The 72,089-nt window shown below is 33.9% G+C and overlaps 3 protein-coding genes and 1 long non-coding RNA gene across 4 annotated transcripts; all 4 read left to right on the plus strand.

Moving 5' to 3' along the window:
- Nucleotides 1-6,300: 6,300 nt before the first annotated feature.
- LOC148788096 (putative disease resistance protein At1g59620) lies at nucleotides 6,301-6,744 on the plus strand. The gene has a single exon (XM_088880348.1). It carries the CDS (start codon nucleotides 6,301-6,303, stop codon nucleotides 6,742-6,744), a length of 444 nt encoding a protein of 147 aa, XP_088736474.1.
- A 650-nt stretch (nucleotides 6,745-7,394) lies between these two features.
- On the plus strand, nucleotides 7,395-8,351 carry LOC148788097 (putative disease resistance protein At1g59780). Its single transcript, XM_088880349.1, has one exon. The coding sequence runs from the start codon at nucleotides 7,395-7,397 to the stop codon at nucleotides 8,349-8,351; it is 957 nt and encodes a 318-aa protein (XP_088736475.1).
- A 14,903-nt stretch (nucleotides 8,352-23,254) lies between these two features.
- On the plus strand, nucleotides 23,255-26,310 carry LOC148788098 (putative disease resistance protein At1g59780). Its single transcript, XM_088880350.1, has 3 exons — nucleotides 23,255-23,406; nucleotides 23,811-24,259; nucleotides 25,418-26,310. Exons 1-3 carry the CDS (start codon nucleotides 23,255-23,257, stop codon nucleotides 26,308-26,310), a joined length of 1,494 nt encoding a protein of 497 aa, XP_088736476.1.
- Nucleotides 26,311-44,037: 17,727 nt separating this feature from the next.
- Nucleotides 44,038-45,649, plus strand: LOC148788099 (uncharacterized). Its single transcript, XR_016065423.1, has 3 exons — nucleotides 44,038-44,098; nucleotides 44,612-44,678; nucleotides 45,460-45,649. It is a non-coding gene; the product is annotated as an uncharacterized LOC148788099 (long non-coding RNA).
- Nucleotides 45,650-72,089: the final 26,440 nt, after the last annotated feature.

The raw sequence follows: 72,089 nt of genomic DNA on the forward strand, positions 1-72,089 counted from the left end.
TCCACAAACTCAATCTAACATTACGGGGCTCTACTACAAAATGAGGATATGTTCGATCAAAATGCCTCCATGCATCTGCATCAGACGGATTGAATACGGATCCCTCTTTCGTTAGATTATTAGCATGCCACGTCATTTGCTCGTCAATCGCTTCTGAAGCATACAACCTTTGTAGGCGAGGGGTAATCGGCAGGTACCTAAGACTGGTATATGCTGTCTTTTTGCGATTAGGATTTCGCGCCCTGGTTGACTTGTACCTAGCTTCTCCATAAAACATGCAATAGTCAAAGATCACCTTCCAGTATAACAGGCAACCATTTTTACAAACATCAATCTTCCAATAGGTAAACCTAAGTTTCTTATCAATTTCTTCGTAGTATAGTAATCCTGGGACAAGGTGTGGTTGCGTTACTATATGATCAATCCATTGGGATATTGGTCACATATATGCTAAGAAAATGGCCAACGACCTTGGTATTCACCAACTCAGCAACAATCTTCAATTGAGATTGGGTGCAACCGTTCCCCAATGGCTGCTCTGCTGCATGCACTACATCGTGAAACTGATTTGACAGCCCAGAAACATAATCGTACCACCTACCGTAATATGAACTAGGTCCTACATTAGTAGGATACGACCTCGTAGCATTATCAGGCACACTATCCCGGTTATACTTAGAAGACCAGACAGTCAGCCTGGCGACATCAAAAACCATCCTCGATGCCGAATCATCTGTACTACATCACCCCAAGGCGTACTGGTACCCTCCATAATATTAGAAATGGGAGTTTGCTCCTCCTGCAATGGGGCCGCAGTGACGGCCTCAAAATACTCCTACACCCTCTCCTCGCCTCAAAAGCTTTTGAAAAGGCAAAAGATCTTCGAATTTAAAATTTCCTTTTTAATTATATATGTTGACAAAATAATAGGAAAATAATAACGAGAAAATTTACTGGCTATAAATCAATTAAAGTGCAAGCAATGATCTCCAACACTTCATTATCCATTTTATTTGGATTTTCATTGCCCGGATCTGATAGAATGTCTATTAAGATAAGAACATATAACAAAGATAAGAGTTAAAAACATGAATGTTTAGGAAGTTTTAATATGCATCCTGACAAAATGACATAATAGTTCATTCATTTTTTATAATCTTCTATAGTTGAAAAGTTATAAAATAAAACATATCCACATAAATTTTGATCAAAGATAAAATGAATTTATAGATTTTGAATTAACTTGTTCCAGCACTAGAACTCTCCTCGGACAACTATAGAGTATAAAAGCTGCAACCTCCTTTAAAGAGCGGAAGTTTTCAGAAACTCTATCATGAATATAGTACTATAGCATGAAAATTTGGTTGAAGAATGTTAGTTATATTATATTATTTTTGCATAACTCAAAAATTAAAGATTATTTAGGTAAAGTATTAAATAATTACTACCTTATCAGTAGCATTTGAGGCTCCTCTAATCATTCCTGTAGGGGTAACTTGGATCTTGGTTGGATTTTTATTGTCTCAATAATTTTCGGTAGAGGGTCCACGTCTTGTTGGAGAGGCACTTTCTTCACCCTTACGTCCAACTTGTCTTCAATTTCTTGTACAATTATATAATACATGTCCATTTCCCGTACTTCAACCTGCCATACATATATACGTTAGTAGAATAAATGAGTTTAGATTTTTCTCACTATTCTAAGTTGAGGATATGGATGAATTAACTATCTTTGATTTGCTTTTTTTCATAATGTTGATACTGTTTCTTCTTTATATTCACCAATGAAATAACCAATTTTATTGGAAAATGTCACGTGCATATTATGTGCATGGCAACTGTAACTAGAAAAAATTTTCAGAGACAAATGTCCGCAATGTGCTGCTTTTTTTTTTTCTTAAATTATTGTCCTTCGTTGCTAGAATAAATTTTAAGTGGACCAAAAGTGTTACCTTCCATTCTTATAGAACGAAAATTACAATTTTTCCAAGAAAAAAAGAAGTTGAGTTCATTGAACTATTAATTTGTATTAATGTTGTAACAAGCTGTCAATATCTTTTAAATTATGCTAGTTATTCGTCGTGGCACGTCATTCTTGCGTGCATATAAAAATAATTTTTCATATTTTAAAATATATTACATATAATTAAGAACAAAATATATAAACCAACAAATCACATTTCAAAAAAAAAATTAAGGTATTCTCGACACAATAAAAAAAGTTAGTGTAGTAGTATTAAAATGATGCGTAATCACTTTTGTAAACAAAAAAAGAGGAGTAATTAAAATTAATCTTTAAATTAATTTAACTATGGGTGCAATTGCGATATTCAAAAATTGGTGCGATGGTGTCATTAACTGCCTTTTGTAAGTGTAGATGGCATTTTTTTTGCTTTAATACTAGCTATTATAGCACGTCTTTCTTGTAGGAGTAGGGCTTATTTGTCTCTATGGAGGAAGGCTCGTGTGCCTCCATGGATTAAGGCTTAATGGTTGTCTACTCAAGTGTAGGGCTTTATTTTTCTAAAAGAAAATATTAATAATGGAGATATATCTATTATGAACAGAAGTTGTGTGGTTGCACGGAGCAAAATATGTGTGCCTCATCAAAAGAGGATAATTTGGGGGTGCCTACTCAAAGAAAGAGTTAAGCGCCTTGCTAGAGGAGCGATAAAGTGTCTGGTCAGAGCAGGTTTATATGCCTTCACATAGGAGGGTTCAAGTGCATGCACAAAACTTACAAGAATCGCTAGAGAAGGACCTAGATTTACCTCCTTATAAAATCTAAAATACACCAATGTACCTCCCTATTTTTTTTTTCCTATAAAAGACTAATTTACTCATTTATAATATCACAGGGTGCAAATTGCTATTCACCCATGAATTATATATTTGAAGTTCAGATCAATAATTAATAATAATAGATATACATATTTAGAATATCTCACAGTAATACAAATGTAGTTAATTAATTCTTGATGCAAGTTATCTTTGAACTAATTAATTTTTATGTCATTGCAGGACGAGGACGAGGTCTACTACCGGTTTCCGCTCGACAAGAGACTACAACACTTATTTACATCTTACTTTAAGCAGAAGAAATTAAAGTACGACGCAATAGCATTTGTGTACGATGGCCAACGCGTCGAAGCTTCAAAAACTCCCCTGGAGGTAACGTCTACTGATACTTTCGCATAACATCTTTATTTCCGTCTTTGATGCTAGAATTTAATGTTAAATGTGATTCTGTAATGATATGCACAAATTGCTACACAAATAGATAATATGCAATTTACCTCCGTGATATGAGAAATTGAAAAAAAAAAAAACTATTGTGAATAAAATAGCAAATTACCCCATGTGTCTTGAAAAATGAAAGCAATTACCCCCCACCCCCCACCCATCTAAATTGTGGGGTAATTTGCAATTCTTTTTTCCTAGAAAATATTTGTTCATTTCACATATCACATGGGGTAAACTGCATTTAACCCCTTTTTTACTATATAAGTAAAAGTTTTGTTCCTAGCATTGTAAGATCAAAGAAAACAATGATGAAATTTGCCGAAAAATAACATTATGATAGCGGAAATGTAATTATTCTCTTGCATTTGCATTAGTTTGCGTTGATGTATTATCATTCGCAAGTATGGTTTAGTTTTGAAGTTCTAATGCATAGTAATGTTTTTGTGCTTATTACGCATGGCTGATTTTCGGACGGAAAAGTCACGTGCACATAAGTCTTGCATATCGCTTGATTTTGCTAACGTAAACATGTAATAACTATGAAACTTTTTTATTTGTATTGCTACTTTTGACTTTATACATAGATGGAAATGGAGGGCGGAGATTCTATAGATGCCATGATGCATCAGGACGGAGGTGGCTATGCATTCGTGATGACTTGATCAAGAGTGAAGAAAGTTAATACAATGATCAACCAAATAGAAATTTATGTTGTTGGTTTGCTTTTTTCTAGTTTGTTTATTAGACTAAATGCTACAACGTGTGGGAGTTTGTCTATTTGGATGAGTACTAGAGGTATATGATAACAACGATTTTTCTCACTATTCCTAAATTGAGGATATATATGTATCTATCGTTCTTGATTAATGAAAAAATCATTGGCAAATGCTTTTGCAGTCGGCAACTTTAAGGAGTCCCCATTCCACCAATATAGAGGTGCTAGCTAGAAGCAGGAGAGAGTAGGTGAGAGCAGGTAAGAACACAGAAGTCTGAAGGATTTTTCACATACCCGCTACAAAATATCCATTCCAAATCGAGTTTTTTTTTTTTGGCAGTGCCACATTCACAATCACACAAGTTTCTCCCACTAAGACAAAGTCGACGATGCAGATTCATGAGTTACATAAAGCCGGATCAGGATCCACAGTTCAAAAACATACCGAAAAGAGTTATTTCATTTGACAAAGTTGAGTTATGGAAAGCATAGGGATTTTCACCAGAGAGAAGCCAAGCAAACCATCGAATGGACTTTTGCCTGTGATGTACTCACAAAGGGCGTTATGTACTCTTCTAAATATGTGTAGCATAGGACAAGAATATTGGATTTCAAACAATCACAACTATTCATGTATCGCAGATTTTATATGTAAATTATCATATAGTTTAAATTTTCTTATTAATAATTATCGTGCTCTATTTCAGTATCATGTAATAGTCCAAGACTTATATTTTTTAGACTAGAGTTGTATTACTTCTGAAAGTCATTTTGCACACTCCTCATCATCATTTTTCGATGTCGTAAACGTTCTATTTGTTGGATGTAGCTCAAATTGGGTGAGCCATGTACGTCTTATGTTATTAATTTTTCTAATTTTTATGTTTAAGATGGATGTGAATTCATAGATATATTTAACATTCTTTTAAATGAATAAAAAATGCATAGCAATTGAAATATCTGATACTTTTCCCATAGACTGATTGTAGTCCATGTGCTTCACACTTAAGTGCATTTTGGCATCCACATCTTATTCTTTGGGGGGGGGGGGGCGAGGAAGCATTTGAGTTACTTATATAATATAGATTGAAGGATCAATGCGGATCATGGTACTGATCATTATTAAAACCCGAACATATATTTTTTTATAATTTGATTTATAATTATATTATGCAATCATCAATAATTAATATCAAATATATATAATTAATTAAAATTAGTATTATAGTTAACCAATCACTAATTTGATATGGATGCATTGATAGTATAGGGGTGTCAATGGATAGGGTGAGACCCTACTGAGACTCATACTCAAATCCAATAAATATTTCTAAACCTATGTCCAAAATCAAACCCATTAAAAAATATAAATTATATTTTGGATTGAGTCAATACCCATCAATAAAATTGTGTGAAAGAGGAGAAAAGAATTTGTACCTATGAGTAGAATTTAAATTAAATCTGAATGGCATTTCTTGAACTTGTGTTATGAGTAGCCGATTCTTTTGCTTTAACTTAAATTAAAAGTGAGAATCAAGAAAGTGTGAAATATGGGAGAAAGAATCTAAAACTTCCAATTTACAAGAAAAAATAGGAGGAGAGAACAATTTGTAGCATGCGTAGAATTTCTGTCAAGTAGGGATAGAAGTTGGTATGCGCATATATAAAATGAAGGCAGTTGGTGAATTACAAAGATCAATAACATGCATCCACTTTGCAATTAGCCGCTACTAATCCAACACATTTCTCCAGAAAATCACACAAGTACAAAGTAAAATGGTTGATTCTATTGCAACAATTGCACTTGAAACACTTCGGGACTTATTGATTGAGGAAGCAAATTTTATATCGAGTGTGGGCGGTGAGGTTGAAGAAGTCCGTAGGCAGCTCAACATCATGCACTGTTTCTTGAAGGATGCTGATAGGAGGCAAGATCGGTACAATTCACAGACAGTCCAGAATTGGATCGCTGAACTTTGCAATTTGTCAATTCAAGCTGAGAATGTGCTAGAAAGATATGTCATTGAAGTGGTATCCAGAAGAAAAGGAAAAGGCCTTAAAATGGTTCTCAAAAGATTCACTTGTATATTGAGCGAGTGGTCAAAAATGCACCAAATCGGAGAAGACATTAAAGATATCAAGTCTCGTATGTCCGACCTCACCAAACAGTCGGAGTCTATGAGTGTAGGAGACAACTCATCATGATTGGTAGATGATACCGATAGGTCAAGAAGAACGTATGGGCATGAGGTTGAAAAATATTTTCTAGGAATGAAGGAGGATACTAAACAGTTAGAATCAGTTCTGACAACTGATGACAAATCAAATGGAGTGATTTCCATATGTGGCATGGGAGGATTGGGAAAGACACTCTTGCTACTAAAATTTACAATGGGGAGGCCGTGGAGCGGTGTTTCAAATATCGTGCTTGGGTTTGTGTAAGTCAGCAATTTCAACCCAAAACTACTTTCCAACGACTATTAAAGCAACTTCTTCCAAATGAAAGTGAAGAGCAAGACGAAGATACATTGGTCAGAAAGTTGTACCAAGTACAAAGAGACAGAAAATGTCTCCTAGTTTTGGATGACGTTTGGGAAGTTGATCACTGGAATTGCTTAAGGCGTGCCTTTCCCATTGCAGAGGCAGATAGCAAAGTTTTGCTCACAACCAGAAATCAAAACATTGCCTCCAGAGGATACGTCCACAATCTCAAGTGTTTGGATGAAGATGAAGGATGGGAGCTCCTTCAAAAGATAGCATTCCCGAACAACTATTCACAAGGTTAGTTTGTAAAATTTCTTGTTTTATTTTATTGATTTGAATCTTCATTCTCTAGTTAGTGACAAAAGAAAAAAGAGTAATGATACTAAAGATATCATTAATAGTATATATTTAGCGAAAAAGATTATTTTGTTACGTCTAATGTTTTTTTATAGTTTTCATGATGACAAGATTGTTTGAATTTTCTTATGTAAATTTCAAGTTGATCTATATGTATAAAATGCTATTGAATAGCAATTTAAAATTTATTTCTTGATACAAAATTTGTTTAAAACGTAAAAGGAATCAAACATTTAGAAAGTCATACAAAGAAATGCATTCAGCAATATAAAGTTATGCTTTCATATTTTATTTCTATTTTTTATTTGTTGAAAGTATAGGGCGAAATTCTCTTGTTTTGATTTGTTTTAATTACTATACATATTTATATGAAATTCAAATTTTATAATATTTTGAATTAACTGACATTCATTGATTATGTATTCAGAGATATCTACAACTGAAATAAAGTTGTTGGAAGAATATGGAAGGGAAATAGTAAAAAAATGTGGTTATTTACCATTACCCATTTCAGTTATTGGAGGAAGTCTTCATCATGAAAAGGCATCAATAGAATGGAAAAATGTGTGTAGAAATCTTGATTCGTACCTTCTACATGGGAGAGGTTTTGGAGAATGACAAAGGAGTAAATCAAATACTAGATTTGAGTTACAATGTGCTCCCTTACAATCTGAAACCATGTTTTTTGTATTTGGCTTGTTTTAAAGAAGATGAAGAAATAGATATAGAAAAACTATATTTACTATGGATGGCTGAAGGTATGATTTGTTCCAAAGATAAGGGAAGAGGAGAAAGTTTGAGAGATGTGGCAGAACGGTATTTATTCAAGCTAGCAAATAGGTGTATGGTTGAAGTGGAAATAGACAAGTTGCCGCTATATAATAGGTTTAAGTCATGCCGGCTTCATGATATGATACGAGATTTGTGCTTGTCAAAAGGAAAAAAAGAAGGATTTCTGGAGGTTATAGATAAAAAGATGGGAGGAGAAGAGTCTTCAATTTGTAAAACAAATAGATTGGCTATCCATATGGAGGGAGTGGATAACGATGTTAGTTACAGGATTGGGGAAAATAAGAACATAAGATCTTTTATATTCCTCAAAACGGACTGGCGAGATACATTTTTGTATAATTACATTACGTTTGGGATTTTCAAATCTCTCAAAGTCTTAGTATTGGAAGGTTATACATTTGAGAATCTGAAATTGCCCAAAGGAATCGAAAAATTGAAGCTGTTGAAGCTATTGAGTCTCGAAAATAGTGGTGTGGAAGAATTGCCACCATCTATATGCAAGCTACCTTGTTTGCAGACATTTAATGTGAAAAATACAATTAGATTACCTAATTACATATACAAAATGAGGCACTTGAGGCATCTATTTTTTGGATTTCTTCATGAGAGCGTTGGAGGTGAAAAATTGAAATTGGAAGGGTTGAATGAGTTGGAGATGATAACTGGGTTCAACAGTTTGGTTGATGACATCACTCATCTTCTTAAATTGCCGAAGCTCCGAGTATTGGAAGAATTTTTTATGAAGAAAGATTGTCAATGATTGTTGATCACATCTTAAATCATCAAGAACCACTTCTTTATCATCTACCCACTACTAATCGTTGGAGTTTCAATATCAATTTTCTTATTCATTATTAACTATTTTCATTGTCTTCTCAAATATACTGCACACATATTTCTTATCAATTTGATGTATTTACTTTATGAACTTTACATGGAATTTTGAACCAATCAAAATTAATTGATTTAATTTATGTTTTATTTTCGATTTTCTTTTGTAATAGGGAACGTATCCTACTTTTATAGATACACCCATGTCTATGTGGACGATTAACATCTATCTTATTTTTTATTAACTTTGTAAAAGATAGTTATAAAAATTATAAACATATTATAAACTTTGGATTGTTTTGAAAAATATAATTAGTATTAACAATTTGTTTAAAAATTAATAATAATTTTTTATATGGCGTATAATAGTTGCTATTTATTAAGATTTTTTTTAGAAATGTCCTTAATGAATCTATAGTTTCACTAGGGTTGTTGGTTCTATTTTTAAATTTCCTAGCTTGAACTTTGTCTGTTTTCGTATTATTAAGTTAATTATTTTGATAGGTTATAGTAAATTATATGCATGAGTGAAGATGAAGGATGGGAGCTCCTTCAAAAGATAGCACTCCCATACAGTTATTCAGAAGGTTAGTTTGTAAATATTTTTGTTTTTGTTTTATTGATTTTGAATCTTCTTCTCTAGTTAGTGACAAAAAGAAAAAAGAGTAATGATGCTAAAAATATCATTAATAGTATATATTAGGCGAAAAAGATTATTTTAATATGTCTAATATTTTTTAATAGTTTTCATGAAGACAATATGTGTGAAAAAATTATCTTTAAAAATTATTAGTGACAAAAATATTGTCATTATGAATAATTAGTGACAATTTCATGACAATACAAATATAACAACAATTCTCTTTTTATTTGTTTTAAGTATGGGGCGAAATTCTCTTATTTTTTATTTGTTTTAATTACACAAATTTTAGTATATTGAATTAACAAACGTACATAACTAACATTAATTCATTATGTATGCAGAGCTACCTACAACTGAAATAAAGTTATTGGAAGAAAATGGAAGGAAAATAGTAAAAAAATGTGGTTATTTACCATTACCCATTTCAGTTATTGGGGGAACTCTTCGTCATGAAAAGGCATCAATAGAATGGAAAAATGTGTGTAGAAATCTTGATTTGTACCTTCAACATGGGAGAGGTTTGGAGACTGACAAAAGAGTAAATCAGATACTGGATATGAGTTACAATATGCTCCCTTACAACCTGAAACCGTGTTTTTTGTATTTGGCATGTTTTAAAGAGGATCAAGAAATAGATACAGAAAAACTATATTTACTATGGATGGCTGAAGGAATGATTTCTTCATAAGACAAGGGAAGGGGAGAAAGTTTGACAGATGTGGCAGAACGGTATTTATTTGAGCTAGCAAATATGTGTATGGTTCAAGTGGAAATAGACGAGTTGCCGCTGTATAATAGGTTTAAGTCATGCCGGCTTCATGATATGATTAGAGATCTATGTTTGTCAAAAGGGAAAAGACAAGCACTATGTTTGTTTTTATTTCCAACTTATTTTCGAGACAAGTCAAAACATACCGAATGTTTGCCATCATTCAAAAACACCTTATTTAGGTGTTTTTAACTGTTTTAGCATAAAAACATACATATATATACACATATATATACATAAATATATATAAAAAAAGGCATGATTTGACAATGAATAGTAATTTTTGTCTCCCAAAATACAACATTAAACATATAATACTTATTTTAAATTATCTCCAAAGACATGATTTGACAATGAATAGTAATTTTTGTCTCCCAAAACACAACATTAAATATATAATACTTATTTTAAATTATCTCCAAAAATAAATCCAAGCATACATACTATCTCTAACACACACTTATTATCTTTGTTTTTCTCTCTCTATTTCCACAAAATACAACAAAACACTCAGAAAACGAATCCAAACATTATGAAGGATTTCTGGAGGTTATGGATAGAGAGATGGGAGGAGGAGACTCTTCCATTTGAAAAACAAATAGATTGGCTATTCATGCGGTGGGAGTGGATAACGATCTTAGTCAAAGGATTGGGGAAAATAAGAACATAAGATCTTTTGTATTCAAAGGTTATCAATTTGAGAATTGGAAATTGACCAAAGGAATCGCAAAATGGAAGCTGTTGAAGCTATTGAGTCTCGAAAATAGTATTGTGAAAGAATTACCACTATCTATATGCAAGCTACCTTGTTTGCAGACATTGAATGTGAAAAATACAATGAGAATCCCTAATTGCATATACAAAATGAAGAGCTTTGAGGCATCTATTTATGAAAGATGATCATGAGAGGGTTGGAGGCGAAAAATTGAAATTTGAAGGGTTGAATGAATTGGAGATGGTTGATGATATCTGGGTTGGTGATGTGGTTGATGATATCACTCATCTTCTTAAATTGCCCAAGATGGACATGGATGTCAATACGAATCGGGAAGATGGCTCAACTCTTTTCAGGAGGTTGGTGATGTGTCACTCACTACATTACTTGAGAATCACATATTGTCGAGTGAGCAAATTACCAGCTTATGAAGTTCAACTATATGAAAATGTGATAGAATTGCAACTTGTGGGTACAAGGATTGAGGAAGGCCCAATGAAAATACTAGAGAAGCTTCCCATGTTAAGTGTTCTTGGCTTGTGGAGCAATCCATATGTGGGCAAAGAGATGGTTTGTCGGGCAACTGGATTTCCTCAACTCAAGGAACTTGTTTTGCATGGGTTGTTGAATTTAATGGGGTGGAGAGTGGAGAAAGGAGCAATGCTCAACCTCTCCAGTCTACTTATTGCAGAATGCAGTAAATTGAAGATGATTCCAGATGAATTGGAATTCATTAATACTCTCCAAGAACTGAGAATTATATCTATGCCAGAAGAGTTTGTGAAGAGGGTAGGAGTGGTGGATGGTGAAGGAGAAGATTATCACAAAATCAAACACATTCCAGATATTTTCATTTATACCAATTAATACCAATTATAGGTCTCACTTATTTATAACTATAATTGATGAATGTATAATTAAATAGCATGTGTTTCGTGTAATGTTATGTACGCATTAATTAAATTAATTAATTAAAATCACAATTGGTACCCTTTTTTTTTTGTTCTGGTTATTTCATAACTTTTTAAATTTTGTGAAAGTCAATCGAAATATTAAATGTTGTACATTAGTAATGCAAATAAATTTTGTTTTTTAAGTTACAATACATCGATATAAACAAAAAGTTCATAATAATAACAATATATATAAATGTAATGTTCTCTGTTTGAAAAATTACCATGCAACCTTTGATTCTAACATTGGTGTAATAATTAGTCCAATTAATCTATTTTTGTGGTAAACTGACTAAAATATTCTTGTGAATTTTGAATTATAATTTTAGTTATTTTTAAAAATTTTATAAAAAATTTTTATGGACTAAGTTGATAATATTTCATCCACTATGTATGTTTTTTTTTCCATTATTTAATTTTTTTAGAAAAAAAGATAAAAATACATCAAGGGCAAAGTTGATAATTTTAAACCTCCATCCAAGGATTATATGATTTTATCAAATATTAAGGGGGAATTTATAATATTTCAAACAATGAGGAGTTATTCGTAATTTTTCAAACAAAGTTGAGAATAAGAAATATAATTAAAAAAAAAATGGACCCACCAAAAAAGTGAGACACCAAATAGTGCTCTTAATTAGTAATAAAGATAGATTGTTAAGGTTTAACTTTTAGACTTATCTTTAATTTTTGAAATAAAAAATTACTGAATTCAATTTTTTATATAACTTTTCGCAAAATGTAAATTCATAAAATTTATCGTAATTTTGGATTTTTTTTATTTCAATAAAAAAAGAGAAAATAGAGTAGACTGTTTTTTTTTAAGTTAAATAATATATTATTATTATGTTCACAAGAGTGCAAATTTTTTGTTATTCATAAAAGATAATTTTAATATATCAACATAAAAAATATAGACACATTTTTTTTCCTTTGAAAAAAGGAGGAATTTGATAATGTTATAAATTTAAGGGACTAAAGTGGTAAAATCAAACTTAAATGGACTATTTTACCCTCCAAAAAGTCAAAATTCAGCCACGTATTCAACAAAAAATAGCTTGAGGGACCAGACTGAGACAAAAATTGTAAATATTTTGAAATTTTTCGTAATTTTTAATATTTTTTAAATTTTTTCTGTAAATTTTTTGTATTTCTAAAATTTTTCTGTAAATTTCTGAAAATACTTTTTCAAAATTTTCTAATTTTCTGTACATTTTTGGTATTTTAAATTTTTTTGTAAATTTTTGGTATTATAAAAAAAAAAATCTGTATGAATTTTCAGAAAAAAATTCTGAAATAATTTTTCAAAAAAATTCGAAAATATTTTTTCAAAATTTCTAATTTTCTGTAAATTTATACAATTTATGTAATTTATGTGCAATTTATGTGTAATTTATGCAGTACATGTGTAACTTATGCAATTTATAGTTTTTATGTGTAATTTCTACAATTTCTGTGTAATTTTAGTAATATATGTGTAATTTATGCAATTTATAATTTGTATGTGTAATTTATGAAATACATGTGTAATTTATGTAATTTATAATTTTTAGTGTAGTTTATGCAATTTATGTGTAATTTACACAAATTTATGGAATTTATGTAATTTAATAAAATTTTACACCTAATCACATTAATAAAGAATTTTGAAACAATTAATGCAATATCAACAATATTACATTAATAAATATAAATAATTATAAATTACATAATAATCATAAAAAAATAAATTACAACAATATTCCCAGTACATACTAACATTGTTACATAAATAATGTACATAATCATAAAATTTGTTAAAATGTATAAATTTATTTATTTGTTCAAAATTATTAAATATATTAATAATTTATAAAAAATTATAACATTCAAAAATTAGGAACCGGTTTAGTAATGCTAAAGAAAATATTAAAAGTTTTAGCAAAACTCGTTCCAGAATCCGTTACAAAGACTGTCCCAAAAAAGTGTTCCTAAACTAAACGAATTGTTCCAAATTAATATATAATCGTTCCAAATAGAATTACTAATCAGTATCTAATATGCATTCCAAATTATATGAACTGTTCCTAATTCTATTCCTAAAATAATTCTACAAATGTGTTCCAAATTCAATAACTCGTTGCAAAAAAATGTTTCAAAGACCGTTCCTAAATTCATCCAAATTAGAAAAAAAAAACAGTTTCAAAATAAAATTATGATTATAAATACCGTTCCAAAATTTCACCTAAATAATGTAAGTAACCATTAGAAAGACTATCCCCAACTGTTCCAATTCTTAAATTGAAATTTTTTGGGCTAAATTGATATTAGGAACGATTCTCAATGACCGATACAATTACCATCCCTAGTTGCAACTGCTTTTTACATAAACCGTTCCTACATTTTTGTAACGCCAACTGCAGGGGCGGATTTCCATCCATTCCAAACTCCAGTCCAAATAGGTTTTGTGATCTTGAAATCGTCCAAAGTTAAACATTTCAAAATCTACCCAAATCCTGCCTTTTTTTGTAGTGTTACCATCAAGTTGAGTCAAAAGTTTGGCGTGTTAAAAAAATTTTATCATATCGTCAATTAGCAATGAATATATCTCAACTTGAATCCTTCAGATTATTTGTTGGAGGTACCTGCAACAAAAAATCAAACAAACCAACACAGCCAGAAAAGAAGGGCACCTTAGTTTTATGGCCGGACAAAAGAGAGCATAAGCGGGGGTAAAATCCACTAACATTTGTCAACAACAATAAAACTCAAGTAGAGACTAAGGAGTACAACTTACAAACAATAAAAATTTCCAAGATATGCAATGCAATGGAGGACACCTCCCAAATACAGTTAAGTAGCAAAATAAATATGACCCCGTTATACACCAAACAGACAAGCATAGTGAAGGATAGAACAGTCAGCCCATGGATCCTCATAAGCACCTATAGGTATGGCTAGTATTGACAATTCAATACAACTAAGGAAAAATAAAGCATAATTGGGAGTGCAACACCCTCACGTCTCTGCATAGTTCTGATGTTGGGGAAGCCATAATTGTCAAGTTTGGTGATTCCTATAATCTTGCCTCGCATGTGATCGTTAGTTAGTAGAGCGTAACACAGGCTTGGTTAGCAAGCAAATCTGCTGCTTGGTTGTTTTCTCTACAAATATGAGATTTCTTGATCTCATATTTGAATACAAGATTTCTCATAATTTTTTTTAACTATATACATAAAATAAATGTATAAAATATTAGTACAATATTATACCAATAAATAATAGTATTTATGTTAGAAACAAACGTGAAAAAATATTTGAAAATTGAAAGAGAGAAATTGAAGGAAAAAAGTCCTTTTACAGTCAAAAAGATCAATTTTGTGCCTAGATTTTATTCCATATGAAGACTAATTGAATAACGTGGAGCAATTTACTCTATATTGTAAGTTTAAATGAATATAAAAATGTGAATAATAAATTATATTAAAAATTAAAGATATAACTTCTATTAGACAAATAATTATTTAGGTTCAACTTCCAATCAACCGATAGTCTCCTAATTTAATCGTCGGAGTGATTTTTTTGGGTGTACCCCAACACTTTTGACTTGTTGCTTTGATTTCAGACTTATTTTTTATGAAAACCCCGAGGACCTAGGGCGATTCCACCGACCTCGTCATTATACAGTTATCATAACAAATAAAAGCATAATCATGTTTATTGCGGAGTAGCACAAAATTATTGAACTAAAAATATTACCTTCGGTTGCAATCAGGTTCATTGTAATTATTACTTTTAAGAATAATAACAATATTATTACAACTATATTTACCATAAATATATTAAAAAAAATAAAAGAAGTACTCGACTTGGTTCATGAATTGTTAAACATTTATAATCTGATTCGAGCTCGAATCGTGAAGGAGCTCAAGATTTTAAAGCTCGCTTACTCTACATTCCTAGATCCGAACTAAACTAATGCCTAAATAACATTTAATTGGTAACGAAATTATGTATACGATTCGACAGTGTATACATATCTAAAAGTTCGAATATAGTTAAAATTAACATATAAACCATATAAACGGTCGAAAGTTAATTGTATTATATGATCATTGAATACGTGAGGAGAGGGTGTTTACGAAAGAATAACGTTAAATATTCATGTTAGGAAATTTTATTTTATTTTTGGGAAATGATTCTTAAAAAAACCAAAATATATTATAAACTCATTACAATTTACATAGTTCAAGTAAAATTTTAAATCACTAAATTTGAATATATTTCTAAAAAATGGAGATAAAACAATGTTATTTCCTCTACTATTTGTAATTTTGGAGTCTCCAATTTGATTAAATTCCATATCGGACTTTATTATATTTTAGTTTTCCAGATACTTACTATACAATGTATTTCCATTTTAGAGAAAGGAAACCTAAAAATCATACACACACACACCCACAGAGACACACAAAATTAAAGTGTATAAAGACAGAAGTGGTTCAATGCTTTAACTCAAACAGCAACCAAAGGAGAATCAAAGGAGGCGTTCTTATTTGTATTTGTGTTTGTGTTCGAACACACACACGCACACACACACACTGAAATTAAGGCTGAAAGAAAATGAGACCAGGAGAGACTTCCAACGGCAAGAAACCAAATCATGACCAATCCATTGTTTCTAAAATTGCCCTCTCCATCAAATCTCAGGTAAATTTCTTCTTTCATTTCCCTTTCTTTTTTTTTTTAATTGTTACTTATATATATATATATATAGATATATATATTCTCCTTTTTGTGTATGGTTAGATTAGTTTGATTTGATGTTAATCCTTTTGAAAATTTATAACCAAGAAACTATTTTTATGTGTTTTTTTTTTTTTATATTTGTTTATGGGATTTGAAAAATTTATAACCAAGAACTAGTGATTCGGCATGTTTGTGGACTCGGTTCTTTTTGTAATTCTTGATATACTCCAAATCAAGAATCTTTCCCGTTGATAATCCCAAGAACCAAGATTGACAAACATTGCAATAATAATAATATTATACAATAATAATAATAATAATAATAATATGAAATTGAAGTATTCCCTTCAACCAAAGTTGTAGCACGGAGGCTCAGTATTTATAGGTAATCATAAGTTGATTGGAGATGATCGAATCCACCTGTGACTCGGTGGAGGATTTTCATAGATTTGACGGAGCATCATCTCAAAATGGTTGGATAAAGCTAAATCTTGCTAGATTTTGTAGAGGTCATCTCCCAACAGTTAGGAGTTCTCCACCGGACTAGGTTGAGGGTTATTTCTTGGAAGTTGAAGACCCCCGATTCTTGGGCGAACGGGATTGGAGTACGTTGCAGGTGAATGTATCATTTAGAGATAAGAATGTTTTCCAAAATTTTACATTAAGTAATTGAGGAGATACCTTATTCCAACCGGAGTTCAAGGTTTTAGGTTTTAAGGTTACTTCTGGTTGGAGGCACCACGTGTCCTCGAGGGGGCTGCTCGTCTTTATTTGATTTTGTGATATGTGCCTTTAGAGATCCGACATGAATGGCTTGTACTATGAATTTTGACTTTGCCTAGGGGATTTCAAGTATCTAAACTTCCTTATGGGCCTGTGAGGACTTCTTGGGTCTGGGCCTTCTTGGATTTTAGCCAATTTGGGTTTCTTTTGGGTAATTTATGTTTTTAGAAGCATTTCCTGCTAGACTCCTTGGGGGCTTTACCCGAACTAAATTTTCATAGGGCATTCTAAGCTCTTCCTCGAACTGGGCCCCTTGGGCTCCACTTCGGCTTTGCATTCTTCTGAGTTTTGAAAATCTCTTTTTTTTTTTTGGACAACTTGGGCCTCTTTAGGCCAATGTATTTTTATGGGCATCATTCTACTCCTCAATCTAATAGATGGAAACTTCAAAACTTATTAGAATAACCATCTCAGAGGCAAGAGACTAGCTTGAAGAGGGAGCCACTTCTTTTTCTTACATGAAAATATTAGTGGCATAAACATGTTTAGAGAAAGAAGAGCTTACTTCATGCTATATGGAGCAGGAATTTTCTGAACCAGCCCATTAGGAGTAGGGCATTTCTATCTCTATGGAGGAAGGCTCATGTGCCTCCATGGATTAAGGCTTAATGGTTGTCTACTCAAGTGTAGGGCCTTATTTTTCTAAAAGAAAATGTTCATAATGGAGATATATCTATTATGAACAGAAGTTGTGTGCTTGCACGGAGCAAAATATGTGTGCCTCATCAAAAGAGGATAATTTGGGGGTGCCTACTCAAAGAAAGACTTAAGGGCCTTGCTAGAGGAGCGATAAGGTGTCTGGTTAGAGCAGGTTTATATGCCTTCATATAGGAGGGTTCAAGTGCATGCACAAAACTTACAAGCATCGCTAGAGAAGGAACTAGATTTACCTTCTTATATAATCTAAAATACACCAATCTACCTCCCTATTTTTTTTTTCATAAAGGACTAATTTACTCATTTATAATATCACAGGGTGTGATTTGCTATTCACCCATGAATTATATATTTTGAAGTTTAGATCAATAATTAATAATAATAGATATACGTATTCAGAATATCTCACAGTAATACGAATGTAGTTAATTAATTCTTGATGCACGTTATCTTTGAACTACTTAATTTTTATGTCAATGCAGGACGGGGACGAGGACTACTACCGGTTTCCGCACAACAAGAAACTACAATACTTATTTACATCTTACTGTAAGCAGAAAAAATTAAACTACGATGCAATAGCATTTGTGTACGATGGCCAACGCGTCAAAGCTTCAAAAAACTCCCCTCGAGGTAACACCTGTCGATACTTTTGCGTAACATCTTTATTTCAGTCTTTGATGCTAGAATTTAATGTTAAATGTGATTCTGTAACGATATGCACAAATTGCTGCACAAATAGGAAATGTGCAATTTACCTCCGTGATACGAGAAATGGAAAAAAAAATAAATAAATAAATAAAGTGTTGTGAAATAAAATAGCAAATTACCCCATGTGTTTTGAAAAATGAAACCAATTACCCCCCACCCATCTAAATAGTGCAATTTGCAAGTCTTTTTTCATAGAAAATATTTGTTCATTTCACATATCAAATGGGGTAAACTGCATTTAACCCCTTTTTTACAGTATAAGTAAAATATTTGTTCCTAGCATTATAAGATCAAAGGAAACAATTATGAAATTTGCAAAAAAAATAACATTATGATAGTGGAAATATAATTATTCTCTTGCATTTGCATTAGTTTGCTTGGTAGTATTATCATACGCAAGTATAGCTTAGTTTTTAAGTTTCAATGCATAGTAACGTTTTTATCCTTATGATGCATGGCTGATTTTCGGACTGAAAGGTCCCACGTGCACATATGTCTTGCATATCGCTTGCTTTTGCTAACGTAAACATCTAATAACTATGAAACTTTTTTATTTGTATTGCTACTTTTGAGTTTATACATAGATGGAAATGGAGGACGGAGATTCTATAGATGCCATGATGCATCAGGACGGAGGTGGCTACGCTCTCGTGATGACTTGATCAAGAGTGAAGAAAGTCGATACAACGATCAACCAAATAGACCGTAGAGACACTTACGTTGTTGGTTTGCTTTATCTAGTTTGTTTATTAGACTAAATGCTACAATGTGTGGGCATTTGTCTATTTGGATGAGTACTGGAGGTATATGATAACACTGATTTTTCTCACTATACTAAGTTGAGGATATGGATGAATTAACTATCTTTGATTTGCTTTTTTTCATAATGTTGATACTGTTTTTTCTTTATATTCACCAATAAAACAATCAATTTTATTGAAAAATGTCACGTGCATATTATGTGCATGGCAACTGTAACTAGGGAAAATTTTCAGAGACAAATGTCCGCAATGTGCTTCTTTTTTTTTTTTTCTTAAATTATTGTCCTTCGTTGCTAAAATAAATTTTAAGTCGACCAAAAGTGTTACCTTCCATTCTTATAGAACGAAAATTACAATTTTTCCAAGAAAAAAAGAAGTTGAGTTCATTGAACTATTAATCTGTATTAATGTTGTAACAAGCTGTCAATATCTTTTAAATTATGCTAGTTATTCGTCGTGGCACGTCATTCTTGCGTGCATATAAATATAATTTTTTATATTTTAAAATATATTATATATAATTAAGAACAAAATATATGAACCAACAAATCACATTTAAAAAAAAAACTTATGGTATTATTGACACAATAAAAAAAGTTAGTGTAGTAGTATTAAAATGATGGTTAATCACTTTTGTAAACAAAAAAAAGAGGAGTAATTAAAATTAATTTTTAAATTAATTTAACTAGGGGTGCACTTGCGATATTCAAAAATTGGTGCGATGTTGTCATTAACTGCCTTTTGTGAGTGTAGATGGCATTTTTTTTCTTTAATACTAGCTATTATAGCACGTCTTTCTTGTAGGAGTAGGGCTTATTTGTCTCTATGGAGGAAGGCTCGTGTGCCTCCATGGATTAAGGCTTAATGGTTGTCTACTCAAGTGTAGGGCTTTATTTTTCTAAAAGAAAATATTAATAATGGAGATATATCTATTATGAACAGAAGTTGTGTGCTTGCACGGAGCAAAATATGTGTGCCTCATCAAAAGAGGATAATTTGGGGGTGCCTACTCAAAGAAAGAGTTAAGCGCCTTGCTAGAGGAGCGATAAAGTGTCTGGTCAGAGCAGGTTTATATGCCTTCACATAGGAGGGTTCAAGTGCATGCACAAAACTTACAAGAATCGCTAGAGAAGGACCTAGATTTACCTCCTTATAAAATCTAAAATACACCAATGTACCTCCCTATTTTTTTTTTCCTATAAAAGACTAATTTACTCATTTATAATATCACAGGGTGCAAATTGCTATTCACCCATGAATTATATATTTGAAGTTCAGATCAATAATTAATAATAATAGATATACATATTTAGAATATCTCACAGTAATACAAATGTAGTTAATTAATTCTTGATGCAAGTTATCTTTGAACTACTTAATTTTTATGTCATTGCAGGACGGGGACGAGGTCTACTACCGGTTTCCGCTCGACAAGAGACTACAACACTTATCTACATCTTATTGTAAGCAGAAGAAATTAAACTACGACGCAATAGCATTTGTGTACAATGGCCAACGCGTCGAAGCTTCAAAAACTCCCCTGGAGGTAACGTCTACTGATACTTTCGCGTAACATCTTTATTTCCGTCTTTGATGCTAGAATTTAATGTTAAATGTGATTCTGTAATGATATGCACAAATAGAAAATATGCAATTTACCTCCGTGATATGAGAAATTGAAAAAAAAAAACTGTTGTGAATAAAATAGCAAACTACCCCATGTGTCTTGAAAAATGAAACCAATTACCCCCCACCCCCACCCATCTAAATAGTGGGGTAGTTTGCAATTTTTTTCCCTAGAAAATATTTGTTCATTTCACATATCACATGGGGTAAACTGCATTTAACCTATTTTTACTATATAAGTAAAATTTTTGTTCCTACCATTGTAAGATCAAAGAAAACAATGATGAAATTTGCCGAAAAATAACATTATGAAAACGGAAATGTAATTATTCTCTTGCATTTGCATTAGTTTGCGTTGATGTATTATCATTCGCAAGTATAGTTTCGTTTTGAAGTTCTAATGCATAGTAATGTTTTTGTGCTTATGATGCGTGGCTGATTTTCGGACGGAAAAGTCACGTGCACATAAGTCTTTCATATCGCTTGCTTTTGCTAACGTAAACATGTAATAACTATGAAACTTTTTTATTTGTATTGCTACTTTTGACTATATACATAGATGGAAATGGAGGACGGAGATTCTATAGATGCCATGATGCATCAGGACGGAGATGGCTATGCATTCGTGATGACTTGATCAAGAGTGAAGAAAGTTAATACAGTGATCAACCAAATAGACATTTACGTTGTTGGTTTGCTTTTATCTAGTTTGTTTATTAGACTAAATGCTACAACGTGTGGGAGTTTGTCTATTTGGAAGAGTACTAGAGGTATATGATAACAATGATTTTTCTCACTATTCCTAAGTTGAGGATATATATGGATGAATTATCTATCGTTCTTGATTAATAAAAAAATCCTTGGCAAATGCTTTTGCAGTCGGCAACTTTAAGGAGTCCCCATTCCACCAATACAGAGGTGCTAGCTAGAAGCAGGAGAGAGTAGGTGAGAGCAGGTAAGAACACAGAAGTCTGAAGGATTTTTCACATACCCGTTGCAAAATATCCATTCCAAATCGAGTTTTTTTTTTTTGCAGTGCCACATTCACAATCACACAAGTTTCTCCCACTAAGACAAAGTCGACGATGCAGATTCATGAGTTACATAAAGCCGGATCAGGATCCACAGTTCAAAAACATACCGTAAAAGAGTTATTTGATTTGACAAAGTTGAGTTATGGAAAGCATAGAGATTTTCACCTGAGAGAAGCCAAGCAAACCATCAAATGGACTTTTGCCTGTGATGTACTCACAAAGGACGCTATGTACTCTTCTAAATATGTGTAACATAGGACAAGAATGTTGGATTTCAAACAATCACAACTATTCATGTATCGCAGATTTTATATGTAAATTATCATATAGTTTAAATTTTCTTATTAATAAGGTACTTTAAGTTATCATGCTCTATTTCAGTATCATGTAATAGTCCAAGACTTATATTTTTTAGACTAGAGTTGTATTACTTCTGAAAGTCATTTTGCACACTCCTCATCATCATTTTTCGATGTCGTAAACGTTCTATTTGTTGGATGTAGCTCAAATTGGGTGAGCCATGTACGTCTTATGTTATTAATTTTTCTAATTTTTATGTTTAAGATGGATGTGAATTCATAGATTTATTTAACATTCTTTTAAATGAATAAAAAATGCATAGCAATTGAAATATTTGATACTTTTTCCATAGACTGATTGTAGTCCATGTGCTTCACACTTAAGTGCATTTTGGCATCCACATCTTATTCTTTGGGGGGGGGGGGGAGGCAAGAAAGCATTTGAGTTACTTATATAATATAGATTGAAGGATCAATGCGGATCATGGTACTGATCATTATTAAAACCCGATCATAATTTTTTTTAATAAATTAATTATAATTATATTATGCAATCATCAATAATTAATATCAAATATATATAATTAATTAAAATTAGTATTATAGTTAACCAATCACTAATTTGATATGGATACATTGATAGTATAGGGGTATCAATGGATAGGGTGAGACCCTACTCAGACTCATACTCAAATCCAATAAATATTACTAAACCTAGGTCCAAATCCAAACCCATTAAAAAATATAAATTATATTTGGATTGAGTCAATACCCATAAATAAAATTTTATGAAAGAGGAGAAAAGAATTTGTACCTATGAGTAGAATTTAAATTAAATCTGAAAGGGATTTCTTGAACTTGTGTTATGAGTAGCCGATTCTTTTGCTTTAACTTAAATTAAAAGTGAGAATCAAGAAAGTGTGAAATATGGGAGAAATAATCTAAAACTTCCAATTTACAAGAAAAGATAAGAGGAGAAAAGAATTTGTAGCATGCGTAGAATTTGTGTCAAGTAGGAATAGAAGTTGGTATGCGCATATATAAAATGAAGGCAGTTGGTGAATTAAAAAGATCGATAACATCCATCCACTTTGCAATTAGCCGCTACTGATCCAACACATTTCTCCAGAAAATCACCTAAATACAAAGTAAAATGGTTGATTCTGTTGCAACAATTGCACTTGAAACACTTCGGGACTTATTGATTGAGGAAGCAAAGTTTCTATCGAGTGTGGGCGGTGAGGTTGAGGAAGTCCGTAGGCAGCTCAACATCATGCACTGTTTCTTGAAGGATGCTGATAGGAGGTAAGATCGGTACAATTCACATACAGTCAAGAATTGGATCGCTGAACTTCGCGATTTGTCCATTCAAGCTGAGAATGTGCTAGAAAGATATGTCATTGAAGTGGTGTCCAGAAGAAAAGGAAAAGGCCTTAAAATGGTTCTCAAAAGATTCACTTGTGTATTGAGCGAGTGGTCAAGAATGCACCAAATCGGAGAAGACATTAAAGATATCAAGTCTCATATGTCCGACCTCACCAAATAGTCGGAGTCTACGAGTGTAGGAGACAACTCATCAAGATTGGTAGATGATACCGATAGGTCAAGAAGAACGTATGGGCATGAGGTTGAAAAATATTTTGTAGGAACGAAGGAGGATATTAAACAGTTAGAATCAGTTCTGACAACTGATGACAAATCAAATGGAGTGATTTCCATATGTGGCATGGGAGGATTGGGAAAGACACTCTTGCTACTAAAATTTACAATGGGGAGGCCGTGGAGCGGTGCTTCAAATATCGTGCTTGGGTTTGTGTAAGTCAGCAGTTTCAACCCAAAACTACTTTCCAACGACTACTAAAGCAACTTCTTCCAAATGAAAGTGAAGATCAAGACGAAGATACATTGGTCAGAAAGTTGTACCAAGTACAAAGAGACAGAAAATGTCTCCTAGTTTTGGATGACGTTTGGGAAGTTGATCACTGGAATTGCTTAAGGCGTGCCTTTCCCATTGCAGAGGCAGATAGCAAAGTTTTGCTCACAACCAGAAATCAAAACATTGCTTCCAGAGGATACGTCCTCAATCTCAAGTGTTTAGATGAAGATGAAGGATGGGATCTCCTTCAAAAGATAGCATTCCCAAACAACTATTCACAAGGTTAGTTTGTAAAATTTCTTGTTTTATTTTATTGATTTTGAATCTTCTTTCTCTAGTTAGTGACAATAGAAAAAAGAGTAATGATACTAAAGATATCTTTAATAGTATATATTTAGCGAAAAAGATTATTTTGTTAAGTCTAATTTTTTTTATAGTTTTCATGATGACAAGATTGTTTGAATTTTCTTATGTAAATTTCAAGTTGATCTATATGTATAAAATGCCATTGAATAGCAATTTAAAATTTATTTCTTGATACAAAATTTGTTTAAAACGTAAAAGGAATCAAACATTTAGAAAGTCATACAAAGAAATGGATTCAGCAATATAAAGTTATGCTTTCAGATTTTATTTCTATTTTTTATTTGTTGAAAGTATAGGGCGAAATTCTCTTGTTTTGATTTGTTTTAATTACTATACATATTTATAAGAAATTCAAATTTTATAATATTTTGAATTAACTTACATTCATTGATTATGTATTCAGAGATACCTACAACTGAAATAAAGTTGTTGGAAGAATATGGAAGAAAAATAGTAAAAAAATATGGTTATTTACCATTACCCATTTCAGTTATTGGAGGAACTCTTCATCATGAAAAGGCATCAATAGAATGGAAAAATATGTGTAGAAATTTTGATTCGTACCTTCTACATGGGAGAGGTTTGGAGAATGACAAAGGAGTAAATCAAATACTATATTTGAGTTATAATGTGCTCCCTTACAATCTGAAACCATGTTTTTTGTATTTGGCTTGTTTTAAAGAAGATGAAAAAATAGATATAGAAAAACTATATTTACTATGGTTGGCTGAAGGCATGATTTATTCCGAAGATAAGGGAAGAGGAGAAAGTTTGAGAGATGTGGCAGAACAGTATTTATTCGAGCTAGCAAATAGGTGTATGGTTGAAGTGGAAACAGACAAGTTGCCGCTATATAATAGAGTTAAGTCATGCCGGCTTCATGATATGATACGAGATTTGTGTTTGTCAAAAGGAAAAAAAGAAGGATTTCTGGAGGTTATAGATAAAAACATGGGAGGAGAAGAGTCTTCAATTTGTAAAACAAATAGATTGGCTATCTGTGGGTGGGAGTGGATAACGATCTTAGTTACAGGATTGGGGAAAATAAGAACATAAGATCTTTTGTATTCAAAGATTATCAATTTGAGAATTGGAAATTGCCCAAAGGAATCGCAAAATGGAAGCTGTTGAAGCTATTGAGTCTCGAAAATAGTATTGTGAAAGAATTGCCACCATCTATATGTAAGCTACCTTGTTTGCAGACATTGAATGTGAAAAATACAATGAGATTACCTAATTGCATATACAAAATGAAGCGCTTGAGGCATCTATTTATGAAAGATGATCATGAGAGGGTTGGAGGCGAAAAATTGAAATTTGAAGGCTTGAATGAATTGGAGATGGTTGATGATATCTGGGTTGGTGATGTGGTTGATGATATCACTCATCTTCTTAAATTGCCCAAGATGGACATGGATGTTAATACGAATCGGGAAGATGGCTCAACTCTTTTCAGGAGGTTGGTGATGTGTCACTCACTACATTACTTGAGAATCACACATTGTCGAGTGAGCAAATTACCAGCTTATGAAGTTCAACTATATGAAAATGTGATAGAATTGCAGCTTGTGGGTACAAGGATTGAGGAAGACCCAATGGAAATACTAGAAAAGCTTCCCATGTTAAGAGTTCTTGGCTTGTGGAGCAATCCATATGTGGGCAGAGAGATGGTTTGTCGGGCAACTGGATTTCCTGAACTCAGGGAACTTGTTTTGCAAAGGTTGTTGAATTTAATGGGGTGGAGAGTGGAGGAAGGAGCAATGCTCAACCTCTCTAGTCTACTTAATGCAGAATGCAGTAAATTGAAGATGATTCCAAATGAATTGGAATTCATTAATATTCTCCAAGAACTGAGAATTATATCTATGCGAGAAGAGTTCGTGAAGAGGGTAGGAGTGGTGGATGGTGAAGGAGAATATTATCACAAAATCAAACACATTTCAAATATTTTCATTTATACCAATTAATAGCAATTATAGGTCTCACTTATTTATAACTATAATTGATGAATGTATAATTAACTAGCATGTGTTCCGTGTAATGTAATGTACGCATTAATTAAATTAATTAATTAAAATCACAATTGGTAACTTTTTTTTTTTGTTCTGGTTATTTCATAACTTTTTTAATTTTGTGAAAGTCAATCGAAATATTAAATGTTGTACATTAGTAATGCAAATAAATTTTGTTCTTTAAGTTACAATACATCGATATAAACAAAAAGTTCATAATAATAACAATATATATAAATAGGTTTGACATAATTATAAATATACCCTCTTTTATGTAATTTATACAATTTATGTAAATTTGTACAATTTATGTAATTTATGTGCAATTTATGTGTAATTTATGCAGTACATGTGTAACTTAGGCAATTTATAGTTTTTATGTGTAATTTCTACAATTTCTGTGTAATTTTAGCATTATATGTGTAATTTATGCAATTTATAATTTGTATGTGTAATTTATGAAATACATGTGTAATTTATGTAATTTATAATTTTTATGTGTAGTTTATGCAATTTATGTGTAATTTACACAAATTTATGGAATTTATGCAATTTAATAAAATTTTACACAATAATCACATTAATAAAGAAGTTTGAAACAATTAATGCAATATCAACAATATTACATTAATAAATATAAATAATTATAAATTACATAATAATCATAAAAAAATAAATTAGAACAATATTCCCAGTACATACTAACATTGTTACATAATAATGTACATAATCATAAAATTTGCTAAAATGTATAAATTTATTTATTTGTTCAAAATTATTAAATATATTAATAGTTTATAAAAAAAATATATTATTCAAAAATTAGGAACGGGTTTAGTAATGCTAAAGAAAATATTAAAAGTTTTAGCAAAACTCGTTCCAGAATCCGTTACAAAGACTGTCCCAAAAAAGTATACCTGAACTAGACGAATTGTTCCAAATTAATATATAATCGTTCCAAATAGAATTACTAATCAGTATCTAATATGTGTTCCAAATTCTATGAACCGTTCCTAATTCTATTCCTAAAATAATTCTACAAGTGTGTTCCAAATTCAATAACTCGTTGCAAAAAAATATTTCATAGACCGTTCCTAAATTCATCCCAATTAGAAAGAAGAAATAGTTTCAAATTAAAATTATGATTATAAATACCGTTCCAAAATTTCACCTAAAAAATATAAGTAACCATTAGAAAGACAATCCCCAACCGTTCCTATTCTTAAATTAAAATTTTTTGGGCTAAATCGATATTAGGAATGGATTTCAACGACCGATACAATTACCATCCCTAGTTGCAACTGTTTTTCATAAACCGTTCCTACATTTTTGTAACGCCAACTGCAGGGGCGGTTTTTCATCCATTCCAAACTCCGGTTCAAATAGGTTTTGTGATCTTGACATCGTCCAAAGTTAAACATTCCAAAATCTACCCAAATCCTGCCTTTTTTTGTAGTGTTACCATCAAGTTGAGTCAAAAGTTTGGCGTGTCAAAATGTTTTTATCACATCGTCAATTAGCAATGAATATATCTCAACTTGAATCCTTCAAATTATTGGTTGAGGTACCTGCAACAAAAAATCAAGCAAACCAACACAGCCAGAAAAGGAGAGCACCTCAGTTTTATGGCTGGACAAAAGAGAGCATAAGCGGGGGTACAATCCCCAAACATCTGTCAACAACAATAAAATCCAAGTAGAGACTAAGGAATACAACTTACAAATAATAAGAATGTCCAAGATATGCAACGTAATGGAGGACACCTCACAAGCACAGTAAAGTAGTAAAATAAACATGAGTCCATTATACATCAAACAGACAAGCGTAGTGGAGGATACAACAGTCAATCCATGGATCCTCATAAGCACCTACAAGTATGGTAGCATTGACAGTCCAACACAGCTAAGGAAAAATAAAGCATAATTGGGAATGCAACTCCCTCACATCTCTGCATAGTTCTGATGTCGGGGAAGCCATAAGAGTCAAGTTTGGTGATCTCTATAATCTTGCCTCGCATGTGATCGTTAGTTAGTAGAGCATAACACAGGCTTGGTTAGCAAGCAAATCTGCTGTTTGGTTGTCTTCTCTATAGATATGAGATTTCTTGATCTCATATTTGAATACAAGATTTTTCATAATTTTTTTTTTACTATATACATTCAACATAAAATATTAGTACAATATTATACCAATAAATAATAGTATTTATGTTAGAAATAAACGAGAAAAAATATTTGAATTTTGAAAGAAAGAAATTGAAGGAAAAAAGTCCTTTTACAGTAAAAAAGATCAATTTTGTACCTAGATTTTATTCCATATGAAGACTAATTAAATAATGTGGAGAATTTACTCTATATTGTAAGTTTAAATGAATATAAAAATGTGAATAATAAATTATACTAAAAGATATAACTTCTATTAACAAACAATTATTTATGTCCAACTTCCAATCAACCGATAGTCTCCTAATTTAATCGTCGGAGTGATTTTTTTGGGTGTACCCCAACATTTTTGACTTGTTGCTTTGATTTCAGACTTCTTTGCTATGAAAACCCCGAGAACCTAGTGCAATTCCACCGACCTCGTCATTATACAGTTATCATAACAAATAATAGCATAATCATGTTTATTGCGGAGTAGCACAAAATTATTGAACTAAAAATATTATCTTCGGTTGCAATCAGGTTTATTGTAATTATTATTTTTAAGATATAATAACAATATTGTTACAAAGTACTCGAGATCCGAAAAAAAGGTACATATAAGCTACAGGATATGCAGGGACGAGATCTGCCGCGCCCATGGAATATACAGAATCTTAAGAAGTTTTACGCATGAACATGGGAGTTCGCATTTTGGTGCCTGTGAATGGCCATCAACCACTAAGAGGTCGCGCTCTGGTGCCTGTGAAAGGCCATCAACCATGAAAAGTTCACGTTATGGTGCCTGTGAAAGGCGGTCAACCAAAAGAGGTCGCGTTATGGTGCCTGTGAAAGGCCATCAACCACGAATAGGTCGCGTTCTGGTGCCTGTGAAAGGCCATCTACAGAGAGATTGAATTCTGATGCCTGTGAAAGGCCTATCAATCCCAAGAAGATACCTTAAGGAGCCTGTGAAAGACCATCAATTATGAGAATCGCATCTAAGGTTAGGAGGGTCACATCTTGTGTGTTAGAGATAGTCACGACTGCATATGTCAATGCTTCAAGAAACTTGTACAAACTGTAATTTCTCCGAAAACAATTTATGAAATCAGTTCGTCTGTTCGTATTACGTTAATTTGAAGACTGCGTACGTTTTTATGCTTTTGTTTTTACCTGCTATCAAAGTCTTCAGGGTATTAAACATGAACTGAAAAAGATGCATCCTTCATGCCAACTGAAAAAGAGGCATCCAATTAAGCGCGAACTGAAAAAAGACGCGTTCAACGTATGCAATCTGAAAAAGATGCATCCTTCGTGCCAACTGAAAAAGAGGCATCCAATAAAGCGCGAACTGAAAAAGACGGGTTCAACGTATGCGATCTGAAAAAGACGCATCCTTCATGCCAACTGAAAAAGAGGCATCCAATTAAGCGCGAACTGAAAAAGACGCCTTCAACGTATGCGATCTGAAAAGACGCATCCTTCGTGCCAACTGAAAAAGAGGCATCCAATTAAGCGCGAATTGAAAAAGACGCGTTCAATGTATGCGATCTGAAAAAGACGCATCCCTCGTGCCAACTGAAAAAGAGGCATCCAATTAAACACGATCTGGAAAAGATGCGTTCAACGTATATGAACCGAAAAAGGCGCGCTCAACATAGGCGACTCGAGAAAGGTTAACAAATGGGGATACTTCAAATGGGGGTGAAAGAAGCGTTTAACAAAGACGATAAACGTGTGAACGGAAATGCAAAATAACATGCATACGAATTGCCAAAAGATGAATTCCATTGATGAAGCTTCATTTACAGAGTTACATCACAAAAATATGCCCCTCAGCGTCAGCTCTCAAATACACAGTTGCATGGATCAACAAAAATATCAAGGGGAGTAATTGTTAGAACAGAATCTAGACCGAGATTCTATTACAAAAGTCGGAGACCTAATCGCATCAATCATCATCCTCAGCCTCCAGCTCTTCACGCAGAGCAGCGAACTCGTCGTCTTTCAGATCAGGTTCGGCGGGATAGGGTTGGAGATCGGCGTCAAGTGTGATATCCAACTGACTATAGTCAAACGACTCTTGAAATCCACCAAGCTTCTCGATCTGGTCTTCACAGGTCTTATAACCCTTGGCGAATGAGTCGGCAGACTTGATTTCCATAACAGTTGTGAAGGTGTCCGTCTTCAGGAAGTCGCGGACAACAGCCATACGAGAACCAGCCAAGATTCGATGGTGTTCCTCCAGGGTATTGCGACCAACCTGGCCTTCCTCAAGACCTTGCTTGTGGCCCTCAATCAGGTCGACCTCATGGCCAGCCTCAAAGCGTTCCCTCTTGCCTTCAGATAAGGCGACATCCCTCTCAGATAAAGCGATCTCCTTTTCCTTCCTGGCGGCATCGAGCTCACCCTCCAAACCCTTGATCTTCTCAGCAAGAATCACCATCTCGTCCGCGTGCTTAAGATCCAACTTGTCTCACTCTGCCAGTTGGGCCTGGAGCTCCTTCACCTTCCTATCCGTCAATATGTAGTTCTTGTGATAGGATGTGCATTTCATGAACAGGCTCCGGAAGAATGTTAAGGCCTACAAAGTCGTGCAAAGTTATTCGGGTTCGAACATTAGAGCCGATCCAAGAATACGAGATTACCTGCAGCTGGGCATGGACGCCATACTCCTCGATCCTAATAGGGTTGTTCGTCACCAAAGAACTCTGGTTGCGGAGGGAGGTGAAAGAGTTATACAGGTCGAAAGTTTCCCTTCCTGCTTCCGAGAAGAGCACCGTGCTGGAAGAGCAATCCCACCTAGGAGTCGTTCGATCTCCCTGAGGTTCAGACGAATGCGACTGAGGACCCCTTATGACTTCCTGGGTCTCCTCCCAATGCGAAGCGAGCTGTTCCAACCTCAGGAACCTTTCTCGCTCGTCCGCTTGACTAGTCTTGTCCGCAGCTTCCCTAGCCATCCTACTCAATGCCCTAGGCCGATGAGATTTAAATTTTAAAGAACCAGAGGGTTCCATCGGTTCTTTCTCCTTCGGATCTTCCCCCTACCCCTGCATTTGTGAGAACCGCTTCCTTTCTTCGATCTTTCCCCACTATCGCGATCCGATTTCTCAGACTCACCCCCCTGATCTCCACTTGCATTGTCCAGGTTCAACTCTAAATCGCTAGAGTTATATCCATAGAGAGGTTGGGAAGGAGTCTCTTCGCTGTCAACTTAGATGGGCTGACAATTTGCAGGGCTCGCAGGCTCGCGTGGTCGCGAAGGAATAGGTGCAGGAGGAAGGTCATTAAAAGGCGCGACTTGCTTTCCCTTGGCCTTGCCCTTAGCCATTTTATACTCAGCCGCCTTCAGTGATAGAGCATTACGAGAACTCATGATGATACTACCTGAAAATATCAAAGCGTGTAAGCGAATTCGAGTAGAACGACAGAAGAAAACATCATGTCAGAAAGAAAAATCACCTAAAGACTCTTCGATGTGGAGGGACGCTGGAGAGAGCCCAGACAGTTGCAAAACCTTCTCAGTGAGAAGCTTCTTGGAGTCGTATTTAAAAGTCGTTAGGCTATTTATCTGATCGCCCTCCAGCCCCCCTCCACTTGTTTTCGAAACGGGTTTATGTTTATACTATTCGGTTTTAAAGGGCCAGACACTTCTAGGAGGTCGAATAAAAATATAGCGATCTAACCAGACACATTCGACTTCAGAGTTCTCAGATATCTACAGTCAGGCTTGGCCGAAAGGTAAAATAAACCTCTATCACCGGATCGTTTGGAAGTGGTGAAAGAGTACAAGCTCCAAAAATTGTCAAAACTGGGTTCTATGTCTAAGTATTACATTATTATGACAAGAAGGACAATATGACAAATAGAATTGGGAGAGAGTTGCATAGGGCACAACTCCAATTTATTCAAAATCGAAGCTACAGGAGAAGCCAAAGGAAATCGCAGTCCAGCGTCAAGATGCTTGATAGAAAAAGCGCAGAAACCAAAAGGGGAACGGTGCATGCAATCAAAAGTGGCAGGAAGGATAATTTCATACTCAGGCGGTATGTAATATTTTTCCCTAATCTTAAGAACAGGGGTTCTAACACTACTGACCACAGCTTCCCAAAGGTTTCTAGCAAGCCTATTCTGGAATTTTGAGAGAGTAGAAGGTCCGGCTTGTTTGTCAGAGATTTTGGAAACCGAGAACTTTTTGTTGCTTTTTGGGGAAGTAGAGAAGGAACCAAGAGCAGACCCAGAAGGGGTCGCAGACAACCCAGAACCAAAGCTCGACCTAGAATTCGAACTAAAGCTAGAAGACATTGTACCTTAGAACAGGATGGCTCTGGAAGCTGTAGATCGAATGCGAACGTTGAATTATAAACACTGGTAGCTAAAAGTCTATATAGGAGGTAGGAAGAAGTGTTTGAATGAGTGGAGTATTTATAGACTTACTCCTCTGGAGATACGGGCGCAGATCAACCCATGAGATGACGCCACGTGTCCACAGACCTACAGATCGACGGACGCGACCGTTCAACTTCTTCAAAGGCAAACGCATTTCACTTTGAAAAAGTGGGGGAGTAATGATCCGTAGCTACAGTAATCTGCTGGGAAAAAAAACACCCTTCATTAAGGGCATTAGGGTCCTTTGGCCATAGGATCCGCGCTTTCTGCAATGGGCGGGTCGCGGAGCACCCGACCCGGATCGAACAATGGACTTGAAAACCTGGACAATGACAACCGTCCGATCAGGACGCAAGCCAGCGGGATAAGGCCACGTGGCCCAGCCAACAGTATCCAGCTGTGCTCTATAAATAGACCCAAAACGCCGTAATTAAGGTAATTGTTCTGCATTTATTGAGATCGAACTTTAAGATAACACACTTTTCTCTTGATCAACCTAACTTGAGCGTCGGAGGGTCATTATTGAGGACGTGCCCGACGAGCTCACAGTTCTTGTTTTATTCTCAGGGAACCCAAAATCTGGTCTTGGAAGAGTTAGCTGTCTCAGTTGAGATCGTTTCACGAGATTGCTGAATTTGACCCGGATCAACTGTAAATTTAGTTCTTGATTGAAACATATGTTATTATGGAGAGGTGCATGTATATGGGGTTTGATGTATGATGCCTAAGTTGGAATAAAGTGTTTGACATTCATGATTGATGAATTCTGCACCATTATCAAACCTTTAGGTCTTTATCTTTCAATTGAACTGATTGGAAATCAAGGAGCAAACATGTTTCAAAATAGAAGGTACTTGGGATTTTTGTTTTAGGATGAAAGTCCATAAGCATCTTTAGTGGTCATCGAACAAAGTTAAAACGTAGGTTCCCCCCAGAGAGATTATAGGTAGCATCAAGACCCCATAAATCCATTTGGAGAAGTTCGAAAGGAATATCATACTATGATACACTGATTGGAAAAGGAATGCGAGTATGCATAGCTTTGTGACAGATTTCACAAGGGATGTTATCATTATCAAGACCATAATGAATGTTCAATATATGTTTTATTGCCTATAAAACAGCATGACCTAGACGTTTATGCTATACATTTGAGGTACAACAGACAGAATTGGAACAAGACACAGTATGATCAGTACTCTTAATAGCAACAACAAAAGTGAGACAGAGGGAACATGGTTTAAAGATGTATAAATTCTTGAATAGTTGGCCTATAGCCAGATTCGCTCTACTGCCCTGGTCCTGCAAGAAACATGTGTCTTTAGCAAACTGAAACTGATAATTTTTATGGCCACAAAGTTGGCTCACAGATATCAAGTTGACAGAGAATTGAGGAATACTGAACACATTCTCCAAAGCAATATCATCATTCAATTTAACTCTGCCTACATATTGAACTGAATACTTTAAACCATCAGGCAGATTGATGGCCCTACTGTGAATTATCTATCAATCCAAATCAATACAAGTAAGTTTAGCGGCATTACCTGCAAACTCCTCGTCGAATTGTGCAAAGTTTGCATAGTTGGTAATGGGATCTAAGGGAGTGTTTGCCTTTGCATAGCTGGTAATGGGATTTGAGGGTGTGTTTGCCTTCTGCAGCAGCTTAATCAATTCATTCATCATTTCTGCAGTGTTTCCAATAGAGGTGCCCTACATACCTTCACTTTTGACATCGACATTGGCAGCAAAAGCTCTCCCCTTCTTCCTTCGCTCATTCAGAGATTTATACCAATCACGTATGCCATGCAATTGAAAATATGTATCTTTTCCATGTCCTAGTCTTCGACAATGTGAGCATAACAAATTTCCTTTATCTGCAATGAACTTCTTTTTCTGCACATACTTATCATCATCTCTCTTAGTTCCTTTCATAGTCAGTTGATACTCCACATTGTTTGTACTTATCTTCGTAGATGTTTGTATTGCTCTTTGTTGTTCAACGGTGTAAAGCAAAGAGAAAGGCTTTTCCACACTGGGCAGTGGATCAAGCATAAGTATCTGACTTCCTTCATTGTTGAAGGTTTCATAAACGCCCATAAGAAATTGCATTAGTTGAGTCAATAAAGTGAGTTCATCAATTTCTTCGTTAATACCACTAGTACAATCTCCACGCTTACACTTTGGGATAACCATACCTAGGTTCTCACTCTTTTACCAGTTGAAAAGAAACACATTGGATGAATGTGGGTAGTTAAGACAAAGTTGTGGGAGGATGGTTCTTTGGAGTGTTATAAAGCTCGTCTAGTAGAAAAGGGATTTACTCAGATTGCAAGGGTGGATTACATTGACAACTTCTCACCTATTGCCTAACTTATTACAGTACATGTGTTCGTCTCACTAGCTGCTTCCCATAGCTGGCCGTTATAGCAAATGGACGTCAACAGCGCCCTCCTGCACGGTTGTTTGGATGAATATATGTACATGGAGCTGCCTGTGGGTTATTCTACCAAGCTTGGCCTCGTATGCAAACTCCAACAATCCCTCTGTGGGTTGAAGCAAGCCTCTCGTCAATGAAATGTAGAGCTCACCCTCAAGCTCACTGAGTTTGGATTTACGCAATCTGCTTATGACCATTGCTTCTTCACCAAAATGACTAATACTGACCTCCTAACTCTTGTCATCTATATTGATGATATAGTGGTTACAGCATCATCTTTGGATCTTATTCAATTTGTTAGACTTTACTTGCATTCCTTATTAAGGATCTTGGAGACGCAAGGTATTTCCCAGGGCTCAAGATTGCTCGAAATTCTAATGGTCTTTATCTAGCCCAGACAAAGTATGTTTAAGACATCATGCGAGATATTGGTATGCTCTCTGCCAAGTCTGTGTCTACTCCATTTCCTTTGGAACTTAAACTCAGTGACAATTGTGGCCCCTTACATCCTCAACCTATTCAATACAGAAGGTTAATTGGGCGTCTATTGTATCTAGGCTTCACACACCCCGACATATCACATTATGTGCAGTAGCTTAGCCAATTCCTTAATCACCCCTGTGATGTCCATTGCAGGGCTGCCTTACGTTTTAACGTTATCTCAAAGGTGAGCAGTCGAAAGGTTTGTTCTTTCATTCTCAGTCATCCTTTGAGCTTACTGCGTACTGCGACGCAGATTGGGCGTCATGTACTGATTCCCGCCGTTCCCTTACTGGATATTGTACCTTCCTTGGAGTTGCCTTAGTGTCTTTGAAGACCAAGAAATAATCTACTGTTTCCCGTTCCACTCCGTGGCGGAATATAGGAGCATGGTTGCAACTTTCTATGAGTTAATATGGTTGTCCTATTTGCTCTCCGATATAGGCATTCACTTGTCTCTTCCAGTTCGTTTTTTTCGCGACAACCAAGCAGCCCTGCATCATGGCGAATCCCGTATTCCATGAGCGCATGAAACACAATGAGATTGATTTCCATGTGGTAAGAACTACTTATAAAGATAGTTTTATTGCTCCTTCGCACAATCACAGTTCCCTTCAACTTGTTAATTTATTTACTACGTCACTGCCTCTGGAAACCTTCGTTTCCTTACTTGCCAACTTGGGTCTGGTTTCTTTGCATCCTTGTCCCACTTGTGGGGGGGCGGTTGAGAATGTTCCAGCTTTGGAGATGAAGCTCGCCATTTTCGCTGCAGAACATCCACAGGGAGATGTTTGGAAAGATGATAATGTTGCTGGTTTTTTTTTTATTTGAAGCGGGATAGAAGTCGTGTTTTATAGCTACGCGATTTTTGGTTGTCTTTGTGTTATTTACTGAGTTATCATGTGAGTACTTATTCGGCTCCTGACTGACCCATGTAATATAAGGAGGTAATTTACTCATTTTTTAAAATACAAGTGATAAATTGCTATTTATTTTTTAAGAAATTGAGAGGAATAGAAGATTCATGTGAAGAACAACCAATGCTATAGACACCAACAAATCATAACTGAAGAAAGGTGAAGAGCACTGTGTTGATGGGAGAGTCGTCGCAGCAATTAAAGAATTACATCATGCACTTCGACCAAAAAAGATGTAATTCTCATTAAAAATGAGGTAGGCTGAGAAATTCATGCGACAAAGTTGATGACATAAAGCAGAGCAAAATACAATCCCAAATGGACCGCTCTTTTCGACTTGTAATCAGTCATAATTATTAAATATAAAAATCGCCCTAATTTGTTGTTCAATGTCGGACCAACCCACTCAATAACAAGCTGACCAAAATACTAATAAATACACCACGAAATGAGATTATGAAGAATATCACCTCTTATACACTAATGTAAACTTATGCTTTGCTCTAAAGCAAACACACCAATACATGTGCTTGTTAGCCCTATCCTATTCTATCACAAAACCACAATCAAAAGTTAATGTAAAGGCTTATTAGTCCATACGAGTTAGTGAACATGGTCGATAAGTCCCTAGACCCAAACTCAATGTTTTGGATTCAATTTTTAGGTCGAGTGGGACCCATATCTATTTTTTTTTTGTTTTTTAGCGCTATCAATAATTCTTGTCATTTTTACTCAAGACAAGATCATTGAAAATTTTAAATGCAATTATTAGCCTTCTTTACATGGTTGTGAGTAAATAAATATATTTAACAAATGGGAAAAATGCAAGTAACCTGCGTGTGATATTGCAAATGAGTAAATTACCCTTTTATGAAAAAATGAATAGCGATTTACTTCCTTATATTTTTTAAAATACAATCAATTATCCCCCTATGATTTTTAAAATGAAGCAATTTACCTCCCTGTATAAGTAGGTAAATTGCTTGATTTTAAAAAGTTTAGGAGGATAAATTGCTATATTTTTTTATCATAAAGGGGTAATGTGCTTATTTTTAATATGACAAGGGAATAAATTGCTATTCACCCTTTAACAAATCAATTAGAAACTTATCAATTGTAAAAATTGAATTAGGATAGCTCAATGAATCCATAAAATCTTATTTGAGAAATAAAGTTTAAGTTCATTATATTACCAAAAATAAATGTACGATAATATGATTTACAGTATTATCCTTAAAAATAATTGTATCACGTGCATACTTAACTGAACAGGAAAATTGAAAGAAATAATGGTATGTAATGAGATCCAACGTAAAATTAGGAATGTTTATTTTCTATTTTTCTATATTTGTAGTCAACATAAGATCTACATATTTGTTATTCACCTAACAATTTCTTAAACTGCCCTTCTTACCTCTAATTTGTCAACTTTTATTTTCAATTTAGCTAATTCATTAATGTTTTAATCTTTAATTTGATTTCTGATTACACAAATCATTAATGTTTTGTAAATTTAATTGACAAAATGTTTAAATTGTATATGTTTCATTGGTTGTATTGGCATGGCCAAACGCTTATAAAAAGGATCTTCGGAGATGAAAATTTGCAAACATCTTCAGCCATCACATCACTAAAATGAAGTACACCATAATTAAAATCCTCTTGCTATTTCTCGGCATGGAAGTCGAGATTATCCAAGCATGTGTTACACAACAAGAAACTGTTTAAGTTATTAATAATCTCCCTCCGAATTCTGCGCCGTTGAAACTGCATTGTGCTTCTAAAGATGATGACTTGGGATATCATACCCTTTCCAGAAACCAAGATTATCATTGGAGTTTTTGCGATGATGTCATCCCGAAAACTTTGTATTTTTGTCATCTCTGGTGGGGTTCTAAGAATCAAGCTTTTGACGCTTATAAACAAACATGGGTGAGACCTGGAAGCAATCAGCACTATTGGGTGGCAAAAAGTGATGGAATTTATTTTTCAGAGCAAAATACTCCGAGTTCGCTCATCAAAAAATATAATTGGAACAATTAGAGGCCATGAAAAATTGTTATCCCATAAGGATGTTTTTAAATATTAAATATGAATGAAGTTCGACTCTCTCTCTAGTTTTATTTGTGTGCTATTATAGTAATTGGGTTAAAAAAGAAACACTTTTACAAAAAGAATGCGGAATATAAAGATAATTTTTTTTGCAAATATATATCTTCATTTCTTTACTGTCTTTCAACAAAAGTACCACATATTATTATCTCTACCATTTTGATCATCCGAAATAGATTTACATAAATAGCCCCAATTTTTTTCTTAATACAAGTCAAGATTCAGTGCTATAAAATCCAAATATCAAGTTAGATAACTAAACGCTACATCTAAAGTTAGAGGGACAAAATTGTTGACCCATTAAAGATGAAGGACCAAAGTTGCAATATAAAAATTACAACTCGAACTTCCACTTCATCAAATTCACCAAAACCCTCAATTTAGAAAGTGAAGCGGCCGACAACGTGGAATTTTCAGACCAAATCAGTGGGATAAAGGACTAAAATTTCCAAATTCTTTAAAGTTACAACACTAAAATGCCAATTTTAATTTGAATAGGATCAGAATTTCCAACTCCCGGCTTTATAGGACTAAAATTGTATTTCTTTCCTATTTGATGGAAGAATATTTAATTTGTCACAATAATGAAATTCATGATCCTAATAATTACTATTATTTTTTAAAAAAATTATTATTAATAAGAATTAGTTACAAAAATATGTTGCCACTAAATATAATTATTCACATGTAAAGTGATGATCTAGTGACAATAAATAATAATTATCACTATATTGTATTGTCTTGAAATTTTCATTACAAATGTGTGACTAACTGTATTTAATGACAACTTTATACATAATTAATGATAAAATTTATTGTCACTAATATATATTTTAATGATAATTTTAAAATCATTACCAAATATAGTCTATAGTCTTTCCTAAAGGATAAGAGGTTTGTGCAGTGAAAATTCTCTATGAAAAGTATATTATCTTTTCGAATTAGTGTGCGTCATAAAATGTATTAAACTTATTATTTTTATTTACATGTGAAAGTAGTCTTTTAATTTATAGTAAGATGATATTCACATATTAATTAGCGACATACTATCCATCATAACAGGGTTGTGTGGAAAAAATATATCTAAAAAAAAATAATTATAAATTTTTATAATTGTAAAAATTAAATCAATATAGTTCAATGGATTTATAAAATCTTATAACAAAACCAAGTCTAAATTTGTTGTTTGGGGTAATGTATTATCTATACTACATATAAAAAGAAGCCCATCAAATATGGGAGTAAGGCCTCCTTTACTTTATTGGATGAGATTAAATGATGATAGATAATTTCATGATTAATATTGGAATATTTGGTGACATGATAATTTAATAACTTATTTATTTTATATGAATGATTGTGCGATTATTATTAATAGTCTAACAATATATTTATTTATGTAGTTGTTAAAAGGGATAAAATGTGTAATTGACAAAATTACTTTATAATAAGACAAAAATATCAATGTCACGTTGTGAGATCGTAAAATATAAAATATCTAAAATTATTTAAACTTTTTATATATACATTTTATATCAATATCATTTTTCCACACCACCATATTCATCTTCATCAAAAACATTAATATATAATAATATAAAATGTAGGTAAAATTACACTTTTGGTCCTGTAACTTACTTTATTTACACATTTATATTCCTTTTTGACGAATTTAGTCCTGAACATCTCACGTTTGGTCATTATTTGACAAATTTAGTTCTTGATTGAAACATATCTTATTATGGAGAGGTGCATGTACATGGGGTTTGATGTATGATGCCTAAGTTGGAACAAAGTGTTTGACATTCATGATTGATGAATTCTGCACCATTATCAGACCTTTTAGGTCTTTATCTTTCAATTGAACTGATTGGAAATCAAGGAGCAAACATGTTTCAAAATAGCAGGTACTTGGGATTTTTGTTTTAGGATGAAAGTCCATAATTTTCTTTAGTGGTCATCGAATAAAGTTAAAACATTTGTTCCCCCAGAGAGATTATAGGTAGTATCAAGACCCCATAAAAATTCATCTGGACAAGTTCGAAAGGAATATCATACTATGATACACTGATTGGAAAAGTATGCGAAATGCGTAGCTTTGTGATAGATTTCACAAGGGATGTTATCATTATCAGCACCATAATGAATGGTCAATATATGTTTTATTGCCTATAAAGAAGCATGACCTAGATGTTTATGCAATACATTTGAGGTAGAATAGACAGAATTGGAACAAGACACAGTATGATTAGTACTCTTAGTAGCAACAACAAAAGTGAGATAGAGGGAACTTGGTTTAAAGATGTATAAATTCTTGAATCATTGGCCTACAGCCAGGTTCGCTCTATTGCCCTGGTTCTGCAAGAAACATGTGTCTTTAGCGAACTGAAACTGATAGTTTGTATGGCCACCAAGTTAGCTGAAAGATATCAAGTTGACAGAGAATTGAGTAATACCAAATACATTCTCCAATGTAATATAATCATTCAATTTAACTCTGCCTACATATTAAACTGAATTCTTTGAACCACCAGACAGGTGGATGAAGAGAGGATTAGTCGGTTTGACAAATGAGTGGAATAATACAATGTTTTCATATACATGATTGATGGCCCTACTGTAAATTATCTAGCAATCCAAATCAATACAACTAAGTTTAGCGGCATTACCTGCAAACTCCTCGTCGAATTGTGCAAAGTTTGCATAGACAAGAATTATTGATAGTGCTAAAAAACAAAAAAAAAATAGATATGGGTCCCACTCGACCTAAAAATTGAATCCAAAACATTGAGTTTGTGTCCAGAGACTTATCGACCATGTTCACTAGCTCGTATGGACTTAATAAGCCTTTACATTAACTTTTGATTGTGGTTTTGTGATAGAATAGGATAGGGCTAACAAGCACATGTATTGGTGTGTTTGCTTTAGAGCAAAGCATAAGTTTACTTTACTGTATAAGAGGTGATATTCTTCATAATCTCATTTCGTGGTGTGTTTAATAGTATTTTGGTCAGCTTGTTATTCAGTTGGCTGGTCCGACATCAAACCACAAATTTGGGCGATTTTATTATTTAATAATTATGACTGATTACAAGTCGAAGAGAGCCGTCCATTTGGGATTGTATTTTGCTCCCCTTTATGTCATCAATTTTGTTGCATGAATTTCTCAGCCTACCTCATTTTTAATGAGAATTACATCTGTTTTGGTCGAAGTGCATGATGTAAGTCCTTAATTGTTGCGACAACTCTCCCATCAACATAGTGCTCTACACGTTTCTTCAGTTATGGTTTGTTGGTGTCTGTAGCGTTGGTTCTTCTTCACATGAATCTTCTATTCCTCTCCATTTCTTAAATAATAATAATATTCGATATGTGAAGATTTTAGCATTGCATATTGTTCTAGGTTGTCTATTAAAGTTTCTCTCTCTATCTCTCTCTCTCTCTTCGATTTAATGTATTTTTGGGATTTATTACAATTTACCATTCTATGATATTGTAAATGAGTAATTACTTCCCAGTAAAAAGTAAATAGCAATTTATTACTTGTATTTTAAAAAATGAGTAAATTACATCCTTATATTACATGGGTAAGTCCGGAGCCTAATAAATGACTCACATGACAACTCACTAAATAACACAAAGACAACAAAAAATCGCGTAGCTATAGAACACGACTTCTATCCCTCTTCAAATACAAAAAAAAAACAACGTCATTATCTTCCCAAACATCTCCTTGTGGATGCTTTGCAGCAAAAATGGCGAGCTTCATCTCTAAAGTTGGAACATTCTCAACAGCCCGCCTACAAGTGGGACAAGGATGCAAAGAAACCAGACCCAAGTTGCAAGTAAGAAAGGGAAGGTTTCCAGAGGTAGTGACTTAGTAAATAAATTAACAAGCTGAAGGGAACTGCGAATGTGCGAAGGAGCAATAAAACGATCTTTATAAGCAGTTCGGACCACATGGCAATCAATCTCATTGTGTTTCATGTGCTCATGGAATATGGGATTTTCCATGGTGCAGGACCGCTTGGTTGTCGCAAAAAAGATGAACTGGAAGAGGCAAGTGAATGCCTAAATCAGAGAGTAAATAGGACAGCCATTTTAACTCACAAACAGTTGTAACCATGCTCCTATATTCCGCCTCGGAGTGGAACGGGAAATAGTAGATTATTTCTTGGTCTTCCAAGAAATAAGACAACTCCAAGGAAGATACCTTGCGTCTCCAAGATCGTTAATAGTAAATAAGGAATGCAAGTAAAGTTTAACAAATTGAATAAGATCCAAAGATGATGCTATAACCACTATATCATCAATATAGATGAGAAGCGCTAGGAGGTCAGTAATAGTCATTTTGGTGAAGAAGTAATGGTCATAAGCAGATTGCGTAAATCCAAACTCAGTGAGCTTGAGGGTGAGCTCTACATTTCATTGACGAGAGGCTTGCTTCTACCCATAAAGGGATTGACGGAGTTTGCATACGAGGCCAAGCTTGGTAGAATAACCCACAGGCAGCTCCATGTACATATATTCATCCAAACAACCGTGCAGGAAGGCGTTGTTGACGTCCATTTGCTATAAGGGCCAGCTATGGGAAGGAGGTAGTGAGAAGAACACATGCACTTGAATAAGTTTGGCAATAGAGGAGAAGTTGTCAATGTAATCCACCCTTGCAATCTGAGTAAATCCCTTTTCTACTAGACGAGCTTTATAACACTCCACAGAATCATCCACACACAACTTTGTCTTAAATACCCACAGTCATCCAATGTGTTTCTTCCCAGCTGGTAAAGGAGTGAGAATTCTAGGTATGATTATCCCAAAAGCAGTAATTTCATGTGACGCCCCAAAGATTATAATACATAATTCAGAGATTAATTGGTAAATTTTTATGAAACTTAGTTAATTGGTAAATAAATTATGGGCCATAATTGGAATATAATAGAACTTGAACGGTATATATTGGAGCTCGTTATAATATTTGAGAGCAAATAATATTAATTAAGAAATTAGGAAGGACGTAATGGGTATTTTGAAAAAAGTTTAATAAAAAAAATATTATATATAATAATAATATTATGTATATAATAATATAATATATATATATAAAGTGAAGAGAGAGTGAGAATGAGTGGCCACCGCCTCAACTCTCTCTCTCCTCTCTTTAATGCACACACCCAACCATACACACACAACCATACACAATTCACACACAAACAATTGGAAATTTGAAATTCTCTCGGCGAAAAGGAAAAAAAACAGAGGTAAGAATTTATATTTTAAAAATTATAATAATTTATATAATGATGTTGTTTAATTAGTCCGTTTATTAAATGTTATTTATACTAAGCGACGTACTATTTAACCGGAATATTTTACGGATTTGACTATTTAAAATAGTGTCTAATTAAATATAGAATCGGATATAAAAATAATTTCGTTGGTTAATTAGATTATTAAATTCGTTAGATTTGAATATTAGTATAGCTAATTTATACAATTTCATCGGAATTATTAACCAAATACACAATTCTATGTATTATTGTTCAATTAAAGATTATAATAGCGAGAAATTGCTAGAAAATTCATAGAAATATTTTGAAAATTATATTTAATAAACGGTATGTTAATAAAGAGAAAAAATGAAGATTTGTATTTTGGTAGAAATGAAATATTAAAGAATTATTAGAAATTGTACGAATAATATTTAATATTATATTTAAAAAATATTACGATATTCTCGATGTATTAATTGTATGTGGTATAACTCATTATAGGATACGGAGGTGAGGTGAAAGGACTGACAATTCGCGATTGAGTAGAAAGAAACGTTGTGAGATTGAGGTAAGTAAATAATTAGTATTATCTATATATGCTTTCTGTATTTGTGGTTTTACTGTTATATGAATTTGTAGTTCGTGCTGATATTAATTTATCTGAAGTATCTGAGTGATGGATGATTTGATTTGATTGACGGTATTGTGTACGTGGAATGAGAAAATAGGTAAAAATATTATGTTTGTTGTTTGATGTGTTGTGGATGTCTGAAAATGAGAATATGTTAATATATTGTTTTACGTTACTAGTTGCTTACAAGAATGGTGATATGTGGAAATGAGGGAATGGTGAAAATTGAATATAATTGTGGTGTCAATACCCCTTGATGTGTTGAAAAGCCTATAATGCGAAAATATGATATGAAAGAGCTATGTGCGATATGAAAGAGCTATGTGCGATATGAAAGAGCTATGTGTGAAATGAAAGAACTATGTTCGATATGAAAGAGCTATGTGCGAAATGAAAATGCTATGTGCGAAATGAGATTGATGAGCTGGCTGTCAAGGGGGTCACTTAAATTTATATAACGGTGAGATTGAGTTGGCGGGAAAAACACAATATCACCTTCCGGTAAGTAAACTAGGAAAAATGGAGTTTGGGTGGTTGTCATATTATGAGATAGTCATGTGGTGTAATAAAGCTGATTATGTTGGAATTAAATTGATTGTATTCCATGCGTGTTGCTTGTTTATCTTGTTTGAGTTGTGTTTGACATGCATATATAGATAAGGCTGGTTATTTACTTACTGAGTGGCAGGCTCATCCCTCTGCTGACATTTTCTTTCAGGAGTTGACTTTGAGGCGTCTGACTGTTGAAGACTAGGACTACGCATTATACTCAGGTAGGTCGGGCCAGTATGCTGTTTTCTCCTCTTTGTCAGTTAGAGTACAAATCACATTTTGTTGTATAGAGAGAACTTAAGCGTAGAGATTACTTATGATGGACTACTTGTGGTGTTTGATGCGCATATATGATATTGTAGGTTGATTACGCTTGTTATGATGTTGTGGTTACGTATACATATGAATTAAATTATTTTGTGCATTTATATTTGTAAACACAGGGATTACTATAAGTATAATGTTTAACGTAGATATAGCCTTGTAGCGAAGGGGGTGCTACATTTCAGCCTTCATGGCATCTAACCATTCTTTCAAAATGTGAATAATTCATTCGGCTCCTGATTGGTCCATATAATATAGAGGGTTAGTTAGTTTGTTACAGTAGTTTCAGGCAATTGCTCTTCTTTGTATTTAACCTGGATTCGAACTCCTCCTGGTCATTTTTTTCATTTTTCCATGAATGATAAACAAGGTATTTTGTCTGCAATTTATCTTTGATAATGGATTCTGTGTGCTTGTTGTCTTCTGCAAGTTTTAACATGGTATCAGATCCTTTTTCGTTAAGGTCTCTGTATATACACACTACAATGCATACCTCTCTCTTCATGGACGACGAAGTAGCTTCATCGATGATGGGAAAGAGACCTGGTGAAACTGCGTCTCAATATGAGAAGCATATGTTGTTTGTTCATCCTTCTGGGCATTCACAACTAACATTGACATCTTCTCCTTTGGATGGCACAAACTTTCTGGTATGAAAACGAGCAATATATGTCTCGTTTGAAACGAATCTTTCCAACACCAGCTCTTAGATCAATCAATTTTGAGCAATAGAGGCGCGTTAATCTGATACTGACATCATGGACCTGGAATTCCATGTCCAAGGACATGGTGGAATCATTCATTCATTTTAAAACTTCGTGAGGACTGTGGCTCGCGATAAAGGCAAGGTATGGTTGGAGTAACGGGCCGTTAATTTACCAGTTACAGAGGGAATTGTCTTCAATGGTACAACAAGATTTAAGTCTTACAGCATATCTAACAAACGTGACAAAGCTCTGGAATGAGCTCAATTGTTTGGCACCTGCGCCGAAGTGTAAGTGTGGAGATTGTACTAGTGGTATTAACAAAGAAATTGATGAACTCACTTCATTGACTCAACTAATGCAATTTCTTATGGGCGTTTATGAAACCTTTAACAACGAAGGAAGTCAGATACTTATGCTTGATCGACTGCCTAGTGTGGAAAAGGCTTTCTCTATGCTTTATACAGTTGAACAACAAAGAGCAATACAAACATCTACAAAGATAAGTACAAGCAATGTGACCTATCAACTGACTATGAAAGGAACTAGGAGAGATGATGATAAGTATGTGCAGAAAAAGAAGTTCATTGCAGATAAAGGGAATTTCCTATGCAAACATTGTCGAAGACTAGGACATGGAAAAGATACATATTTTCAATTGCATGGCATACGTGACTGGTATACATCTCTGAATGAGCGAAGGAAGAAGGGGAGAGCTTTTGCTGCCAATGTCGATGTCAAAAGTGAACGTATGCAGGGCACCTCTATGGGAAATGAATTGATTAAGCTGCTGCAGAAGGCAAACACTCCCTCAAATCCCACTACCAGCTATGCAAAGGCTTTGCACAATTCGACGAGGAGTTTGCAGGTAATGCCGCTAAACTTACTTGTATTGATTTGGATTGCTAGATAATTCACAGTAGAGCCATCAATCATGTATGTGAAAGCATTGTATTATTCCACTCATTTGTCAAACCCACTAATCCTCACTTCATCCACCTGCCTGATGGTTCAAAGAATTCAGTTCAATATGTAGGCAGAGTTAAATTGAATGATGATATTACTTTGGAGAATGTATTCGGTATTCCTCAATTCTCTGTCAACTTGATATCTGTCAGCCAAATTTGTGGCCATAAAAATTATCAGTTTCAGTTCACTAAAGACACATGTTTCTTGCAGGAGGTCTTGGTGGATGAGATCGAGAAGATGGAAGAAGGCAAGGCAAATTGATAGGTTTTAGGGTTTTTAAAACTTGTAATTATTTGACTTTTATTTAGATCGTCTTCCATCTTGTTTCTATACTAGCGATATCCTCTATGTTCCCAAAACTCGTAAATCATTTCTTAGATCAATGATGACTTTTTTATTTATATGAAATCCCCTTTCATACCTGCAAACTTTGAAGAATTCCATTGAGCAAACAAAATCAATAAAGTTCCCTTGAATATAATCGACCATAAGTCGAAATGATTGGTTATGTTCAAGTCTATCTTTTTCAGATAGATCTTTTTCAGATACCCTTTCAGATTGCAAGGTTTTCAGTTCGCACGATACTACCTTTTCCAGGTCGCGTAATCGCCTAATCTTTTTTGGACATGATCTTCACCTTTGTTAGGATATCTCAGGTCGCAGTCGTTTTTAAAGAAATTTTAACCTTTTTTAGGTTGCAATCTTTTTCAAACAAATCCAAACCTTTTACAGGTCGCAGTCTTTTTGAGACTCAGTTTCTACCTTTTTCAGGCCGTAGTCTTTTTTAGAATCAATTTGTACCTTTCTTAGGTTGTAGTCTTTTTCAAATCCAATTTGTACCTTTTTAAGGTTGTAGCCTTTTTCAGACTCAATTGTACCTTTCTCAGGTCGTAGTCTTCTTCTGACCAAGGCCGAGCCTTTCTCAGGTCAGTAATAATTCGTTGCAATGCTAGTTATCCCGAAAGTGCTTTTATTTCATGCGAGCATTTTTACATAGAATGTAACCAATTTCTCAAAATATTACAGTAATATGCATAATCATTTACTTCTATCACTAGTAAAAAGACTGCTCCTGCAAAAGTTAAATATCCACGGTAAAAAGTTAACGAACATACAAACATATCGATATTTTCAAGTTGTTGTCTTCTTCACCAAATAACTCTACTGTTGCATCGTGTTTTTCCTTCGTTCCCTCGAGCTCGAACTCCTCACTGCTCCTTGATCTACTAGGGGATGTTCGATCTCTTCCTCTTCATATTTGCCTATCTCGATCTCGACCTCTATCCCATTCTCTATCCTTGTTTCCATTAATTTCCTCGTCGATATACTTTCGAGCTAAGTACATCAATTGTTGTACGTCTCCAGGAGGATCTCTAGCTAATGCTGACGCAAACAATCCCTTCTTCAACCCATGTATCAATATGCTCTTCATCATATCAATCCGCAAATCCTGTACCTCTAGGGTCTCGTTGTTAAATCTCCCTATCAAACTTTTTAGGGATTCATCGCTTCTTTTTTGGATCGTGAAAAGATATGTCGCCGACCTCTTCGATCTCCTTTCGCTAGTAAAGTGAAATACAAACTTCTGCGTCAGTTGTCCGTATGATTCGATTATACCACTCGTAAGCTAGTAAACCACTCTTAAGCTTTTCCTGTCAAAGTTGTCACAAATAATTTTACGTTAATAGAATCCGTTTGTCCGCACAAGTTCATTACTAGTTCGAAGGCAGAAATGTGTTCCTACGGATCCTTCGACCTATCATATTTGGGTAGATCGGGTACTCAAAATTTGGACCGACAATTTCGGTCAGAATCTTATTGGCAAAACGCGAGTCCCTATTTTGCTTCACTAGGTCACCTCGTTTCTTCAAGTCATCTATCTGTTGCTTTAGTTTTTCTATCTGCTTCCCTAAACTTTCCACTTCAGCTCTGGAGATCCCTGGTTCCCTCATCCTGATATTGCTAAATGTTATGTCTAAACTCTTTCTTGCTAGGCTGGTTTCCAGTGTTTGTCGCATATTCCTCCTTGTGCGATTGGTTCCTTCCATGTGGTCATTTGCAATCACCTTTCTCTGCTTTTTGATCAACCTCCTCCTCTCTGATTCAGCCTGTGTAACCATTTTCCTTTCGTTTTCCACCATCACATTCCTGTTTGCTATTTCTATCATCTGCCATTCTTCATTTGTTAGATGCAATCTTCTTCCCTCTCGTCGTGGAAGGATTCGTTCTTCTTGCTCGTCCCTTGATGACTCCGACATGGTGAATTATCTTTGCTGGATACCTAAATCTTTCAACCACCTTGAAACCCAATCAAACCGAATTAAAGGACCTCTTCTCAAGATTCCCACAACCGACGCCAAATGATCTGGGTTAAAATCTATGTGACCTCCTTGGTTGGGTAAACTGTCCTCCAAGCGGTTCAAGGTTGCTACCTTTTCTAGACTAGTGATTGGACCCTGAGAAAAGTGAAGCAAATTGTTAGGCTTGCTAGAGTGGCCCCGAGCTAAGACCCTCCGATGCTTAAGTTAGTATGTTTTTGAGGTGGTGAAAGCAGGTCGTTGGCGAGCTGATGAGCCGAAGCGACCAAAAAGTAAAGAATGGTAAAGTGAGCATACCATAAATGCACTAACTATGGAGTATTTATAGCGTAAGACAGGGGGTCTTGTTGGTCCAATAGCCTTCTTCCACGTGTCTCGGGTTGCCAGGGTCGGGTCGCCAGATCCAACCCAGGGGTAATGACCTGACTTGATAAAAAATGCGTAGATCCTTCAGGTAAAATTGTAATTTTTTGATCTTCCAGGAACAAATTAGTCTTTTATTGACAAAATTAAGGCTTTCCACATCATGGCCAGTATGCTTAATCAATTTAATATATAATAATATAAAATGTAGGTAAAATTACACTTTTGGTCCTGTAACTTACTTTATTTCCACATTTATTCCTTTTTGACGAATTTAGTCCTGAGCCTTTTTCTTAAATTAGAAGTCGAGAATTTTTTAAAATAGTTGAACAAATTGAATTATTAGTTAAAAATTCAATAAATTAATTTATTCAAAATCTCAATGATCGAACATCAAAATATAAAAAAATTAATTTCTATTTGCCCTTCTTTTAACATCTTCAGTAAAAGAAGAAAAGAGTAGAATGTCTATATTTTCACTGCATTATCAATTTTATTAGAAACATGAATCAGTAAAGCTTAATTGTTCCTTATTGGAAATAAAAAGAATCAAGGAAAGCTAAAGAGGAATGATGATATATGCATCTTTCTCTCTACTGCGTTATGTCTTTTAATTTCTTTCTTTTCAAAGACCGGTCAACTGTGGCCCTTTCAGGAAGAATTTCATTGAGTGGAGAATCATATTCTCATTTTTCAATATTCAAGAAATCCTACTAAATACATACTTTGGAAATCCAATCAAAAGGTGATCAGTTTGGTTCACTACTTTGAGTCTAATTCTTTGAACCCATCAAACGAAATTAGACTTGTGAACCCCATACTGAATTTTTGTGTTTTGGTGACTCACAAATATCACACCAGATCCAATCCAATGTGCAACTGATAAGCTCATTTTGACCTACAAAATAGCTTTTGTGGTCTTTCTCATTCTCAGAAAAGATTTTAAAAGCTAATGGATCCAAATCGCCTATTTCTAAAGCTCTTTGAATCCATCACTCTTTCTCATCCTCAGCTAGAAGAGATTGTCCAACCAGAACGGTAAGTTTCATTCTTGATTATGCATAATCCAATTATGTGATAATATAAATTTTATATTTCACCCAATAGACATCTCCCATTTAATGTTACATAAAAGACTTTATTGACCAATATACGTAATCAAAATTGTCCAACAATAATTGAAATCACTATTTCGACCATGCTAGGTTACATAAACGCTATACTAACATGATCACCACTAAGCCTAACTAAGTCCCTAGTCGTAATAGCCCCTCTATCGCTAAGCCCTAGGACCTTCTTGTTTCAACTTTTCTATTCCTCATCATCACCTGCAAACCATTCCCAGACTATGTATTTAGTGGTAACCAATACCAAGAGTAGAATGGTGATTATGTTAATACTCAATTAAAGATTTTACCTTCATCAGAGTGGAGATTAGGACACTCCCTATTTCAATGGCCATTCTCTCAACAATAAATGCAAACATCATTCAGTATCCTTGACTGACGAACAATATTCCTTTTTCCCATACCCCTGCCTGACAACGTAACAGGATCACTTGATGTGCTAGAAGCAATAGAAGAAGTCTCATCACTCATTCTCTCCCCCATTTGGCACCCTTGCCCTTCGCTTTAGAGATTGAAGCCTCTCTCACTAGTACTGGTTGATGCAGATTTTTCAACCGTTGTCTTATACTGGACCTACATATTGATCAACTCATGAAGGTTTTTCTCAATCCCATTCACGTTATAGTTGATAATAAATTGATCAAAAAAGGGTGGTAGTGATTCTAAGATCACGTTCATTCTCAAAATCAACCTGGAGGTCTTTCAGCTTTTATACTAGGGATAGTATCATCAATCGATACTCTCATACGGACAATCCCTCAACTATTCTAGCACGTAAGAATTCCTTCATATGGTATCGCATAAAGTTCATTCATGCGGTGCATTATTGACCATACATCTTTGTACCTCTCTTACTATTTCTGGGTCTTGTTACTCATCATTCCCAGTATGATACTGCGTACTGTCCAGTTGTCCTCATGCCACTGAGTAAATTTCTCGAGCATCAAACATTTTCCTAGCAAGAACCCATTTGGCAAAGTACGAGGTAGACTTATCTAGAACATAAGTTTAGTTCTCGAAATCTTGGATTATCCTCAGATTTCTCAGCCAATTTGAATAGTTTGTTCCATCAAATTTATTATCCTCAAGTATGCCGTTAAGTGGATTCTTAGACATCTACAATAAATACAAAAATTACTAGATTATTATAAAATTATGTTCAAGTTAAGAATTTGGACTTCAATCATTAACCCTCCTACTATTTCTATAAAAACCATCGCTCTCAAATGGATTTTCGAAAAACCTTTACTTAGTGGGCTTAGGGTCCACAAAGAAAATTCACGATGTTTATTTTCATTTTTGTGTCTAATATGTTAACTTGGTCCAACTAAGTGAGGGTTATTTGTTATTTATATGACCGAGACCACTTCACATTTAATATTTTTCATGCATAATATTCTAAATATTAAAAACCTTAATTAAAATGCATGGAACGCAAAAATAAAAGTCTAGCACGCCACTATTCGATAGTCAAAAGCCGCCTATGAGATCTACTGAGCTCATAGTAGATCTATGGTCAGTCTAGGGTAGGCCCATTAACATACTATGGGCTTTGTAATCTCTCCTTATTTCTTTATCTCCTTCGTGGGCTCCATCCTTTGGACCTCTTCTCCATGAACCAACCCATGGCTCCTCCATATGCCTCTATTGTCTGAGCTAGTTTTTTCAATTATTACAAAAAATAAAACTAAATCTCCCTAACCTACTACACTTATTACGACTAAAAAGAAACCCAAAACTGAAGTAGCGAGAAGTACATGAATAGGGAGAAAATATGCCTTAAATAATTAGGCTAAAAACAAAGAGATAAGAAAATAAGTGGCATGCATGCCACAACCCAACAGAAAACAAACCATCCAATGGGTTTTGTGATCATCCATATTAATCAAATTAACAAAAAAAACACATTTATTTTCAAAATAAACATGCACAAAAAATATAATACAAACCATGCATTATAATAATAATATCCAATGTCATATATTAATCACATATCTAATCCAAGGGTTTTTTTTATTAAAAATAATGCAACTTATTTATGGACATAAGTGCAACCGATACAAAAAATAAATTCTTGTTTGAGAACCCATTCAAATTAATTTTAGTAATTTAATTTTAGAAAATACCACATCTCAACCAAAAATTAAATTCCCAAAAATTTATTGTTTCAGAATAATATGCAGAAAATTCAGAAAAAATAAAAATTTTGAAAAAACATAAAGCAGACATGAGCAAACAATGCGCGGACCCCGCTCGTGGATCTGGTTTCAGTGCATGCCTGCGCGTGCCAACGCAGACATGCATGCACTCTTGCTAGCACGCATGCCTGCAGGAGCGCTCGCCCGGACGTGCACTTGTCGGCACATCTACTGACATTTTTTTTTAAACTTTTTGTTTTTATTCTACATTTCAAAGAATCAATTATATTTTAGATATTCCAAAATTTATGAAAAATTCTCAATCCCAAAATTAAATCTTGACCAATGGGTGTACCCTTAATCTTTTCCTCGACCTTCGGTGTAAAAATAAAACAAAGAAGGCTAATAATTAGGACAAAAAATAAATAAGAGAGACAAAAATCCACATTATGTTCGACTACAAGCGTTGATTCCTCATTCTGTATCGCTCACAGTGAGATCTCGATTTCGAGACCCTCCAAAGACTAACACACCACCACTAAAGGATATGGAGATTTTGTACTAGCAAAAACTCAACAAATGTGCAAAGAATCAACAACGTTATTGTTTAACATTTGATGATTTCTTCCTCTTTGGATCTCTAAGATCTTAAGAGGGTTTTTGGAGAGAAAATAGGAGTGAAATTTTATGGGTATGTTTTTGCTACAGCTGTTGGTCGGCTATCAGTATTTTAGAAACTTTATATGTGACCTAGTCACAAGATACCAATGAGCTTTAACCTAGAAAGATTTCTTCAACCATCTAACACCTCTATGCCACACCACACCCAAGGAGGAGTTTTGACTCCTTAACCTAGCCATGGTCTAACAAAGGACTTGGGCTTGCATTTTAATGGAACGAGCTTGATTAATTAAAACTAAATCAAGCCCACGTCTAATGGACTTTAAAACAAATCTAATTTAATTTATAAGTCCAATATTAAAATATACTTTGATCCAATTAAAGGAGCCAAGCGTTCTATTTTCTCGCTTTTAACTTATAAAACCAATTCATAAATCAAACGAAGCCAAGTAAAATTAATCCAATTAATTTGAATAGCTAACTTGAAATTCTAATTAATCCAATTAATTAAACTAAAGTCATCCATTGAATTTATTGGTCTAAATAAATGATCCAATCATTCATTCTCTCTAAGATTTAATTTAATTCAATTAAATTAATCCGACTCTATGGAATTAATTCCAAATTAATTTCATCCCATTATAGTGGTAGGGTGTGAATCTTTAAGTTCACCCTCGACTAGACTTGGGCATGTGCGACCAACAAATTTAACTTAATCTAATTTAATTAATTGTTTTGAATTATCCCATAATCAGAAATAGCTCGTTACCATAGGTGGTCGTGTAACAAAGGTCCATGGTACTAGAAACTAGGTGAATAGCAGCTTGAATATGTAGGCTCCGAATCTGTACGAGTACAGTCCTACTGTCAACCATCTTCCGGTCTTAGAATTGGGCATGGAATTGGGTGTCGGTTCCCATCCTTGACTAGGAAACAATGCTTAATACTCGAGATGCATTTACTCTACTGATCTGATCTTAAACCTATCCCTAATCAATCAATCATTTTGGCTAAATACTTGTAGAGTCTAAAGTATCTCAGAGCGCAAAGGAGAACTCACTAACATATACTAATAGGGGATAGATCCTCTAGTGGAATCCACCGTCCTTGCTACATACTCAGAATGCACTGGATAAGGCTTACGACGATCATGTCTCACGACACAATCACCGCTCGCCATATCCAAGATACATTCTTCGTATGCACGTGACTAGCATGATTACTCAAGTCCGAGAACTAATCTCGTACTATTACAACCAAAAAATCCCAGTCATGCTGATCAAGCCTTAATAGTTTCCATATGACAATTCCTACAAGTCATTTTAGTCAGTCAACTACCTTCTGAACTAATCCACTAAAATAGCAAAGAAGGCCTACGTCTCCTGCCGACGAAACACAGATACAATACTTAGTGCAAGACTCTATAGGACCTTTGATGCCCTATTTTCAGGTTCTCGACTTGGAACGCATCAGGCCGAGACCCTCACGAGTTGGTTTCATAGCTGCCAAATCTATGCGTAGCCCAACTCCACGAGTTTCACCTTTCGATCTGTGGGCATTTGGTGTGATATTGAAAACCCCATTCAATATGAGTGGTAAACAAAATAAAACACACTGCCAACTTGATGAACTCTTACCGTATTCATCAATCTAATATTATTCCATAAAGATTGGAGAATGATTAACAACCAATCTAACTGGCTTTTTGTCATTCATTCCAACAATGTCATGGCTCGTTTGGATTGTACGTGTGCAAACTCAGGGTGGTCTACCTGATCAAATGCAAAAGTAGACGTGATCCCGATTCTATTGTATGACCATACTCCTTTAATTATAAGTATGACTCTAAATCAGCAATTTTCACGACAACTGCTCTAAGGTGTAGCGCTTTGGGGCAATGTGGTTGAAGGTAGACGAGTGTGTGAAGATCATTTCTGATAGTGGGAAGGTTGTTTGTACCTGTTTTAACATTAAACATCTACTTAGCGAGTCTAAAGCTGTAGGATATAACTGGCTAGATAGAACAAGTGCTCATTTGGACACTTGAAATGGATGATTAAAGAGCTTGAAGAAAGCATTAAATTTCTACAGTCTTAACCATTGATTGAAAATGCTGAAAAGATGTTTAGATGAAATTGAGAGATGTTTTATGGAAGATGAGATCATCTAGAAACAAAGAGACAAAGAAGATTCGTTATTCCAGGTCGATTAATATCTATTAATAATTTTCTTACTTATGATGCTAATCACTTCTTGAAATCTGAGACAGGAGGAAAGAAAGGCTATTTAATAATGAAGCTTGACATGAGCAACGTCTAGGACCTGGTTGAGTGGCTCTTCTTGGAGTCTATCTTATTAGACTAAGGTTTAAGTACTCTTTTGTCCGTCTTCTTTTGATGCTTGTTTTGTACTATTAGTTATTTTTTTGTTCTTAATGGTGAGAATTTTGGACTAGTAAAGCTGTCTAGGGGAATCGAACAAGGAGACCCCCGATCGCTTTACCTATTCTTATTTTGTGGAGAAGTTCTCAGTGGAATGTTAAAAGCGGCTAAATCAATAGGTTTGATCCAGGGTGTTTGAATGGCAACCGTGGCACCTCGAATATCTCACCTATTCTTGGTTGAAGATACCCTTGTGTTTTTTGCAAGGCCACATTGTCATCTTTCCATGGTATCATACTATACCGATACACACAAGCATCGGGGTAGATTATTAATCTTAAAAAATCAAGCATGGGGTTTAGTAGGAACATATGCAATGAATACCACTTGGCCGTAGCGAAAGTCAACACTTGGGGTAACTGGCGGTGGGTGGACTCTTGAAGAAAGAAATATTAATGTGCTAGAATTAAGGATAAGATTTGACAAAGAGTACAAGGCTGGAAGAAGAAGATGCTCTCCCCAGCGCGTAAGGAGATTCTCCTAAAGGAAATTATTCAATCTATCCCAATGCATCCTATATCATGCTTAAAATTTCCCTCATCACCTATTCAGGATGTCTAAATTTGTTTTAGGATGTATTTTTGCATCAATGATCAACTCGCAAGAATCAAGCATGATCCTAGCCTTAACCGTAAAATCTCTCTCTCCTATCTTTGCCAGGTAATTTCACTTATTTTCTAGTTTATTTAGTTTTTAATTATTTTTTTTTATCGTCAAATCTCCTCCCATTATTTTCTTTTCTTAAAGAAATCAACTTATACCAGTCCCTGTGGAATCGACCCTACTCCCACTTTCACAAGTTTTGTAGGAATTATTTTTTGTGATCTTGATACTCACCAAATTTTGGCACCGTTGCCGGGGCTGGTGTTTTTAAGAAGATTTCTTTTCTTGTTACTTGATTTTTTTTTGGGTTACTTGGTTTAATACTATAATCTTCTCGTACATGTAAACTTGATCTAATTCAAGATTGAGAAGACTGGACGGAGATTTTGAAAGGAAACCAAGCAATAAGTTGAAAGGATACCCACTTCTTCCGAGCCATAGTTAGCACAAGAGATATTGGACACTTGGAGTGAACCATAACACACAACCCAATTGCAATCATGTGGGCCAATACTCAATAGTTTGGGACTAGATACGGCAATCCTCCGGTCAATGAGGTAAATGTATCTTCCATTTATGATCGTTTTGATAAACTTTTGTCCCTTGTTGAAAGAGTTGTCGAAGAAGAATTTCAACGAATGAAGGCTTTTCGTTTATGTAATTCTATGGCACATCCCACCGATTTGTGCCCTATGCTTCAAGAAGAAACCATCGAGCATGCCAATGTTGTTGGAGGACTTTTTGGAACACCACAAAGAGGATATGATCCTCATTTCAACATGTATAATCCAGGAAGGACAACTTACCCTAGTCTTAGCTACATTTTGCAATCTCAAAACTGGCCACCAACTCTTACGCCTAATCCCACACCTGGTCCATCTCTCGTAGACATGATAAAAGCACTAGTGACCAAAACACAGTAATTCCAACAACAAACACAATAGTTCCAACAACAGTTCCAACAGCAGACCCAAACGAGAATTCAAAATTTGGAATCTCAAATCAGTCAACTGGCGTCATCTATTAGTAAATTGGAATCCTAAGGTAAATTACATTCCCAGTCTGTTGTTGACCCCAAATAAAATGCTGTTGTTTTTGTTCTTCCAAGTGAAAAAGAGTTGCAACCAAACATGGACGAAAATGACACTAAGCATGCGCATGACCAGCACTGTGAACCAGACCAAAAGATGGAGATTTCTCAAAAGCAGACCAACAAATCGAAAACGACCAATAGTGAACATCACAAGGTGTTGATGGTCAAACCTCCATTACTTATTCCTAATCGAATTATTTTAGCCCCTAATCTAAATTGTGCCGACTAGTATCAATTTCCTGTATGTCACTTTGGCGTTTAAAAGCTAATTCATTGGTTACTATCTATTGGAATATCTAAATCACCGCAACAAGTGTTTGATGGAGTCATCAAGTTCTCACACTGTGGAGATAATACATCAGTCAGCAATCCAGCTTCCCGAGTTCATGAATTGTTACCAGAGTCTTCGTACAATACGGAATCAAGCTCAAACAAATCAGTGGTATCCTCCACCTACTGATTCAGTAAAAGTTCACTTTGATGGTGCAAATTCTCATGAACAATCATTTATGGGTGTAGGGGTTATTCCAAGAAACTCAAAGGACATCTATTTAGCAAGGTGGATGAAATATTTCTCTTTTCCTACTACACCAGACCATCTTGGAATGAAAGGAAGTAGTGAAAACACTGCAGGAGTGTTCTTATTAAAGGTGATTGCTTATCCATCATAAATTGGTCTCCTTATCACTAGGACCAATTTCTGAAGGTATCAAGCCATTAGCAGTGGCTTTTCATTCCATCACTTTTGTGCATGTTCATCAACAAGCGAACAGTCTTGCACATCGATTGGCAAGAAATGCTCACTACAGCACTGAGGGGGTTGAATTATTACTTACATGTATTATATAGCTCTTCGTGGCAAACACATATGATATGATTTTCGTATCCAAGAAAGAAAAAAAAAGTAAAAGAATGCATATTAACCACTTATTGTGTCCTAGCAATAGCAAATATTATGAAGTTAGATTTAACCAAATGTTGGGTCCTAGGGGTTACCTATATTATTTGTGATAATATCTAATCAGACTGAATGGGTCAAAGTTGAAATAGTGAAGCTTTTGCAATAATAATTTTGTTCCAAAAACTTGTTTATATAACTTATCTGTTTCTGGATAAACTTATATCCCAATAGTGTGATTTTGCCTAGTTTATTTAATAACTATAACTAATATTTATCTTTTATGGTACACTAAAGGTACTTTAAGATTGGTTTACAAGTAGTGTCTCTATTGTACTAAATTGGGCAGCACACAAAGTAATGTAACTTTTAAGGAAAGAATTGCACCTTTTGTCCCGTAAGGGCCTTTTTCAATTTAGTTCCATTTATTGCAATTTTCTCATATTGCATCTCATGAGTGGTCGTATTAATATTATACCAAAATGACGTCATTTCGAAACAAATGACATTGTTTTTTTGGGAACGGTTATTTGGAATGGCTAAACAATAGGAACGACTTTTTAAATATTGCTTGTCAATAGAAACAAGGTTTTTTTTTTTTTTTGGCAAAGAGAGGTCTTACGAATGGATTTTTAAAAATTGCCGGTTCCAAAGCCCGCTTCAAAAATCGGTATACGTACAAAACTTAGAAGATTTTTTTATTTCACCCTCCCTCTTCCTCCTTCACTCTCCCTCCCTCACTCTCCTTGACCGACTTCCTCCCTCACCTGGTACTTAGCTCCACTACCGTCAGCCATCCGCCGTCGTCTAGAGGTAAGTGGAATCAAATGGTTGGGTTTCCTTCTTCTTTTTTTGGACCCCCCAACCTTTTTCTTTGATACCCCCACGCCCCACCATTTTTCTTCTTCTTTTCACCACACTTTTCTTTCTTTTTTCCTCCACTTTCGTATAAAATAAAACACCAATTTTTTTAAAAATTTTGGCTACTTTTCGAAAAAAACATTCGGGCATTTAACTATATAAAAGTTCTGTTTTTTGAAAAAAATTTCTAAAATTTTTTTGAAAAAACTAATTACGGTTTTCTAAAAATTTTCTGGTATTTTTGTATTTTTTTAATTTTCCTAATTTTATATAATGTTTTTGTAATTTTTGTAATTTTTTTAGGTAATTTTTAAAAATTTTCTATAAATTTTTGGTACTTTTTTTAACTTTTTTTTATTTTTAAAAAATTGACAGAGAAACTTTTGTTAATTTTAATTTTTTTTTTGTTATCTTTTTCTAATTTTTGGTCATTTCCACAATTTGTGTAATTTATGCAATTTATGAATAATTTTTTGAGTAATTTATGCAATTTATGTTTATTTCATTGTGTAATTTACGCAATTTATATTTAACTTATAAAAAATATTTGACAAATTTCACCAATATTACATTTCTATATAATAAATATAAATAATTAAAAAAATTGAGAATTTTAATAATTTCTTACATAATAATCTAATTAATAAAAAAAATTTCACCAAATTCCCCATACTAACATTTTTACATAATAAATGTAAATAATCACAAAAATTGGATGAATATTTCCATTAATAATTTTTTACATAATAATCACATTAACATAAATTAGGCTAATATTCCCAATGTCAACAATCCAAAATTAGAAAATATTCCTAATAATAATATTTTTACATAATAATGTCAATAATCAAAAAATTAGATCAATAATTCCAATAATAATATTATTTAGAAAATAATATAAACAATAACAATATTGAGGAAATATTTCAAATTAAAATACAATTAACAATTAATAATTATTTAAAAATATATAGTTTGTTTGTAACCATGTATAAACAGATTACACATGCCTTTAAGTTTTTGCCCATCAAGTGAATTTTGTCAGTAGAACTGTTTAGGTTTATCCATCTTCGTTTGTCAACAGAAGACAATGTTGATAAATAAGATGTTAACTGTTTTTTTCTTCTATTAGAGGCAGAGTTCGATCAGCCGCCCAAGCAGATGGAGTTATTTGAAAGGTGCTACACAAAAAAGGAGGATGGTGGCTGGAGTGGGCTGAGAGCGGCTGAGGTGGTGGTAAGTAGATTATTGATATTCTTTGTTTTAGAAAAAATAATTCTTGGTTAGAAGTACTAATAATTTTGTATGTTTGCAATAGACGTTTCAGAATTGCCTTCAACAAACCCCCAGCTTCAAACCAGGACAATATTGACGTCGCTGAAGAGGAGGGCTTAGATTTGGTTTTAATTTTTTTTTCATTTTTTTAATTAGATTGTTTTTCATATTAATATATATTTTTTCTTAATTATTCATGTTTCATAATATTTATTAAATTTCATTATATCAATTTTAGTTAATTAATTAAATTCATAAATATAATTAATTAAAAAATTATTAAATTAATTTAATTATATATTAAAAGAAATAAATTTATTTATTTATTGCAATATATTAAATATATGAATAAATTATAAAATATAAATAAATTATAGAATTAAAAAATTAGGAACGGTTTTAGTAATGGTAAAGAAATATTATAAATCTAAATAAATGACCGTTCCAAATATCATTACTGAAATAGTTCCAAACCCCTGTTCCTAAACTGCATTGACTGTTTCAAATACCATTGCTAAAATTATTTCTAATAAGTGAAAATAGTGGCTGATCGTTCCTAATACCATTGCTATTTCAATTTTAAGTACGTGTTCTCAAAAACACCATTGCTAATACCATTATTAAAACAGATTTATATATGTGTTCCTAAATACGACTGACAATTCCTAAAACCGTTCCAATTGAAAAAATAAATTTTTCTTGACAAATTTGATATTAGAAATGGTTTTCGTAGTGTGTTACAGTTCCCGTCCCAAATAGAAATGGTCTTGCCAGAACCGTTCCTAAACGCCAGTTGTCCTGCAAACCGTTCCAAACCCAAAAAAACCATCCTAAAATCGCTTCAAATTTTGCCTTTTTTTATAATGATAGTACCTTAAGCTAGCTTGTTAAACTAAAAAACTTGCGGACCCCATTTCTTGTGCTATGATCGGATCCTAGATCTTGTGCTCCGCCAACCAGTTTTATTGATGGGATTTGGCTAGAGTACTTCACCACACTATAAAAAAAGGTGGGATTTGGCATGGTCAGGGCAACCGTTCCTAAACCCGTTCCATCTTGAAATGGTCTTTGGAATACATAATGAACGGATATTGAAAGATGATGTCAATGATCTACATTTTTTTTTGTTATAATTTTGGAACAGACATACCATTCCAACATGAGTTCCGAACAAACAGTTACAAAATCTGATCCAAACACCATTACAAAATAGTAATGGTAGATGGTTGTAACCCTATTTGGAACACAATATTAGAATTAGGGATGGTCTTGAGTTGACCATTCCTATATGTGTGACAAAGGATGTCCAAAAGATGATAGTTAGAAAATGTATTCGAAAATAAGGTACAATTTGAAACGATTTTGGAACACCCTTAATCAATTATGCGGAAAACCATTCCAAATTATTAGTTTTATTTAAGAAGTAATGTGTTTCAACAATCGTTCCAAAATTCGGTGCAAATTGGAACTGTTTTTTTGTATTATTTATTTAGTATTACTGAGACTGTTCCAAATGAAATACAATGGCTATATTTCAACGGTAAAAAAATGTTCCTAAACTCGTCGAAAGGACCGTTTCAAAATCTAATGTCACTATCTTCTTCGATTCTTATTTTCTCTCTATTTCCTCAATCTCTCTCGAATTTTTTTTATCTCTCACTATCTCACAAATATTTTTCTACTCTTGATCGTCAGCCTGTCTCAAATTTTTAATGATATTTGATGTTATTTTGATCAGGTAACAACTTTAACCCTTTATTTGTTAATTGATTGTATTTGTTGCAATTTTATCATTTAAATTTAATGTTATAATAATATATACATATATATATGTGTGTGTGTGTTTCTGTGTTTGTGTATGACTCATCGTAATCTTAAGACAGTTGAGTAGATGGATGTATGAGAAGATCCTTTCAAATAGGGCGGGTCTTACGCCGTTGAGGATGGTGTTAGTACATTTATATAATGACCCAAGTCTCAACATGCATTATGGATGGTGAGAAAATTAAGTGTCCTTTTTGGAAGTGCATAAATGAAGTTTTCAAAACCACGGATGAGGTAAAGTTATACTTATTTACGAAAGGTTTTATGTCGAAGTATTATAATTGGACTTCTCATGGCGAGGAAAGGGTGCAAGAGTATTTTGAGGCCATTACCACGGCCCAATTGTAGGAGGAGCAACCTCCCATTTTTAATGTTATGGAGGCACCAGTACGCCTTTGGATGATGCGGTGCAAATGGATTTGACATAGAGAATGGTTTTTGATGCCGCCAGGCCGGATGTCTGGTCTTCTAAGTATAACCGGGATGGTGTGCCTCATAAAGGTATGAGGTCGTGTCCTACTAATATAGGGTGTCTTTTATATTATGGTAGGTGGTACGATTATGTGTCTGTGCTGGCAGATCAGTTTCACAATGTAGTGCATGCAGTTGAGCAACCGTTGTAGAATGGTTGCACCCAATCTAAATTGAGGTTGTTGCTGAGTTGTTGAATATCAAGGTCGTTGGCCATTTTCTTAACATATATGTGACCAAATATCCCAATGGGCTAATCATATAGTGACCCACAACCACACCCTGCCCCAAGAATACTATAGTACGAAGAAATTGTTAAGAAAATTGGATATACCTATTGAGAAGATTGATGTATGTAAAAATGGCTGCATGTTGTACAAGAAGGACAACTTTGATTTGGATTATTGAATGTTTTGTGGAGAAGCTAGGTACAAGTCAATCAGGGAGCAAAATCCTAATCACAAAAAGACATTGTATAACATTCTTAGGTACCTGCTGGTTACCCCTAGCCTGCAAAGGTTGTATGATTTAGAAGCGACTGCCGAGCAAATAACATGGCATGCCAACAATCGAACGGAAGAGGGATCCAAGTGCCATCCGTCTGATTCAAATGCATCGAGGTATTTTGACCGGACATATCCTCATTTTGCAGTAGAGCTCCGTAATGTTAGACTAGGTTTGTGCACGGATGGGCTCGCAATTACGGGCAGTACGATGGTACATGTTGACCTGACCGGGGAACTTTAAATTTGATGACAAGTCTGATGAGGATAGCTTTCATGAGGATTACGAGACTGAAGAAGATAATAATTATGATTGACATTTACCATTTTCTGTTTAAATTAAAAAAATACCGATAATAATTCATAAAAATAGTTTACCAGCTAATTTAGAAGTACAATTTGCAAACTATTTGTCCATACCAATAATTTCTTTTTTCAGGAAAAACAAAACACATTTTTTTCGTATTTAGGAAATGTCAAAAAATTAGGAAGTCGATCCAAAGCCCTTTCCAACTTTGAACGACATTAATAAAATAAACCGTTCAATATATTACAATGTACTAAATAAAAAGGAGGAAAAATTAAAATATAGGAACCGTTAATTTATTTTGACCGTTCCAAAATAAGTTCCAACAAATTGAGTTTCGCACCAAAAGAAAACTGGAGGAAAAATCAAACCTAGGAATGATTATTTAATATTTGACTGTTGCGAAAATATGAAATTTAAATAAAATCGTTCGTAAATGTATAAAATATCTTTTTATACATTTCTAAATGTGTTCCAAAAACTGTCCCTAAATATGCCCATAGATTGCTCGTTCACCTCCTAATTATAGTGTCTCAATATCCGGGTCCCTGATTAATATCAAATTTAAACTCATAACAATACTTTTCATATGTGAACATATCTAGTGGTCTGATCTAAAATCAAATTGTCTGATGGTCAGTTTCATCATTTTTTCAACCTCATTGATTGTGTATCGGATACGATATCTTAGTATCCGTATTACAAAAATGTCAAAAACTTCATAGAATGTAGTATTTTATTGATTTAATACTATCCAACGGTTTGATAAAAATTTTAACAGTCTGATTAGACGATCCAATGGAACAGTGTGAGATGTTACTTACATCTACGTAAGACTAGCAATCTTATATATACAAATATATTTGATCTTTTGAACATGTATCAATTTAATTCGTTGCATTATATGTTTCCAATGACCATAATTAATTTATAGTCTACTTTTTCTGATCATTAACATGTTTGGGACAATTTATCCTTTATTTTTTATTTTCTTAATTTTTTGGTGTAAAATAAAACATTTTAAAAAACTTTCGGCAATTTAAAAATAATTTAAAAAAATTATACATTTATGAAATTATAAAAAATTTCATAATTTTTGGTAATTCTAATATTTTTCTATAAATTTTTGAAAATCTTAAAAGAAATTGTAAATTTTATGTAATTCTCCAAATTTTTGTATATTTTTGGTTATTTTAATAATTTTCTCTTAATTTTGGTGATTTTTAAAAATTCTCTGTCAATTTCTTTTTATTTTTAAAAAAATTCTGTTAAAAAGTTATTTTATGTAAGTTTCGCAAATATAGAAATATTTAGTTGTATAAGAATATCTTAAATTATAGAAATTTATTTTATGTAATTTCTGCAATTATAGAAATTTTGTGTAATTTTTCAAAACTAATTGTATAGTTGTGTAATTTATGCAATTATTGTGTAATTTAGTAATTGTATAGTGTAATTATTTGTGCAATTTACTGTAATATTCTATATGAAGATATGCACTGACTAATTTCAATAAATAGAATTTTTGAATTTTTCGTTCTTTTTACTTTTTTCTTTCGTGTTAAATATTTCAGATATTCAAATCAAGAAGTTACAATTGGTCAAATCATATGAAAGAAAGAGATTAGTTACTAGTCTCCTTCGAATTTGAAAATTCAAGTCAAATGAGGCCTATTTTTCCCTTTATGCAATTCTTATGTGTATTATATTATATTGCTTAAATTTTTTGCCATATTTATTGTATACATGTGCAATTTATTTTATAAATAGGCTAATTTTTTACATCATAATGTAAATAACCATAAAAAATTGGACAAATATATAATCCCAATAGTAAAGTTATTTAAATAATAATGTAAATAATAAAAAATATTGGACTAATATTTCCAATAAAATAATTTTGACATCATAATGTAAACAATCACAAAAATTAGACCAATAGTAAATCCGAATAATAACATTATTTAAATAATAATGTAAATAATAGAAAAAATTAAATCAATAATTCCAATAATAATCTTTTCAAATAGTAATGTAAATAATCACAAAAATTACACCAATATTCCTAATAATAATAACATTTTTACATAATAATGTCAACAATCACAGAAGGTAGACTAATATTCCCAGTAATAACATTATTTTCATAACAATGTCAATTATCGCAAAATTATAAAATATTCCCAAAAATAACATTTTAACATAATAAAGTCAATAATCACAAAATTAGACCAATAATCCCAATAATAATATTATTTACAAAATAATGTCAACCATAATAATATTAAGGTAATATTTCAAATTAAGGTACAATTACATAATCATTTGAAATAGAAAACAAATTGAGAACATTATTTCCAATAATTAATAATTATTTAAAAATGAATATTTCTTTGGTAACAACGTACAAATAGATCACGCATGCCTTTAATCTTGTTTAGCCCATCAATTGAATTTTCCCAGTAGAACTTGTTATGTTTATCCATTTTCATTTGTCAGCAAAAGAAAATATTGATAGATTAAAATGGATAAATATAACAAATACTACGATAAAAAGTTCATGTGATAGGCTAAATAAACTTAAAGCAATACTTGGCCCGTTTGTATATGTGCACAAGAGAATTATACATTTTTAAATAATTAATGAGTACAATAATCATGACTTCCTGATAATTTTTTCGATGTGTAAGAATTAGTATATTCTTTTTTATTTACATATTAATGTGAATAATCGTAAAATTTAGACAAATACTTCTCAATAGTTTTTTAGATCATGTTTAGTGGTACGCCTCCTATATCACGTGGTCGAGGAAGTAGTCATGGTCGTGGCCCGCCACTTCTACCAGTTTTGTCAGATGCTTCCCAAGTTGGGGAAGCAGTTCTTCGACCACCCACACCACCTGACACGACCACACCGTCCCCCATCCCCCGTCCCGCAGACTCTAGATGATGTTGGAGCATCTAGAGCTGCACCGGCAGCTAATGAGATAATACACCAGTCTGACACCCCGACGGCTGCTCCACCACTACTATCAATTCCACCCACCATCAGCGCGCCCAATACATCAGCCACGACGGCGCAAGGTAAATTTGATTATCAATTTTTTTTAGTATTATTTTATATTGAAAATGTCTAATATAGCATGTCCTTTTAGATCTGACTGCCGATTTCAAGAGTGCATCAATGCAGTGGTGACGGGGACACTTTCCCCACCCATCGCCATGTCTGAGGTAGGTGCCGGAAGAGTACCAGCATTTGTGATATGAGAGCATGAAGGTAATAAAATTTAAATTAATTTTGTTTTATCTAATAATCTAATTATTTAATGAAATTTATTGACATTTTGTTTAATTTTATTATTGTAGATGACCTACTGGTGGGACTGTAACAAATAAGTCCATCTTCTGGGTGATCCACGTGTTGACCGATAAGTAAATCCGGAAGATACTTTCCATCATCCTACCCAGCCTGGTCAGACCACTTTGACTGGCCAACAAGGTTTGGCTCCAGCTCCAAACGTACTGGGCCAGAGTCGACTTCCAGCGGGAGTCCTTATTACTGGGCCAGAGTCGACTTCCAACTTTCTCAATTGTGTATCCGGGGGGGGGGGGGGGGGGGCTTCCTCTATTAGCATGCAGAAGAGAAAGTTGGTAAGTAAATAATAGTATTTTCAATGCTTTACCATATTTTATAAATAAGATGCTAAATTTTTTTTCTTCTACAGGAAGCAAAGCTCGATCACCCCCCCCCCAAGCAAAAGGAATTATTGGAGAGGTGCTGCAGGAAAAAAGTGAACGGCGGCTGGAGCAGGCTGAGGGCGTTGGAGGTGGAGGTAAGTAGCTACAATATTAATATTATTTTTTTAAAAAACAATTAATTCTTGTTAAAAGTGTTAATAATTTTGTTTGTTTTGCAGGAAACGTTCCGGAAGCTGTTAGAGGATGGTTGACCTTTGAGGGTTGGATATTCCAGAAGGTGCTTTATTTTTTGTAATATCCAACCCTCTAGTATTTGTTATTCTTTTTCTTTTTTTCAGTGTCTATTATATATATATATATATATATATATTGGGATTAATGGATTCAAAAGGGTAAGTTTATTTTTCTTTTCGAAATATTTGAAAGTGATATGTTCTGTGGTGGCAAAGAACCAAATAAATTAGTGCAAAAAATTCTTACACATATTGGTATATCTGTATAACTTTAATATAATTGCAATTCAATTTTAAACTTAAATTACTATTCTTCAGTTCATCAATGAAATCCAGTCCTCAAAGTGTAATAATCACTAAAATTATGAAGCAAGTGACATTAGTCTATACCTATCTTTATATATGAAACCATTAATTACATTTTTCAGATTAAAACACACCGAATTTCATAAATATTGTCAAATTTCAATAGATCCTTCATTAAAAGTAATTTCAAATTTGAATAAACGCAAAACGATGAACTTACAAGAAATGTTTATACTTCATTTTTTAGTGTCAACTTTTGAGTGTCTATTTTTACTTCATCACTACTTTAAGTTTTTCAATTTTACTCAAAAATTGGAGTTGTATATAAAGAACTTTGTAAAGACAAATGGTTGATTACAATATAACAATACGTACATATTGATGAACTCTTTAATTAATTTTCATAAATATTATCTCTTTCTTTTTTTGCCTTTTATGGAGGAATCTAATATAGAAAATAATTTATTGTATTGTATTCATAGATAGCATCAAATATATACATTTCCTTCTAAAAGTACTTTCTGTCTAATTATTACATAATATTAAGTAAAGAAATACCAAAAAAGAAGAAATTAATAGGAAAATATTATTAGAAAAAAACAGAACGTAACTTCCGACACTTCTGCTACCTCCTGTCGAGCTTTCTTTTTTGAAACACTCACACATACACAGACAATATTTACGCACACTCTCTCACTCAACCACTTACACTTCACATTTGCTCATGCCTTTTATCCCTCAACACTCTAAGTTTATGTAGTCTTATTGGTTTTGCACTAATGGCCTAGCCATTGCTTAGCTTTAAGAGTAGTTGTCTTGGAGCTCTATTCCATTCATTTCTGTAAACTATTTCCATAAATGCATTTTGGGAGCAAGTGTCTAACACTGGGGAATACGAACAGTAATCATGTTTACCCGACAAATGCCATAGTTTGGGTGAAGGGGATTTCACGATACTCCCTCATCTAATACCCTTTGACAGTTATATGTAAACATCATAAGTGCATTTTGACTATCGAACCATTATCCCATTTTTCCTTTTACATTCGCTCATTAAGGTGACAAGAGCACTCAAAATGCTTGAAGTAGCTGACTTTGCTTCATCTTTCTTTCTCATTCAATTCCGGCTCCATTGCCTTTTGCTTTTGAGGTTGAAGCCTCCAAATCTAATACAGTCTGTGCAGATTCTTCAATCGTTGCCTCTTATTGGTCCAGCCATTTTATCAACTGATGAAATTGTCTTATCAAGCCCATTTAGAGTTTATGATAAGTAGGACGAAAGAGTGATGAAGTACATTCCTATTAAGATCAACATTGGGGTTTTAGAGCTTCTCCATAAGGCATTGCATCTTAGCCCAATGTTTGTGTACAGACAACCTTCAGTCATTTAAGCTCACAAAAATGCTTTTATCTTGGCTTATCCAATATGCGGGTTCGGTGCCACATAAATATGATTTATGTGGAGCATTTATTGAACCAACAACATCTCGCCTATCATACTACTCATAGATGATAGAAGTAGGTATGATGTTGCGGACCTTGAGATTGTCCTTATGCTTAAATCCTGAGCGTCAAGCATTCCTTAAGCAAGGACTCCTTCGCAAGTCCGATGGAAGTAGCTTTTCCATGACATATGCCTAGGTTCGAAAATCGAGGACAATCCTTCGATTTTCACATTCAACTTTAATTGATTGTACTCCATTAAATAAGTCTCAAAAATAAAGAAAATGGAAAATGGTATCTAAGATATGCATTCTAAATACAAAGTAGAAAATAAGTAGATTATAGCAATGTTGAGTTTGAGTAAAGACTCAGTCTTTTAGTCGTTAACTTCTCCCACTATTTCTAGAAAATCCCAGCACTCTCAAGTGGGGTTTCAAAAAATCCTTTCATAGTGGACTTGGGATCCACAAGAACAATTTACCATACCCTGCTTTTATAATTCACATGGAAAAAGCCTTGCGGGAGGCAACCGAGGCCATTCTAATTCCATGAGATTCCCAAAATATTTTTTCTTACCTCTTTACATGATCCTGATGAATCCAAGCGAATCATGTTATTCTGTGTTAAACCCGACCCATCAACCAAATCATACCTCAATTATCGAGTTGTTTGATCGAGACCTAATCAAAGAATAGCTTTGCATGCATAAATATAAAATATTTCAAGCATTAGGTAAACACATCGCATGCAATGAAACCTAGCATGCCCCTGTTGGATGCTCACAGCCCAGCCTATGTGACCTACGGAGCTCGCAGTGAGTCTAAGGTAGCCCTATGCTATTACAAAAGATGTTTTACCCTTCAACATATAGATGTGCTTTGTAATATTTTTGTGGGCCGCCTTCTCCATAGGCCTCCTCCTCCGTGGACCTTCTTCCATGGGCTCAACTAAAATAGAAACCTCACCAAAATAATCTATACTACTCTTACTACAATTTAACAAGAAACTCTGATCAGAGGTCGGAGAGAGTACATTAGGAGGGAGATAGCAAGCTGTATCATTCCAAGACTAAAAACGAGAAGGAGGGAGAAAATAAATCACAAGGGCACACTGGCCCACCTAATAAAAGTATACGACATAAATGCGGTCTAGGGCTCCGTGATCATCCACCATATTCAACTATCACATAATATCAATTAAGCATGCTAGATAAGAAAATAAAAATTCCAAGAAAATATCGTGATATCCAATATCATGATAAAAAATTATATGCAGAAAATAAAAAGTTTAAAAGTTTTAATTCAAAGGGATGATAAAGCCCCATGCATCCAATGCACGCAAATCAACCATATTAATTAAAGCAATTTAATTAAAAAAAATCCAATTTTTTTCAAAATTAAATCAGCAAAAAATAATATTTTTCAGAAAATATTCAGAAATTAGAAAAACGACAAAAAATGACCCAGACGTTGGCCGTCAACTGGAACAACAGCCGCACTGCCTGCACGCAAGGCCTGTGCTATCTAGGCTGCATGCAAGCTCTTGCCCGCACGCACGCGCTATGCACTGCCGATCTGTAGTGCACTGCTACAACACTATATTTCTTTTCACACATTAAACTAAAACTAAAACCAAGTATTTTTACCAGAAAATTCAATTTCCTTAAAATACTTCAATCATTCAAAATTGCAAAAACTAAACATGCTGATTTTCTCATATAATCATTCAAGAATAAGCATACATAAATATCATGCTTCAAAAACAATAAAATCATATTATCAAGCTTATTTACATAAATATATAGCCCCTACATCGAAGCGGGCTCTAACACCACTTGAAAGTGAAAAAAATGCGAGTGGATTGGCCTGAAAACCAGCAAGTGGAAGCGATACTATAAAATTCAAAAATTAAAATCTAAACGTAATAAAATCATGATTCCAAGGATTACCTTTTTCTTGATTTGTTTCGAACTCCATTTCATTGATCCATTCACATGAGATTTGGGATAGTGTCCAACAATATTATTAATTAGTATTTCTTGATTAACCCTTAATCAAGAAAGCCCGTCACTATAGGTGGCTGTGTAGCATTGGTCCATGGCATTAGAGATTAGCTGAATTTCCGTATGAGCATTGGAATTCTGAGTCCATACTGGTACGGTCCTTCAGTCAACGTTCTTTTTTAGTAAGGACTCCATTCACAAGTTTGATGGAAGTGGCTTAACCATGACATAAACTAGGTTTGAAAATCGAGGACAATCCTTCGATTTTTTCCG

The sequence above is a fragment of the Sesamum indicum genome, linkage group LG5 (assembly GCF_026168435.1).
Source record: "Sesamum indicum cultivar Baizhima isolate 11 linkage group LG5, ASM2616843v1, whole genome shotgun sequence".
NCBI classification, from domain to species: domain Eukaryota; kingdom Viridiplantae; phylum Streptophyta; class Magnoliopsida; order Lamiales; family Pedaliaceae; genus Sesamum; species Sesamum indicum.

Excerpts from the sequence above, each read along its gene's own strand:
- LOC148788097 (XM_088880349.1), top strand. The coding sequence starts at position 7,395 with ATGGGAGAGGTTTTGGAGAATGACAAAGGAGTAAATCAAATACTAGAT.
- LOC148788098 (XM_088880350.1), top strand. The coding sequence starts at position 23,255 with ATGGTTGATTCTGTTGCAACAATTGCACTTGAAACACTTCGGGACTTA. Across the intron at positions 23,407-23,810 it reads TTGAAGGATGCTGATAGGAG|TGATTTCCATATGTGGCATG; the intron begins GTAAGATCGGTA and ends AATCAAATGGAG. Across the intron at positions 24,260-25,417 it reads CCCAAACAACTATTCACAAG|ATTATCAATTTGAGAATTGG; the intron begins GTTAGTTTGTAA and ends TTGTATTCAAAG.
- LOC148788096 (XM_088880348.1), top strand. The coding sequence starts at position 6,301 with ATGTGGCATGGGAGGATTGGGAAAGACACTCTTGCTACTAAAATTTAC.